Here is a 60948-nt window from a genome sequence, read left to right on the forward strand (position 1 = left end):
GGTTCTTTCCATAGTTTGATTATTGTGGACATTGCTGCTATAAACATTTGGGTGCATGTGCCCCTTTGGATCACTACATTTGTATCTTTAGGGTAAATACCCAGTAGTGTAATTGCTGGGTCATAGGGTAGCTCTATTTTCAACTTTTTGAGGAACTTCCATGCTGTTTTCCAGAATGGCTTCACCAGCTTGCGTTCCCACCAACAGTGTAGGAGGGTTCCCCTTACTCTGCATCCTTGCCAACATCTGTCATTTCCTGACTTGTTAGCCATTCTGACTGGTATGAGGTGGTATCTCATTGTGGTTTTGATTTAAACAGTACGTTTAAAAATGGTTAAGATAGAAGCCCCTGGGTGGCTCATTTGGTTAAGTGTCTGCCTTCAGCTCACATCATGATCCCAGGGTTCTGGGATCAAGTCTCACATCTGGGTCCTTGCTCAGCAGGGAGTCTGCTTCTTTCTGCCTGCTGCTCCCCCTGCTTGTGCTCTTTCTCTCTCTGACAATTAAATAAATAAAAACTTAAAAAATAAATAAAATGAATAAAATAAATAAAAATTTTATTAAAATATTTAAAACTAAATAAATAAAATCTTAAAAATACATAAAAATAGTTAAGATGGTAAATTTCATGTTATCTGATTTTTTTAAAAAAGATTTTATTTATTTATTTGACAGACAGAGAGAAAGAGCAGAAGCAGGCAGAGTGGCAGGCAGAGGGAGAGAGAGAAGCAGGCTCCCTGCTGACCAAGGAGCCCAATGTGGGACTCCATCCCAGGACCCTGGGATCATGACCTAAGCTGAAGGCAGCCACTTAACCGACTGAGTCACCCAGGAGTCCCATGTTATCTGAATTTTAATACAATAATAAAAAAAAAAGAAAGTCAATTGCTTGCCTATATACCAGCAACGAACAAGTGAAATGTGAAATTAAAAACATAGTACCATTATATTACCACTCCCCAAAATGAAATACTTAGGCACAAATCTAACAAAATATGTATAATATCTTTATGAGGAAAATTATAAAACTCTGATTAAAGAAATCAATGAAAACCAAATAAATGGAGAGATAGTCCATGTTCATGAATAAGAGGACACAGTATTTTCAAGATGTCAGTTCTTCCCAACTTAATCTATAGATTCAATACAATCCCACTCCAAATATCAGCAAATTATTTTGTGGATATTGACAAACTGATGCTAAAGTTTATATGGAGAAACAGAAGACTAGAATACCCAGCACAATATTAGAGTAGAAGCACGAAGTCAGCAACTAACACTACTTAAGACTTCCTATAAAAGGACAGTAATCAAAATGTAGTGATAATTCTGAAAGGACAGACAAAAAGATCAATGGAACATACTAGAAACCCCAGAAATAGACCTACATGAATATGTTAAACAGATCTTTGACAAAGGAGAAAAGGCAACACAATGGAGAAAATTTTCAACAAATGGTGCTGAAGCCACTGGACATCCACATGCAAAAAAAGAGAAAAAGAATCTAGACATAGACTTTACACACTTCACAAACATTAACTCAAAATGGGTCATAAATCTAGGTGTAAAATGCAAAACTATAGATTCCTAAAAAAATAACATAGATGGGGAGCCTGCTTCCCCCTCTCTCTTTGCCTGCCTCTCTGCCTACTTGTGATCTCTCTCTCTGCCAAATAAATAAGTAAATAATCTTAAAAAAAAGGCGGGGGGTAACTGGGTGGCTCAGTGGGTTAAGCTTCTGCCTTCAGCTCAGGTCATGATCTCAGGGTCCTGGGATCAAATCCCGCATCGGGCTCTCTGCTCGGCGGGGAGCCTGTTTCCCCCACCTCTCTCTGTCTGCCTCTCTGCCTACTTGTGATCTCTCTCTGCCAAATAAATAAATAAATAATCTTAAAAAAATAACATAGAAAATCCAGGTGATCTTGGGTATGGCAATAACTTTTTATTTATTTTATTTTATTTTTTTTAAAGATTTATTTAAATCTTTAAATAAGCCACCCAGGCGCCCTGGCAATAACTTTTTAGATACAACACTAAAGACACCATCCATGAAAGAAATAATTATAAGCTGGATTTCATTAAAATAAAAAAATTTCTGCTCTTTGAAAGACAACATATCAAGAGAATAGGAAGACAAGTCATACACTGGGAGAAAAATTTGCAAAAGACATATCTGATAAAAAGGATGTTATTCAAAATGCACAAAGAACCCTTAAATTCAACAATAAGAAATGAACACCTGATTAAAAATTGGGAAAAGGACATGAACAGACACTTCACCAAAGAAGATAAATATATGGCAAGTAAGCATATGAAAAATACTCCACATCATATGTCATAAGGGAATTGAAAATTAAAACATCGATCAGATACCACTACAAACCTATTAGAATGGCCAAAATCCAGAACACCGTCAACACTAAATGCCAATGTGGAGCAACGGGAATTTTCATTCATTGCTGATTGGAATGCAAAATGGTATGGCCACTTTGGAAGACACTTTGACATATTTTTACAAAGTTAAATATTGTATTCTTAGCATACAATCCAGCAATTGCACTCCTTGGTATTTACTCAAATGACTTGAAAACTTATGTGCACACAAAAACCTGCACATGGATGTTTACAGCAGCTTTATTCATAACTGCCAGAACCTGGAAGTAACCAAGGTGTCCTTCAGTAGGTGAGTGGATAAATAAACTGTGGTACATCCATACATGGACTATTTTTGAGGGATAAAAATAAATGAGCTACCAAGTCATGAGAAGACATGAAGAAAATGTAAGTGCATATCACTAATCTGAAAAGGCTACAAACTGTATGATTTCAACTATGTGACATTGTGAAAAAGCAAAACTGTGCAAACAATAAAAAGATCAGGGTTTACTAGGGGTTAGGAGGGAAGGAGGGATGAATAGAGTGATCACAGAGGATTTTTAGGACCTGAATCTATTCTGCATGAGACTATTAATGTAAATTTATGTCATTATTCATTTGTCAAAACTCATAGAATTTACAACACCAAGAGTGAACACCAGTGTAAACTGTGAATTTTGAGTGATAGTGATGTGTCAAATAGGCTCACTGTAACAAGTGTACCACTCTGGTGTGGGATGTTGATAGTAGGGTAGGCTGTTCACATGTGAGAACAGGGGTTATATGGGAACTCTGTACTTCACGTTCAATTTTTTAGTGAACCTAAAACTGCTGTAAAAAGTAAAGTTTATTTAAAAAAATAAAACACTTTTCAGAATAGTAATTCCAGCATCACTGTGATATATAGAAGGGTGGATGTGAAGCTTGGAAGACATAGGATAATCAGCACATCCTCCTTGTAGACAATACAAGAAAACTAGAACAATTTAATTTTAATCATTGACCTCCCAATGTATAGGCTATTGTTTTGATGTGTTTTCATTCTATCTTAATAGTTATTAAACTCCTAGAAGATTTTAGTATTGTTTTTTACTGCCAATGATCATGTAAGATTTTTACCTATTCTCCACTTCATTTTTTCTTACATCTCAGACCTTCCATCAAGAATCTTTCTCCTTTTGCCTGAAAATACATCTTTTAGAATTTTCCTTAATGAGACCCCAATGATTGTAAACCCTCCTGGGTTTTTGTTTCTGTTTGATTTGAAAATATTGTATTTTGCCATCATTATTGAGATGAATTTTCACTGGCCATACCATTCCTAGTGGAAATTATTTTCTTTCATCACACTGAAGATATCATCTATTGTCTTCTGGCTTTTACTGCCATTGAGAAGTCAGCTCAATCTTAAGCAGCTCCTTTGAAGGCAATCTGTTTCTCTGGTTGCTTTTCATCTAATTTTATTTTTATTGTGGTAAAATTTACATGCACAGGACTTAATATGTTGTAGATCAAAGAGTTGTGGGTTTTTTTTTTTTTTTGTCAAAGAGTTTTGATAAATGCATACACCAGGTAACCCACACTCTGGATGATTTTAAGATCTTCTGTTTTTCTTTAGTGTTACTCAGTTTTACTGTGATATGTCTGTGAATAGATTTCTTTTCATCTATTCTGCTTGAAATTCATTAGGCCTTTTGAATCTGTAGATTTGTATCTGTCATTAGTTCTGGAAAATGCTCAAGTGTTACTTTTGCTTCATTCTCTTTTACTCCTTCTTGAGCTCCAGTTAGTTATATTTCCCACTTTACTCTCTGTATGTCTTATTGTCTCTTTCATATTCCTCTCTTTGTTGCTTTGTATTTCATCCTGAATAACTTCTTCCAGTCTATTTTCTTGTTCATTAATTCTATTTTCAGGTGAATCCAAATGCTTTTTGAGTTTTTTCTTGTTTTTTGTTTTTGTTTTTTTTAAAGATTTTATTTATTTGACAGACAGAGATCACAGTAGGCAGACAGGCAGGCAGAGAGAGAGGGAAGCAGGCTTCCCGCTGAGCAGAGAGCCCAACACGGGGCTCAATCCCAGGATCCTGGGATCATGACCCGAGCCAAAGGCAGGGGCCCAACACACTGAGCCACCCAGGTGCCCCTTGAGTTTTTTTTTTTTTTAATTTTTTCTTTTTTGTTTACAATTCCTTCCTTCCTTCCTTCCAAGATTTTATTTATTTATTTGACATGGGGGTAGGGAGAGAGCAAGCACAAGCCAGAGGAGTGGCAGGCAGAGGGAGAAGTGGGCTCCCTGCTGAACAAGGAATCCGATGTGGGGCTCAGTCCCAGGACCCTGGGATCACGACCTGACCGAAGGCAGCTGCTTAACCAATTGAGCCACCCAGGTGCCTGCTTTTTGAGTTTTTTAAAAGAAAATTTAAATGAAAAATTTAAAATACAATCAAAAGCAAAGTATAATGAGTCTCCATGTACTTATCATCCTGCTTCAACTATTATAAAATATGGTCATTTTGTTTCATGTCTCCCCCAACCATTTCTCCCAGACTCCCACAGAATTATTTTAATGCAAATGCTAGACATTATACCATTTCATTGGTAAGTACATGAGTATGTATCTCTAAGAGATAAGGACAATTTTTTTTTTAACAAAATCATAACATCTGCAATGGTGAGTGCTGTGAAGTGTGTAAACCTGGTGATTCACAGACCTGTACCCCTGGGGCTAATAATACATTATATGTTAATAAAAAATAAAAAGTTAAAAAAATCATAATATCGGGACGCCTGGGTGGCTCAGTTGGTTAAGCGGCTGCCTTCGGCTCAGGTCATGATCCCAGCGTCCTGGGATCGAGTCCCACATCGGGCTCCTTGCTCCGCAAGGAGCCTGCTTCTCTCTCTGCCACTCTGTCTGCCTGTGCTCGCTCGCTCTCTCTCTCTCTCTCTGACAAATAAATAAATAAAATCTTAAAAAAAAAATCATAATATCATTATTGCATCCAACAAATTAACAATGATACCTTGCTATTATATAATATCCAATAAGTGTCCAAATTTTCCTAATGAGTTCATAAAAGTCTTTCTATAGATAATTTGATTCAGGACCCAAAGTCTATATTACATTTGGTTGATATATTTCTTTCTTTTTTTTTTTTTTTTTTAGATTTATTTATTTACTAGACAGAGAGAGAGAGAGCCAGAGATGTATGATCAGGGAGAAAGGCAGAGGGAGAAAATCTCAAGCAGACTCCCCGCTGAGTGTGGAATCCAACATGGGGCTCAGTCTTCACCACCCTGAGATCATGACCTGAGACAAAACCAAGAGTCAGACACTTAAACAACTGAGAGAGCCAGGCCCCCTGGTTGCTATATTTCTTAAGCCTCTTTTATTCCATAACAGTTCTCCCCTCTCCCCATTTTTCCTTGCATATATTTGTTGAAGAAACTGAGGCATTGATTCAATTTTATTCCTGGTTATATTCCTAATGGTGTTGTTTAATATAATCTCCTACTTCTTATACTTCCTATAAGCTGATAGTTATATTTAGAGTTTTGGGGCTTTTTTGCAAGAATCATTCCTAGATAACACTCTGTGGTTCCTATTTTATCCCATTAAGAAAGCACATAATGTTTTGTTGTTTTTCTTTTCATGACGTTAAGTTTTTATCAGTGTATGCACATGGTATGGGCTTGATTCACCTATAAGCTTCTTACATAATGTTTCTGAGAGTCATTAATGACTATTGCCTAAATTAATTCATTAGAACTGCAAAGTAATGACAGTTTATTAATCCTTCTGCATTTATTAACTGGAATTCTTCTATGAAGAATAATTGCTTCTTAAAACTAGTTACTTTAGGGGCGCTTGGGTGTCTCAGTGGGTTAAAGCCTCTGCCTTTGGCTCAGGTCATGATCCTAGGGTCCTGGGATTGAGCCCCGAATTGGGCTCTTTGCTTGGCTGGGAGCCTGTTTCCCTTCCTCTCTCTCTGCCTGTCTCTCTGCCTACTTGTGATCTCTGTCTGTCAAGTAAATAAATAAAATTTTTTTAAAAAGTTTTAAAAAAACAAAACTAGTTACTTTATCTATTCAATTTTTAATTTAAAACTTTACTTTTTCATTTCTAGAAACTCTATTTTAAATGTTAGATCATTCTGTTTCCTGATGTACTTTCAGTGTTCTCTTTTATTTCTTTCAGTAAGCATAATTATTTTATAATATGTGTCAGACAATTACAATATCTGAAGTCCTTAGGGCATTTTTTCATTGCCTTCTACCTTACAGTTTGGATGAATTGGTAAGCCTAATGCTGTTCTGATTTTTTAAAAATATTTTATTTATTTTTTTGAGAGAAAGAGCACGAGATGGGGGGAAGGACAGAGGGACAAGTAGACTCCCTGCTGAGGGCAGAGTCCAATGTGGGGCTTGATTCCCAAACCCTGAGATCATGACCTGAGCTGAAGTCAGATGCTTAACTGACTGAGCCACCCAGGTGCACCGTTCTGATTTTTTTTTTTTAAGATTTTATTTATCTACTCAACAGAGAGAGAAATCACAAGTAGGCAGAGAGGCAGGCAGAGATAGGGGGAGCAGGCTCCCTGCTGAGCAGAGAGCTCAATTCAGGGCTTGATCCCGGGACCCTGAGATCATGAACTGAGCTGAAGGCAGATGTTTAACCCACTGAGACACTTAGGCAAACCACCCTGTTCTGATTTTTGATCCTTGTATGCAACTTGTTCTTTCTCTTTGGAAGCTTTTAGAATTATTTCTCTGTGTCCAGTGTTCTGAAATTCTATAATGATGTGTCTTGGTGTGGGTCTGATTTGTTTTGCTGGATAGTGTACCCTTACAATTTAGAGTCTCAGTTGTTCATTTCAGGGGCATACTTTTGAATAATTGAATTAATTGTTTCTTCCCTTCTGATTCTTTGTCTTTCTACAACTCCCATTATTCAGATATTCAACCTTCTGGACTGATCCTCTAATTTTTACTGATTTCCTTAAGTACAGGAAATTTGATTTTCAATTTTACTCCCCATTCTTTCTATTGAATTTTTATTTCTGCTATCATGGTTTTGATTTCCAAGAGCTCTTTTTGTTTATCTTCATAGTAATTACATTTTTAAATAATTTTTTATTTTTTATTGACATATAATGTATTATTAGCCCCAGGGGCACAGGTCTATGAATTGCCAGGTCATAGTAATTACTTTTTAAAATAGCTTCTTGTTGTTATTTTATGGATATAATATATTATCTCTCTGAGGATATTAATGATGGATTTTTTTGGTTTGTCTTATTTTCAAGTTCTTCTCCCTTGCAATTTATTTTTTAATATTTTATTTATTTATTTGAGAGTGAGAGAGCACAGAGGGAGAGAGAGGGAGAAGCAGACTCCCTGCTGAGCGAAGAGTGCCATATGGGGCCTGATCCCAGGACCCAGAGATCATGACCTGAGCCAAGGCAGACACCTAACCAACTGAGCCACCCAGGCCCCCCTCTCCCTTGCAATTTCTTTTTCTTCTAAATTGCTTTTTTTCGGAGTGCCTGGGTGGCTCAGTGGGTTAAAGCCTCTGCTTTCAGCTCAGGTCATGATTTCAGGGTCCTGGGATGGAGCTCCGCATCAGGCTCTCTGCTCAGCAAGGAGTCTGCTTCCTCCTTTCTCTCTGCCTGTCTCTCTGCCTACTTGTGATCTCTGTCAAAATAAATAAAATCTTAAATTGCTTTATTTTTTTCTTGTCTGTTTGGTTTCTTTCTTATATATTAAAGGATTTCCTTAAATGTCTAATGATCCTTGGCTGCCTGCTTTTATTTTAGAGTGGGGGCAGTAAAAAGCTGGAAAGACCTATGAGAGCTGGGACATGCAGGCGAAGGGCTTAACTGTAGGATTCTTTCGTCTATTTCGTTAAGAGAAGCCTGGTGAAAGTATTTTCGGGATTTGTCTTTTGGACTGGTCACATTCCCCAGAGGAGTTTTTCCAAAAGTATAATCATGCTTTGTTTACCTTTGTTTAGGAATCAATTTCTAGGGTTTGCTAAGCCTGTTACCATTCCTCCATTTGTTTTCTAGCTTCTAAAATATTGCTGTTGTTGTCTCTTTTCCCTTTCTGGGCCTGGAGGATAAAACGGGAATTTGCCCCCCACCCCAACCCCAGTCTTTAACTGGATGCCACCGTTATTTCTTTAGGGTAATTTTTTTTTTTTTTGAAAGACAATTATAGGATCGTGTAGAAAGGTTTTGACACTGATTACCAGATTACCCTAAAGCTGTATGTATATGTGAAAAGAGGAATGTTTTTACATAATTGCTTTGCTACAAGTGTTAAGTAACTTTCATGGGTTTTGCGTGCACTCACCCATTGGCTTCTCTCTCACCCACTGGCTTCAATCCTCCACCTGGCGGGAGCAGTCTACAATGCAAGAAACGTCTAAAAAGAGAGAGAGAGAGAGAGCGAGCGAGCGAGCGAGCGAGCGAGAGAAAGAGACGCGCATGACAGTTAGGCGAAGAGAGAAAAATTACTTCAACGGGCCAGCGCATTAGCCCGCGCCTCTCTGGCTACGGGAGAGTACGGGAGGGGGTCTGATCTCGTCGATAATTGGTTGCCCTCTCTGACCAGTCACAAGCAGCAAGCGGTTTTGCTTGCCATCGTGGTCCGCCTCCCCCTGGGCTTCGTGACAACGTCTACAAATGGAAACAGAGTAGGTGAGAGGGACAGACTATCCAGCCAATGAGACCTTGCTGCGTTCATGGGCGGGGTGAGGCCGCTGCCAGGTTTAGGGCGGAAGGAGCTGCTCTGGGTAAGAAGGTGAACGAAAGATGGCGGCGGAAACGCTGCTGTCCAGTGTGTTGTGGCTGCTGCTTCTGGGGCTCCTGTTACCCGCAAGTCTGACTGGCGGTGTCGGCAGCCTGAATCTAGAGGAGCTGAGTGAGATGCGTTATGGGATCGAGATCCTGCCATTGCCTGTCATGGGAGGGCAGGTGAGGAGGCGTGGAGTGGCCAGGGTCTGGGGCAAGGGAAAGAGGGAAAAGGTTCAGGAAGAAGGGCAGCTGTGGAGTCTGCAGTGGTAGCCTAAGAAGAATCGGGAAGAGTAGGTAGGAGTTTTATGATGACTCTTAAGGCTCGTTGATTGAGACCCATTCCCCTGGGGCTAGGGACTGGGAGGGGTGGGGCTTCCCGCTGTCAGCTTCAGTTCCTGATCGGAGCACCCAGACTCCGCCCCGCGAGAAGTGGGAGTGCTCTCTCCCCTCACCCGCCAAACACAGCTGGAGGACTTGTGGCTCATTCTTACTTGACTGGGCTCTTCCCCAGGATCTGAAGAGGGGTCTCGTTGTTCTCTCTAATCCCAGCCTCTCTTTGCCTCCCTGCCCACCCCCCATCCTCCCTTCTTTCCCAGAGCCAAGCTTCCGACGTGGTGATTGTCTCCTCTAAGTACAAACAGCGCTATGAATGTCGCCTGCCAGCTGGAGCTATTCACTTCCAGCGTGAAAGGGAGGAGGAGGCACCTGCTTACCGAGGGCCTGGGATCCCTGAGTTGTTGAGCCCAATGAAAGATGCTCCTTGCCTGCTGAAGGTGAAAGCGATTGGGGAGGGTGGAATGAGGGCTTGGGAGCTGGCTAGCTATCTGGGAGCCAGAGTGCCCATGAATGAAGAGGATCGAGAGGACCTTGGGGGAGTTAAGAAGGCCATTAGGGGAGCAGACATATTGTACAGACAGGAAAGAAGCAAAGAATCTTGCAACCACTGATGACACTTTGCTGAATGTAGAGGAGGGTTAGGATAGAAGATCGTACGTAGAGTAATAGTTAAGCCAAGACTGAGGTGCCTGAGGAGAGTCAGTGTGGGTAGGAAGGACACTGTCCTAGAGATGCCTTCCTGGTAAAGTCACCCCCTGCCCCTGTCACTCTCTGCCCAGTATCCTATTTTATTTTCATCATAGCATTTTTCATGATCTGAAATCATCTTACCAACTGAATCATCAGTTTATTTAATTTTGCTCTGTAATGTGAGTCCATGAGGTCAGAGAATTTATCTTGTTCACGGCTGTATCCCCAGTGGCTAGAACAGCACAAGGAATGTTGTAGAAGTTCAATTAGTATTTGAATATTCTGTATTTTCCTAGTCTGAGTGCTTCAAGGATATCACGATTTCTTATCTTTATGGAAGGCAAAGAGGATTTTTAAAAAATCTTTAGAAAGGGAGGAGTGGAAAGACCACAGGTGTAAAACATACCCTAGAGGTATTTCCCCAGTCACAGAAGGAAAGCAGCCCTTGCTCCTCTCTGAGAATCTGGAGAATGGAGTGTGGAAGCAGACGGGAGGAGAAGTAGTTGAGAGGTTAAGTGTTTTGGAGCCAGGAGAGATTCAGGTTCCAAGCAGAGACATCTGCACTCTATCCCCTTGATTATTCCTTTTTTATTGTCAGACCAAGGACTGGTGGACGTATGAATTCTGTTATGGACGCCACATCCAGCAGTACCACATGGAAGGTGACTCACGCCTACATTTTCCCTAAGCCCTCAGCACCACGTCATGGAAGGTGACCTACCCTCCCAGTCCCCTTCCCTCTTGGTCCTCTTAGAAGGGAGTAATGGTGCTTCACTGTGATTTCTCTTGTAGATTCAGAGATCAAAGGTGAAGTCCTCTATCTTGGCTACTACCAATCGGCCTTCGACTGGGATGATGAAACAGCCAAGGTGGCAGGGGTCTGGGATTGGGAGAAAATGGGGTCCTGGCTGTAGACTAAGCCCTGATCAGAAGGGGAGGGGCAGAATTAGCTGACATGTTGCTTGGGGCTTGGTGGCCATTAGGACAAAGTGCCATTCTTCCTCTTTGCGGTCTTTCTTCTGCCCCCGCCCTCCTTCTTAATGTCCTCCCCAGGCCTCCAAGCAGCATCGCCTGAAACGCTACCACAGCCAGACCTATGGCAATGGGTCCAAGTGCGACCTCAATGGGAGGCCACGGGAGGCCGAGGTTCGGGTGAGTCTCAGGACAGGGAAGTTGACAATTTAGATTCTAAGGGAGGAGGGCAGGGTTGCATGTTAGACTCCAGAAGGTCTCTTCCAGACCCCAAACTCTTTAAGACTCCTTTTCCAGCTGGTAGCTGGATAGTCTGAGGCACTTAAAGTCAACACTTCCCAAATCCTTCCCTCGGATCCCCTAGCCACGCCTGTTTGTTTTTTTCCATGTTTCTTCTCTTATTACCTGACCGTCATTTCTGACTCTTCCTTTCTTCATGGAAGGACTTGTCAGTGAGGTGGTACTGGTGTAGGCACTGGGCTCTGCTCTGGGCACACAGTGGTCAGCAAACATGCAGCCCCTGCGCTCAGTCTAGACAGGAAGACATGTTAACAAAAGAACCACAGAAATGTCTGTAACTACAAACTGAGGAGCAGTGTGAAGGAAAGGAATCTAGTTTTCTCAGAATAAATGACAAAGCCTGTTCATTCTCTGTTTAGATTTCTCTGACTACTTTCTTCTTTCCTATGCTTGGTGCCTTCATCTCTCACCTGCATCACTGCCAGCAACCTCTTAACAGGTGTTCCTGATCTAGTGGTCCTGAATTGAATTCAGGCAAGCGGGTGGATGTATGGTGGGAAAGGTTCTTCAGGTGCTTCTAATGTGTATTCACAAACATAACCACCTACAGAGAACAGAATTACACACCTGACCACACACGAATTATCTTTCTGTAATACAGATTTTCACATGCAGTTGTGTTCTGGTAGTTGTTGAAGACTCTGATCACCAGGATAGAGTTGGGGGTGGGGAGAGGGGAGCCTTGATTTGTCACGTTTGCCAATATCTGTGGTATAAATATTCGTACCATGGCCAAATTCATACCATGGTCACTCTGATGTCAACCATCTTGCAACATTCCTGAACATTTACCAGTTGGCTGTTGTGAACTGGTGTGAGCTGGCTCCCATAACACCTCTATGTCAAGTGTCACTTCTCTGTCCAGTCCTGGAAAACCTTCAGTGATTCCGCCTTGCACAAAGGCTAACATCCAAATACTTCACCAAGACTGGGGTGGCCGTGGAGGTGGTGGGAAGACTTCAGATTCTGGATGTATTTTGAAGGTGGAGCCAGTAAGATTTGCTGATGGATTAGATATGGGGTGAAGTCAAGTATGACTCCAGGGTTTTTAGCTTGAGCAGCTGGAACAAGGCAACTGTCATTTACTAAAATGGGAAGGAATGGGTTTGGAGGGGAAAGCAGGTAGGTGTTAGACATATAAAGGTCAAAATGATATAAACCTTCAGTGGTGATGTCCAGTTGGTAGTTGGCTCTGTGATTCTGGAGTTCAGGGATGAGGTCTGGGCTGGAGATATAAATACTCATTGTGTTTCTGCCCCACTGGCCTTCTTTCTGTTCTGTGAATCAATGGGTCTTGTTGTTTCCTCTGCCTAAAGCTGTCTTCCTCCAGATCTGCAGGTGCTTGGTTCCATCCCCTCATTCAGGTTATATATCTCTGTGACACCTGGACAGGGAGCCCTAAAGTAGGCACGCAGAACACACCCATCCTTCTGCCCCCTTGCTGGTAAACACCTACAGTGTTTTATATTCTTGAAAGCATGTATCATTTCCTGAAATTATCTTATTTGTTTGAGTTTAATATCTCTCTCAGTCTTCCCGACTAGAATAAGCTCCAGGAAGGCAGGGAATTTTCTTTTTTAAAATTTTTTGTCTGTCTTATTTTCTGCTATATCCTTGGTGCCTGGAATGGTGCCTGGCACCAAGAAGGTGCCCAGAAATTATTTGTTGAACAAGTGATAAGGCAGTTCAAATGTCATTTATCTCATGTGAACTTTCTTGGCTAATCCAGATGGTTTCTTCAGCATTTAAAAAAATTTTTTATTTATTTAATAGAGAGAGTGACAGCTAGAGAGGGAACACAAGCAGGGGGAGTGGGAGAGGGAGAAGCAGGTCTCCCACTGAGCTGGGAGCCTGATGCGGGGCTCGATCCCAGGACTCTGGGATCATGACCTGAGCCCGAGGCAGACATTTAACCGACTGAGCCACCCAGGCGCCCCTAGTCAGCATTTCATAAACATATATCTACATCCACATATATTCACGGCTTAATCTATTTGGGCTGCTAGAAGAAAATACCACAGACTGAGTAACTTATAAGCAGAAATTTTTTTCTTACAGTTCTGGAACCTGGAAGTCAGAGATCGGTGTGCCAGTGTGGTGGAGTGAGGGCCCTCTTTCAGGTCGTAGACTTGTTGTTTATTCTCACATGGTGAAAGGGGCTAGAGAGCTCTTTTTTAAGAGCATTAATCCCATTCGTGAAGGTTCCACCCTTATAACCGAAGCACTTCCCAAAGGTTCCACTTCCTAATACCATTTTATTGGGCATAGATGTTTAGGGGGACATAAACATTCAGACCATACAACCCACAAGTATTTACACACCTGTATAATGTATTATAGCACTTACTTTATATTATTGTTTTTAAGTAGGCTCCAGACCCAGCGTGGAGCCCAGTGTGGGGCTTGAACTCACAACCCTGAGATCAAGACTTGAGTTGAGATCAGGAGTGAGATGCTTAAATGAGCCACCCATGGTCCCCTATTTCTTTATTATTATTTGTAGCTTCAGTAGGCTAAGAACCAAGGGCAAAGACTGCATTTTCCTCTCATCTATTGAACAGATGTCCTGTGCCAAGCACTGTAATAGAAACTGGGGATAAAATGGTGACTGAGAGACCTAGTCCTGCTCTCAGAAGACCGACATTAAATAAACAGCCACAACAAGCAGGATAAAGACTGACTGGTGAAGTAGATATCATAGGAGGCCACACAGTAAAGGAAATGGCCAAGTCTAGGTAAAGGGGAAGCTTTCTGGGAATGTGACCTTTGAACTGAGAGTTGAAGGCTGAAGAGTTAGTTAGTCTAGCAGTGGTAGAGGAGTGGGAGAGGGAAGAGGGCATTGAAGGTGGAAGGTATGGTAGGTGCCAAAGGCCTGGAGGCAAGAGGCAATTGATTCCTATTCACGGTGACTGGAGAGAATTGCAGGCAGGGAGTGTGGGAGGTGAGGCTCAGCAAATGTTAGGGGACAGTTTACACGTCAGAAAGCTCTGACTTTCTGTAGCTATGTTGAGGAGTTTGGACAATCTGAGAACCAAGGGGGAAGCCAGGGAAATATTTGAATCAGAATGATGACATATCCAATTTTGGTTTGGAAAGCTCACTCTGGCTGGAGTGTAGCAAATGGTTGGGAGGCCAGTTAGGAGGTGGTTGCAGCAATCCAGGTGAGAAAAGAAGGTGGCCAAGGGATAAAGAAATGTGAACTCCAGGGGAGATTAAGAGGACAGAGTCAATAGAGTAAGATTCGTAGGTTTCTGGCTTGAGCAACTGGGTAGGTGGTGGGTGGTTCCTGTTACTGAGTTAGGTATAGTAGAAAGAGGATAGGTCTGGTGAAGGAAAAGGATGATTCTGGTGTTGAGTATGATGATTTTGGTGGCTGAAGACTCAAGAGATTTCTGAGGAGGCTGTTTTATCTGTGGGTCTGGATCGCAGGAGACAGATCCAGATTGAACCCAGGGGGCTGCGAGCCATCAACATATTGGCTATAATTGGAGTCAGGGTCTGGGTAAAATCCTCCCAAAGATACAGTAAATAGTGAGAAAAGTGGAACAGAATGTTGAGGAAGCCATTGTTGAAAGCATGGGCAGAAGGGGGGATCTGCCGAGAAGAAGGGGCCAGAAAGGAGATACAGCGTCGCAACCCAAGGAGGGACTGGTCCATGGCAACAGTTGCATCTGAACCTTCAGGGAAGAGAATTAAAAACTGCTTGTAGGTGATCATGGGAATTTTAATAAAAGCAAAGCATGCATGCACAAGGAAATGAAAATTCAGACCATTGGCATGGGAACCAGATGAGAAGTTCTAAGTCCTCTACTCCAAGTCTCTCCTGAGCAGAGGTCATTGGTGATCTTTGCTACAGCAGTTTCAGGTGAAGATGTGGAAGAAGTCTGGGTGTGAAGGGGAGGGGAAAGGTGAGCCCTAGTTAGAGGGATTATGAGGTTGGGGAGAGTGGTACTTTGTTGTTGTTGTTTGTGTTTTAAGATGGGAGCATGTGTAAATGCTGTTGGGTGGACCTGGCAGAAAGGAGAGACTGAGTCACAGGAGAAAGATGGGAAAGAGAATATGGGCAGGGCCGGGAGAGGAAACAGAGGAGCAGTTACCCTGAGCGTGTGTAGGGTCGTCACAGAAATGAAAGGGTGCTGTATTTGTTGGGGAGTCGAGGTTTTAGTTGCAGACAGTTGAGGGCATTCCTATTTGGCCGTTTCTCATTTTTTAGTTCTTATATCCTGATAGACCACCCAAGTTCATTGCCTTCGTGATTGAGTAAACCTCCCCCCTCCAGGCCAACCACTGTGAAGTTCAGTCTTCCCAATGCCTCCTGGGTAGGAGCAGTGTGTATGGTGTTTGGTAAAAGTGCTGTCCCCGTGGAGTTTGGGAATGACTAGCCATCTTGAATTAAACAAATTTGGATCCCCATCTCAATTCTTATGTTAAGATTTCACAGAGATCTAAGATTTTTCCTTTTCTAATTTCTAATTATGAAACATTTCAAACTTAGAAAATAATGTCCTAGAGACCCATATATCCACTGCCAAGGGAAACAGATGTTAACATTTTGCCATCAGAAAGGAACAAAATGCTAATGATATAGTTAAAGCCCTCCCTTTCATTTCTTTCCTCTCCCTCCTCGCCAGAAACAACCACAACCATCCCCATGCATGCTTTGTACTTTTATTAGTTGTACACATATCATAGACAATACATATTGTTTTGTATTTTAAAATTATACGTTAGTGGTATCTACTTGCTTTTTCACTAATCAATGTTTGCTGTTATGTGGCATGACATGGAGATCTAGTTCAATGATTTTGATGGCTGTGTTGTGTTTCATTGTTTACTTACTATCCCTCTACTAAGGAATGGTTGGGTTTCAACTCAAATGCTCTTACACACAGTGCTGCAATGTAGGTCTCATTGTGAGTGTGCAAGAGTTTGTCCGAGGTAAAAACCTAGAAGTAGAATAACGGAGTTACCAGGAATGCATGTTTTATTGGTGAGTTTGGTGCATTGCCCATTTTTTCAATGTCTTTTTAATGTGTAGGTATTCATTTATTTTTATTATTTTTTTAGGTTATGGTAAAATGGATATGGAAGTTACCATTTTAACAATTTTTAGGTGTACAATTCAGTGGCATTAACAATGTTGTATACTTATTACCACTATTTACAGAACTTTTTCATCATTCCAAACTCTATACCCATTAAGAAATAATTCTGCATTTCTCCCCCTCCCCCACTCTCTGTTCTGCTTTCTGTCTCTATGAATTTGCTTGTTCTGGGTACCTCATATAAGTAGAATCACACATTATTAGCCCTTTTGTGTGTGTCTGGCTTATTTCACTTAGCATAATGTTTTCAGAGTTCATCCATGTTGTGGTATGTATCAGAATCTTACTTCTTTTTATAGCATATTCCTTTTGTGGAACGTTTGGTAATATTCCATTGTATTATATATGGTATTTAGCCTATCTGTTCATCTATCGGTGGGTGGATACTTTGGTGCTTCCACTTTTTGGCTATTGTGAATAATGTTGCAATGAACATTGGTGTACAAGCATGTGTTTTGAGTTCCTGCTCAAAATTCTTTTGGGGTATATACCTAGGACAGAAATATACCTCATGGTAATTCTTTGTGTAGCTTTTTAAGGAATTGCCAAATTGTTTTCCACAGCAGCTGCACTATACATTCCCACTAACAACGCACAAAAACTCCCAGTTTTTCAACACCCTCTCTGATACTTATTATTACTGGGTTTTGTAATAACCATCCTAATGGGTATGAAGTGGTATCTCATTGTGGTTTTGATTCTCATTTTTTTTTAAGATTTATTTATTTATTTATTTGTCAGAGAGAGAGAGAGAGAGGAGCGAGAGTGAGCACAAGCAGACAGAGTGGCAGGCAGAGGGAGAAGCAGGCTCCCTGCCGAGCAAGGAGCCCGATGTGGGACTCGATCCCAGGACGCTGGGATCATGACCCGAGCCGAAGGCAGCTGCCCAACCAACTGAGCCACCCAGGTGTCCCTGATTCTCATTTTCTTAATGACAAATGATGTTAAGCATCTTTCCATGTACTTATTGGCCATTTGTTTATCTTCTTTGGAGAAATGTCCATTTAAATCCTTTCCCATTTTTTAATTGAGCTATTTGTTTTTTTTTTATTGTTGAGTTGTGGGGAGTTCTTTATAGAGTCTGGATAGTAATTATTTGTCAGATATATGATTTGCAAGTATTTTTTCCCATTCTGTGGGTTTCTTTTTTACTCTCTTTTTTTAATAGGCTCCATGCCTAATGTGGGGCTTGAACTCATGACCCTGAGATCAAGAGTCACATGCTCTACCAACTGAGCCAACCAGGCACCCCTTGCTTTTTCACTCTGTTAATAGTATTTTTTCATGCATAATAGTTTTCTTTTCTGATGAGGTCTGATTTGCCCATTTTTTTCTTTTATTGCCTGTGCTTTTGGCCTTATATTTAAGAAATCATTACCTATTCCAAGGTCATGGTTGAGTTGATTTTTAAATTTTTTTAAAAATTTATTTGAGAGAGAGAGAGAATGCACAAGTTGGGGGGAGGGACAGAGGGAGAAGGAGAAGCAGGCTGCCCCCTGAGCAGGGAGCCCCATGCAGGGCTCAATCACAGGACCCCGAGATCATGAGCTGAGCCAAAGGCAGATGCTTAACCAACTGAGCCAGGAAGGCATCCCTTGAGTTGATTTTTGTATACAAAGTAAGATAAGGATCCAACTTCATTAGCTTGCACGTAAATATCCAGTTTTTCTAGCACCAATTTTTAAATCTATCCTTGTACCTTTGAATGACCTTAGTACCCTTGTTGAAAATCAAATGAGCAAGTATGTTAGGGTTTATTTCTGAGCTCTGTTCTACTCCATCGGTCAGTCTGTTTGTCTATCCCAATGACAATAGCAGACTGTTTTGATTGCTGTGGCTTTGCAGTAAGTTTTGAAATTAGGAAGTGTTGAGTCTTCCAACTTTGTTCTTTTTTTGAGATTGTTCTGTATATGAGATCCCTTGAGATTCTGTATGAATTTAAAATAGGTTTTTCTCTATAAAAAAGGCCATCGGGATTTTGATAGAGATTACATTGAATATGTAGATCGCTTTGTATAGTACTGCCATCTTAAGTTTTCTAATCCGTGAACATAGAATGTCTTTCCATTTATTTGTGTCTTCTATAATTTCTTTCTGTAATATTTTATAATTTTCCATATGCAAGTCTTTCACCTCCTTGGATAAATTTATCCTAAGTAGTTTGTTTTTTGATGCTATTGTAAGTGAAAATTTTTTAAAAATTTCCCTTTTAGCTTGTTTATTACAAATATACAGAAATACAACTAATATTTGCAGGGTGATTTTATATCCTGCAACTTTGCTGAATTCATTTATTAGCTGTAACAGTTTTTTTGTGTGTATGTTCTTTTGGATTTTCTATGTGTAATATCATATCGCTGTGAATAGAGACGATTTTATTTTACTTCATTCTTTCCAATTTGAATGCCCTTTATTTCTTTTTCTTGCCTAATTGCTCTGGTTAGAACTTCCAGTACTATGTAAAATAGAAGTGTTATAAACTGAGCATCCTTATCTTGTTCCTATTATTAGTGGAACAGCTTTTGGTCTTTCACCATTGATTATGATGTTAGCTATGGGTTTTCTTTTGCGGCCTTTATCATGTTGAGGATATTCTCTTCTATTCCTAGTTTATGAAGTGATTTTATCAGGAAAGTGTGTTGGCTTTTGTCAAATGCTTTGTTCATACCAATTGAGATGATCATAAGGCTTTTTTCTTCATTCTCTTGATGTGATGTATTGCAGTATGCAGATTGATTTTTGTATATTGAGCCATCTTTGCATTCCTGGAATAAAACCCACATAAATCATGATGCATGATGCTTTCAACATGCTACTTAATTTGGTTTGCTAGTATTTTGTTGAGAAATTTTGCATTTGTATTTACAAGGGATCTTGGTCTATAGTTTTCTTGTAATATCTTTGTCTGGGTTTGGTATCAGGGTAGTGTTAACCTCACAGAATGAGTTAGGAAGGCATTCTTTATATATTCCAGATTTACTTCCTTGGTCATCTACATTCTGTCTATCTCAGCTTGTCTCTTTCTTTTGTTCATAGTATTGCCAATGTACTTTTAATTTAAAATTTAAAAAATTCCAATATGATTAAAAATATCAATCTTTTTCTTTTAAGTTTGTATATTTTATATCTTTTGTTAATAGGAAAGGTCCTGTTTATATTTTCCAAGTTATAGAAGTTTTCTTCTCATATGTTGGACTTTAATTCAATAAATTAATTTAATTTAATATATCATGTCAGCTTGGAACCTATATATACCTATTTTTCATCTGGATAACTGACTGTCTCAGCATCATTTATTGAGCAGCCCATACTTTGTAGTGCCACATCAGGCATTTATCAGGTTGCCATATATGTGTATATTCATTTCCTTGGCTTCTCCTTTGTTTCAATAGTCTGTCTATTCTTATGCCAATACCACATTTTTTTTTAAGGACTATAGCTTTTTAGTAAGTCTTGGTATCTGATAATGGTCATTTTTTTCCTTCAGATTTCAAAACTGAGATTATTGGACAAGTTCTGTGAAAAAACTCTTGGGGATTTTAATTGGAATTACACTGAATTTTATATTAATTTGGAGAGAATTGATATTTTATGCTATTGACTGTTCATTCACTATGAACATAATGTATACTTCTATTTACTTATTGCCTTGTACTTTAGTAAGACTTTAATTTTCTCTATGAAAGCTTTTGTATATCTCATGTGAGGTTAGTTCTAGATATCTTATAGCTTTTATTTGTGTCTTGTGTGTAGGCAAATGTTTCAAGCATACAGGTACCTTATAGTTTTTGATGCTATTGTAAATGGCATCTTTTATTTTTTAATTTATTTTTCTTTATTTCTTATTTATTAAATGGATAAGATTTACTTATCCATTTGGGGGGGGCAGTGAGAGAGAGAGAGAGAGAGAGAATCTCCAGCAGACCTCTCACTGAGCGTTGAACCCGATGTAGGGCTGAATCCTAGGACCCTGAGATCACGACCTGAGCTGAAATCAAGAGTCAGATGCTCAACTGACTGGGTCACCCAGGTGTCCTGTAAATGGCATCTTTTAAAAATTACATTTTCTGATTGAATGTTGCTGGGGTATGGTCACATTATTAATTTTATATATATATATATATAAATTTTAAGATTTTATTTATTTATTTGACAGACAGAGATCACAAGTAGGCAGAGAGGCAGGCAGAGAGAGAGGAGGAAGCAGGAAGGCAGAGGCTTTAACCCACTGAGCCACCCAGGCACCCCTAATTTTATATATTGATCTTATATTCACAGCTTTACTGAACTCTCATTCCTAATAGTTTGCAGGTTCTCATGGATTTTCTCTGTGAATAATTATGTTATCTGCAAATAGCAAGACTTTGGTTTCTTCCTTTCTAATCCTTATATATTTTATTTTTCTTATACCTGCAGTACAATAGAAGTGGCTATGGTGGGCATCCTTGGCTTGTTCTGACTTTAAAGGGAATATTCCTGAAGTTACACTATTAAAATGATGTTTTCCTGTAGGCTTTTTGTAGACACCCTTTATCAGGTGAATAAAGATCCATTTTATTCCTAGTTTGGGAAATATTTTCATCATGGGTAGGTGTGGAATTTTAACACGTTTTTTTTTGTATCAAGATGGTTATATGGTTTTTCATCTTTATTTTTTAATATGGTGAATTCAACTAATTTGTTTTCTAAGATTTTTTTTTTACCCTTAGATTTCTGGAATAATTCATGGTCATAAAGTATTTTTTTAAGATTTTATTTTTAAGTAATCTCTACACCCAACATGGGGTTCCAATGACAACCCTGAGATCAAGAATCCCGTGTTCTACCAACTGAGCCAGTCAGGTGCCCCAAGAAATATTCTTAATACCTTGATATATTCAGTTTCCTAATATTTTAATTGATTTTTATAGCTGTTTTCATAAGTGAATTGGTCTACAATTTTCTTGTATTGTTTTAGTCTTGTCTTTGTATCAAGTTATATTAGCTTCATAAATGTCTTGTAAAGCTTCTCTTTTTCCTTGTTCACTGGAACAGTTTGCTGAGATAGGAATTAATCATTCTTTTTTTTTTTTTAATCTATTCTTTAAAAGTTTGGGAGAACTCTCTAAAACCACCTCGTCCCAGTATACCACAATACTGTATATTGTGTATTGTGGTGATGGTTTTTACTACTGATTTAATTTATTAAATGATAAGAGGTTTTCATATTAATGCATGAAGCATTAACAAGTTACAGTTCCATAGGACATTATTTAATTACCTAAATTTTCAAATATATTAGCATAAAATTGTAATGTTTTATTTTTTAATTTTTTAAAATTTTTTAAAAGATTTTATTTATTTGACAGAGAGAGATCACAAGTAGGCAGAGAGGCAGGCAGAGAGAGAGGGGGAAGCAGGCTCCCTGCCTAGCAGAGAGCCTGATGCGGGACTCGATCCCACCACCCTGAGATCATGACCTGAGCTGAAGGCAGAGGCTTAACCCACTGAGCCACCCAGGCACCCTATAATGTTTTATTTTTAATAATCACTTTTTATAGGTCTGTCCCCTTTTTAATTCCTAATATTGACTTTGCCTTTTCTCTTTTTGTTGATCTACCTTGCTAGAGATTTGTCTGTTAGTCCAAGAGCTGCATTTTGACTTTGTTTTTCCACTCTGTTTACTATTTCATTAACATCATTATTTTATCTTTATTATTTCTTTCCTTCTTCCTTATGTTTATTCATTTCTTTTCCAAGCTTCTTGAATTTTTTTCCACACTTAAAAAATTCTTTTTCTTTTCACTATTTTTTAATCTGAATTCAATTAATTAACATATAATGTATTACTAGTTTCAGAGGTAGAGGTCAGTGATTCGTCAGTCTTATAGAATACCCAGTGCTCATTGCATCATGTGCCTTCCTTAATGTCCATCACCCAGTTACCACATCCCGCCATCCTCCTCCCCTCCAGCAACCCTCAGTTTGATTCCTATGATCAAGAGTCTCTCATAGTTTTTCTCCCTCTCTGATTTCATCTTGTTTTGTTTTTCCCTCTCTTTCCCTATGATCCTCTGTTTTATTTATTTATTTATTTATTGATCCTCTGTTTTAAATTCTACATATGAGTGAGATCATAATGATAATTGTCTTTTTCTGGTTGAGTTTGGGCACTCAACCAACTGAGCCACCCAGGTGCTCCTCAGGGATTTTATTTGTAAGTAAACTATCCCCATGTGGGGCTCAAATTCATGACCCCATGATGGGGAGTCACATGCTCTAAGCCAGCCAGGTGCCCTGACTCAGAGATTTTTTTCTATGTTCATACAAACATTTATCTTTGAGCTCTTTCCAAATACATATATAAATAGCTTCCTCTTCTTCCCTTCCTCCTTCCTTCCTCCCTCCCTCCCTCTTTGTTTCTTGCTTTTTTTCCTTTTTGTCTTTGTATTGAGGTATAACTGACATATAACATTATATTAGTTTCAGGTATATGATATAATATCTCAGTATTTTATGTATTGCAAAATGATCACCACAGTAAGTCTAGTTAACATCTGTCAACCATACAGTTACAGTTTTTTTTTCTTGTGATGAGAACTTGTAGGATCTACTCTCTTGGCAACTTCCAAATATGTAATATGGTATCATTAAATATAATCACATACTGTACATCCCTGTGACTTATTTATTTTATAACTGGATGTTTGTACCTTTTGGCTCCCTTCACCCATTTTGCCCATCACTCCCTTGTTCTTTTTATTTTTTTTAAAGATTTATTTATTTATTTGAGAGAGAGGAAAAAAGTGCAAGAAGGGGTAAGGGTGGAGGAAGAGGGAGAGAGAGAGAGTCCTCAAGCAGACTCTCTGCAGGGCCTGGAGCCGGACCCGGGGCTCAATCCCAGGACCCTGGGATCGTGATCTGAGCTGAAATTAAGGATGCTTAACTGACTGAGCCACCCAGGCGCCCCACTCTTGTTCTTTTTTATAGTTGCTATTATTCTCTTATACACTGTGCTATCATTTGACTAAATAGTTCCCTGTTGATGGACATTTAGGTTGTTTTAAGTCTTACTAGCACAAAAGTGCTACAGTGAATAACCTTGTACCTACAGAATATATGTAGGTTAAATTCCTGGAAGTAGACGTGTGTGATTCTGATACATACTGCCAAGTTACCCTGCTTAGGTAAATTACTCTGCCTCCAGCAATGTATGAGAATGCCAGTTCCCCTACAGCTCTGCCAACCCAGAGTATTTTTAAACTTGTAGATTTTGGCCAGTCATCAAATAGGCATCAGATAAGCAGTGCTTTCTTGGTATCATTTTAACTTACATTTATCTTAGGAAAAGGTAAATAATCTTACTCCTATTTAAGAGCCATTTCTCTTTCAGCCTTTACTCTTCTTTCAACCATCCAACTTCTTTGCTCATTTTCCTAATGGATTGTTGTTCTCTTTCTTCTAAACTTATAAGAACTCTTTGTATAATAGATTGTCCCTTCATCCATAATAGAAATTGCAGGATGCTTCATTCACTTTCTCCTTTCCTAATCATGCATGGAGAAAGCTGTCCATATCCAGTGTTTCCATTTTCATTGTTACTTGCACTTTGCTCGAGAACTTATTTTAGATTTATGCTTTTTATATTTCTAAACAGCTGTGTTTTATTTTTGTTGTTTTTATATAATTGCTATTGATTTCTCATTTTATGCTGTTGTGTCAGTGATTCGTTGGGGATTATTGACTTTCTCTGGTGAACTTTAAAAAATTGTCCTGGTGTGCTCGAAACCATGTGTTTTCTCTATTCAGTTCAAGACTAATTGTTTTGGTCAAGTTTTCTACTAATTTTGTTTTGTTCCAGTGGCCAGTTATTGAAAGAGGTATATTAAAATTTTCACCGTGATGGTGGATTTGGTGATTTTGTTAAATTTTCCTTCCTCATTTTGAGGCTGTGGTAGATGCATATAAATTCAGAATTGTGATATCTTCATGGTAAATTATTCCTCTTCTATTCTTCTTGTCCTTAATGTTGTGGTCATTTTTTTCCACATCACATTAAAAAAAAAAACTGAAATATACCACAATACATAAAATGGTATAAAACATGCATCTGTCATGTCTGGATGAATAAAGGAAATACCCATCCAATCGCCTTAGGTTATGAAAGAATGCTGAGAGCAACTTAAAAGTTCCCCTGTGCCCCCACACAACACATCCCTCTCTCTCCCTTTACCACAGAGATAACAGCTCTCCTAATTTTGTGAGGAGAAATCCTTTGCTTTTCTCTAGAGTTTTGCCATCTGTGTATGCATCTCATTTAATTTAGCCTCCTTCTTCTGAACTTTATATAAATGGTATCATATTGTATGAAAACATGCAGAGTGCAAGGAAATCTGGGGTTTGAGATCCAGCCCTGTCAAGGGTGGGAGCTGTGGTGCACACGCTTGTAGGCCTGTAGCATATTCCTTTGTGTAGTTCGTCATCTTTTCATCCGGATTACCTTTCACAGACATTTGGGTTGTTCCCAGTTTTCTGCTATTACCAAAACCTGCTGCTATGTACAACATTCTTTTAAGTGTCTCCTAGTATGAAGTGCAGGGATCTCTTGAATGAGAGTTTTGTCTGGGTGAACCATTGCCGTGTCATAGAATATGAAGGTGAGCCCCTATTCTACTTTATTTGGCATTGCAGGATATTTTCCTAAGTTTTGGTTCCCATTCATATTCTTACTGCAGTATGACTTCCCAGCATTCCACGTCCTGGCCAATCTTAATTACTGGACTTTGAAATTTTTACTGGTTTATTGGCTGTGTCATGGTCCCTCATGATGAATTTAATTCGCCTTTCACTGATTCCTAAGAACTGATCATTCTTTCAAGAATGTATTAATATGGAACTGATTTAAACTAGTGTACTTAATTGATATCCTAATATTAAGCCAAAGCTTCATTTGAAATTAAATGCTCCATTGATTTTCTAATGTTAAACCAATTTTGCATTGCTGAGATGAACCCAGTTTGGTCATATGTATTATCCTTGACTATTCTTTTTAGAACTTGCTGGATTCAGTTTGCTGCTTTTTAAAGGACTCTGTATATATATCTCTTGAAAGAGACTGACTTGTCGTTTTTCCTTCTAGTTCCATCCTTATCAAGTTTTGGTAACAAGGTTATGCTCGCCTCAAAAGAGATGAGTTAAAAAATGTTCTCACTTTTTCTATACTCCAAAGAATGTTTAAGATTGCAGTTTTTAAAAAATATTTTATTTATTTGACAGAGAGAAATCACAACCAGGCAGAGAGGCAGGCAGAGAGAGAGGAGGAAGCAGGCTCCCTGCGGAGCAGAGAGCCCAATGCCAGGCTCGGTTCCAGGACCCTGAGATCATGACCTGAGCCGAAGGCAGAGGCTTTAACTCACTGAGCCACCCAGGTGCCCCAAGATTGCAGTTTTTTTAAAAGTAGGCCCACACCAGCGTGGGGCTTGAGCTCATGACCCTGAGATCAAGACATGGGCTGAGATCAAGAGTCAGACTCTTAACTGGCTAAGCCTCACAGGTGCCTCAAGATTGTAGTCTTTTAGTCCTTGAGTATTTGCTAGAATACACCTGGAAAAACATGTTGGTCTACATTGTCATTGTGGGAAGACTTTCAACTTGTTTTTCTTTAGTAATTTTAGGAATATTCAAAGTTTTCTGTTTCTTTGTGTCAGTTTTTAAATGTGTTTTTTTTTAGGAATTTATCCATTTCATCTGATTTTTCAGATTTATTGTCATAAAGTTGTTCATGATACCCTTCTATTATCTTTTTAATCCCTGTGGCATCTGTGATTGGGTTCCGCTTTCCATTCCTCAGGGGTTTTGTTTTGTTTTGTTTGCCTGTTTTGCTACTGGTCAGTCTCACCAGAGGTTGGTCAGTTGTATTACTCTTTTTAGAGAACCAACTATTTTGGCTCTGTTGAGTTTCTGTATTGTGTTTGCTTTCTATTTTATTAATGTCCAGTCTTTATTTTCCTTCCTTCTGCTTTCTTGAGTTTATTTTACTATTCCATTTTTAACTTCTTGAAATGAATGCTAAACTCCTTCATTTTCAGCTTTTCCTTTTTAGTAAACATTTCTTATAAATTTCTCTCTAAGCACTACTTTAGTTATTATAAATTTTTATGGCTATTTTAAATTTCTTTACCTAAATTTCTTTTTTTTTCAACCTCCCTCCCCTCCAGCAACGCTCAGTTTGTTTCCTATGATCAAGAGTCTCTCATGGTTTGTCTCCCTCTCTGATTTCATCTTGTTTTATTTTTCCGTCTCTTCTCCTATGATTCTCTGTTTCATTTCTTAAATTCTACATATGAGTGAGATCATATGATAATTGTCTTTTTCTGTTTGACTTATTTTGCTTAGTGCAATACCTTCTAGTTCCATCCACGTTGTTGCAAATGGCAAGATTTCATTTTTTGATGGCTGAGTAGTAGTCCATAGTATACCTATACCTCATCTTTATCCATTCTTCTGTTGATAGACATCTGGGCTCTTTCCATAGTTTGGCTATTGTGGACATTGCTATTATAAACATTGGGGTGCACATGCCCCTTTGAATCACTACATTGTATCTTTGGGGTAAGTACCCAGCAGTGCAATTGCTGGGTCATAAGATATCTCTATTTTCAACTTTTTGAGGAGCCTCCATACTGTTTTCCAGAGTGGCTGCACCAGCTTGCATTCCCACCAACAGTGTAGGAGGGTTCCCCTTTCTCCACATCCTCACCAACATCTGTCATTTCCTGACTTGTTAATTTTAGCCATTCTGACTGGTATGAGGTGGTATCTCATTGGTTTTGATTTGTATCTTTTTTTTTTTTTAAAGATTTTATTTATTTATTTATTTGACAGAGAGATCACAAGTAGGCAGAGAGGCAGGCAGAGAGAGAGGGGGAAGCAGGCTCCCTGCTGAGCAGAGAGCCCGATGTGGGCTCGATCCCAGGACTCTGGGACCATGACCTGAGCAGAAGGCAGAGGCTTAACCCACTGAGCCACCCAGGCGCCCCTTGATTTGTATCTTTATCTAAATTTTAAATGGATAATACTTTCCCATGATTCAAAACTTAGAAAATATAGAAATTTTTGTACTAGGAAAACTCCCCCTCCCAGACTAACTTCCCACCTGCTCAGTTCCCATGGTGCCCGCCCACTCCCTGCAGGTCACCTTGCTCTTAGTGTTTTATGCATACTTCCAGCCTTTCTTTGTGGTTCACAAGCAGTTATGACTAGAGAATCTCATTTCTTTTTCTCTCTTTTTTTTGTACACAACATACTGTATATTAAACACACGTTCTGCACCTTGTTTTTACATATCTTGACAGTAATTCTTAGAGATCTTTCAATGGCCTCATATCTAGAGCTTTTTAAAAATTTTTACGTCTGCATATTATATGGATGGATGAATGTTCCATCATTTTGTTATCATTGCTGTGCTGAGTAAATAGTTTTCCATCTACTTTTTGTTGTTACTAACAGATTATTACATTATATGTATATTCATGTGTAAATATATCTTGAAAGCATAAGTGCTGGGTACAGATTAAATGTATTTAAGATTGTCCTTGTAAAACCTTTATTTTGGAAAGTTGGAAACATATAAAATCATAGATAATTGTACAATGACCCCATGTGATCATCTAGTTTCAACAAATATGGCCAGTTTCATTTTATCTATCTTCTTGCCCACCTCACTTCACTACCTCCTCTACTCTCAGACTACTTGGAGGTAAATTACAGATATCATTTCATCCATAAATATTTCTGTATTTATCCCTATAAGGTTAAAGCTCTTTTAGGGGCCCCTGAGTGGCTCAGTCAGTTAAGTGTCCGACTCTTGGTTTCCGCTCAGGTCATGATCTCTGCTTAGCATGGAGTCTGCTTGAGATTCTGTCTCTCCTTCTCCCTCTGCCCCAACCCCCTCTCACACGTTCATTCTCTCTCTCTCAAACAAATAAATAAATCTTTTTAAAAAAACACTTTTATAAACATAACTACAATACACTGAAGATTAACAGTAACTCCTCATTATTATCAAATATTCAGTATCTTCAGGTTTCCCTGACTTTCTTATATATCTCAAAATTATGTAGATTATTTGATAGTTATATCATTTGAGTCCTTTAAATTTGCTGAGACTTGTTGAATGGTCCAGTATATGTCAGTTTCTCTAAATGTTTCTTTGTGCTGGAGAGGAAGGTGTACTCTGTTGTTAGGTACAGTGTTTTCTGTGTGTCTTTCAGGTCATGATTATTAATTGTGCTGTTCAATCATTTGTATCTTTACTGATTTGTCTTCTGCTATAATTATTGATTTGTCTGTTATTCCTTATTCTTTAAACTTACTCATTACTATTCTATTATTGCTTTATGTATATTGGGGCAATGTATTAATTTCTTCAACAAATTGTTTGTTTGTTTGCTTGTTTTTAAAGATTTTATTTATTTATTTGACACAGAGAGAGAAACAGCTGGAGAGGGAACACAGGCAGGAGGAGTGGGAGAGGGAGAAGCAGGCTTCCCTACGAGCAGGGAGCCCAATGTGGGGCTCAATCCCAGGACTCTGGAGTCATGACCTGAGCCAAAGGCAGATGCTCAATAACTGAGCCATGCAGGCACCCTCAACAAATGTTTATTAAGGGCTTCTACATGCCAGGCACTGTTGTAGTTGCTAGGGATATTTTGGTGAACAAAAAAGGACAAAAATTCCTGCTCTATTTGGGAGAGACAGACAATAAGGAAGATAAAGAATTACAGACAATTTAAATTATCTTCCTCATAAGTTGAACTTTTAACATTATGAATTGACCTTTTCTGTCTTAATTTTTTTTTTGCTTACAGTCTCTTGTGTGGTAATAGAACTATATAACATCTTTCATTGAGTTGTTTACTCTATTTTTTCATCCTTTTACTTTTAGCCTTTCTATATTCTTTTTTTCTAAGATTTTATTTATTTATATGACAGACAGAGATTGCAAGTAGGCAGAGAGGCAGGCAGAGAGCGAGGGGGGAGAAGCAGGCTCCCCGAGTAGCAGAGAGCCTGATGCGGGGCTCAATCCCAGGATTGGGGATCCCTGGGATCCCTGGGATCATGACCTGAGCCAAAGGCAGAGGCTTTAACCCACTGAGCCACCCAGGCGCTCCTCGCCTTTCTATATTCTTATGTCTTAAATGTGTTCTGTAAACAGCATATAGTTGTGTTTTTAGAAAATTTTAACCATTTATTTTATATATATATATATATATATTTGGATTTACATCTAACATTTTACTTTATGCTTTCTTTTGTTTTATCTGTTCTTTCTTTTTCTCTCTTTTATTTTCTTTCATTTTGTCTTAATCATGCCATCTTTTCTTTCACTTGAGTAAGAAGTTATGTAGTATTTTTCTCAGTAAGAGTTTTTATAAAGATATAAGTCACATGCCATACAATTCAGTGTGTGATTTAGTGGTGTGTGGTATATTCAGAATTGTGCCATCATCACCACAGTTACCTTCAGATCATCTTCCTTACCCTAAAAGAAAGTCCCTACTCTTTGGCAGTTACTCTCCATCAAACTGTCCCCATGACCACGCCCTCCACTCCAGACCTCTAAACAATGTCTCATCTTTCTGTCTCTACAGATTTGCCTTTTCTAGACATTTCATGTGACGAACCATACAGTGTGTGACCTTTGTGTCTGGCTTCTTTCACTTACCATGTGTTCGAGGATCATCTATGGGTAGCATCACCAGTACTTTCTCACATGTTATTGCCAAGAACTGTTCCATGTTCTGTTCATCTAGTCATCACTTGGTGGACATTTAGGTTATTTGCCTTTTTTAGTTAAAAGCAATGCTGCTTTTAACATTTGTGGACAAGATTTTGCGGGGACATAGCTTTTCATTTCTCTTGGTAGATACCAAGGAGTAGAGCTGCTGGATCATATGGTAAACTCTTGGAGAAACTGCCACACTCTTCCCAAAGCAGTAGCAACCATCTTACAGCCCTTCGAGTAGTATATGAGGGTTTCTCTACATCCTCACCAACACTTGCTTTTATTTCTCTTTAAAATTATTTATTTATTTACTTTAAGATTTTATTCATTCATTGGACACAGAGAGCACAAGCAGGGGGAGCGGCAGGCAGAGGGAGAGGGAGAAGCAGGCTCCCTGCCGAGTAAGAAGCCCCATGTGGGGCTCAACCTTAGGACCCTGGGATCATGACCTGAGCCGAAGGCAGCCTCTTAACCGACTGAGCCCCCCAGACACCCCAATATTTGCTTTTCTCTTTTAAACTATAACTATCCTAGTGAGTGTGAAGTGGTAGTTCATTGTGGTTTTGATTTGCATTTCCCGCATGGTAAAAGACGTGGTACATCTTGTCATGTGCTTTATTAGCAAGTTGTGTGTTTTCTTTGGAGAGTTGTCTACAGATCTTTTGTCTGTTTTTAAGTTGCATTATGTGTTTTTTTATTATTGAGTTGGAAGATTTCTTTGTATATTCTGGATACAAGTTTTATCAGATACATGATTTACAAATATTTTCTCCCATTCTTTGAGTTGTCATTTCACATTCTTGATGGTGTCCTTTGTAGCACAAAAGTTTTTAATTTTGATGAATTCCAGTTACCTATTTTTTGTTGTTGTTGTTGCTTGTGCCTTTGATGTCCTATTAAATAAACCATTAGCTCATCTAAGGCCATGAAGACTTATACCTGTATTTTCTCCTGAAAATGTTATAGTTTTATATTTAGGTCTTTGATCCATTTTGAGTTAATTTTTGTATATAGTAGGAGGTAGGGGTCCAACTCCTTTTTTTTTTTTTTGCACATAGATATCCAGTTGACCCACCATCATTTGTTGAAAAGATGATTCCCATTGAATTATCTTGGTTACCTTAAAAAAAAAGATGGTGAAAGTAAAGGTAAATTTCTGGATTCTAAATTCTATCTCATTGGTCAATGTATCTGTCTTTATGTTAGTACTAACACTGTCTGGTTTATTGTAGTCTTTTATTTTTAAAAAAAGATTTTATTTATTTATTTGACAGAGAGAGGGGGGGGAGAGAGAGAGAGAGAGATCACAAGTAGGCAGAGAGGCAGACAGAGAAAGAGGGGGAAGCAGGCTCCCTGCTGAGCAGAGAGCTCGATGCGGGGCTCGATCCCAGGACCCTGAGATCATGACCTGAGCCGAAGGCAGAGGCTTAACCCACTGAGCCACCCAGGTGCCTTTTTTTTTTTTTTTTTTTAACAGCGAGAGATCACAAGTAGGCAGAGAGGCAGGCGGAGAGAGAGAGGGGAGGAAGCAGGCTCTCTGCTGAGCAGAGAGCCCAATGCGAGGCTCGATCCCAGGACCCTGGTATCATGACCTGAGCCGAGGCAGAGGCTTTAACCCACTGAGCCACCCAGGTGCCCCTGGATTATTGTAGTTTTGTAGCAAGTTTTAAAAATCAGTGTAAGTTCTCCAACTTTGTTCTTTTCCTAGATTATTTTGGCTATTTGGAGTCCCTTGAATTTTCATATGACTTTTAGGATCAGTTATTTAATTTCCACAATGAAACCAGCTAGAATTTTGGTGGGGATTGCATTGAATGTAGTGATCAATTTGAGGGAAGATAGGTATCTTAATATTAAGTATTAATATTAAGAGGGGTTTGAACTCCTGACCCTGAGATCAAGACCTGAGTTAGCTAAAGAGTCAAATGCTGGGGTACCTGTGTGTCTCAGTCAGTTGGGTGTCTGCCTTTGGCTCAGGTCATGATCCCAGGGTTCTGAGATTGAGCCCCACGTCGGGCTCCCTGCTCAGTGGGAGCCTGCTACTCCCTCTCCACCCTGCTCTTGCTCTCTTCTTGCTATATCTCTCTTTTAAATGGATTAATAAAATCTTAAAAAAAAAGTCAGATGCTTAACCAACTGAGCCACCCAGATGCCCCTAGGATTTTCTGTATATAAAATCATCTGTAAATGGAGATGGTTTTATTTTTTTCTTTCCAATATTGATGCCTTTTGTTTCATTTTCTTGCCTTATTGGCCTGGTCAAAACCTCCAGCCCAGTGCTGAATGGAAGTGGCACGAGTAGACACCCTTGTCTTATTCCTCCCCCCCTTTTTTTTAGAGAGAGAATGAGAGCTCGAGCATGAGAGAGAGCTGGGAGTGGGAGGAAGGGGGAGAGGAAAGGGGTAGAGAGAGTCTCAAGCAGGATCCACTCCCAGTTTGGAGCCAGTAGGGGCTTGATCTCATGACCCCAAGATTATGACCTGAGCCGAAAAATCAAGAGTTAGACACTTAGCCAACTGAGCCACCCAGGTGCTCCATCCTTGTTTCATTTCTGATCTTAGGGAGAAACCATTCAGTTTTTCACTATTAAGTATAACGTTAGCTATGGATTTTTCATAGATGGCTTTTTTTTTTCATAGATGGTTGATGAAATTCTCTTCTAAGTTTGTTGAAGGTTTTAATCATGAAGAGTGTGTTGCATTTTATCAGATGCTTTTTCTGCATCCATTGAGATGATCATGTGGGTTTTGTCATCTAATCTGTTGATAGGGTGTATTAATTACATTAATGGATTTTTTTTATGTTAGCCCAACTTTGCACTCTTGGGATAAATCCATGTGGTCTGGTGTGTAACCCTTTTTATATGTTGCTAAATTTGATTAGTATCTTGTTGACCACTTGGGGTCTTCATTTATAAGAGATATTGGCTTACAATTTCCTTTTCTTATGATATATTTGTATAGATTTGGTATCAGGGTTATAATTGTGTAGATTTGGTATCACGGTTATAATACTGGCTTTGTAGTATGAGTTGGGGGAATATTCCCTCCTCTTCTTTTTTTCTGGAAGAGTTTGAGTAGGATTGGTGTTTATTTTTTTTAAATGTTTGGTAGAATTCACCAGTAGACCCATCCGGCCCAGGCCTTTCTGTGTGGTTAGTTTCTGGAATACTAATTTAATCTCTATACTTGTTATGGGCCTATTCATGTTGTCTATTTCTTCTTGAATCAGTTTTGGTAGTTGTGTCTTTCTAGAAATGTGTCCATTTCATCTAAGTTATCTGATTCGTTGGCATGTAAGTGTTCATAGTATTTCTTTACAATCCTTTTTTATTTCTGTAAAGTAAATAGTAGTATCCCCTCTTTCATTCCTGATTATACTAATTTGGGTCTTCTCTTTTTTTCTTGGTAAGTCTAGCTGAAGTTTTGTCACTTACTGATCTTTTCAAAACAACTTTTAGTTTCATTGATTTTTCTCTATTGTTTTTCTATTCTCTATTTCACTTACTTTTGTTCAAATCTGTGTTACTTCCTTCCCTCTGCTTGCTTCGGGTTTAGTTTGCTTTTCTTTTTCTAGTGATTTAAGGTAGAAGGTTAAGTTACTGATTTGAGGTCTTTTTTTCGTTCTTGTCTTTTGCAGGGAAAAAATTTTAATCATTTATATATTTACACACAGATATGTACATGAGTACACACAGAAAAAGAATATATATATTTCAAATACATATAAGTACAGTTGACCCTTGACCAACACAGACACAGGTCTGAACTGTGTGGGCATACTTATAAGCCGATTTTTTTTCAGTAAATATATTGGAAATTTTTTTTGGAGATTTATGACAATTTGAAAAAACTCCCAGATGAACCACGTAGCTTAGAAGGATTGAAAAAATAAAGTTAGGTATGTCATGAATGCATGAAATATATGTAGGTAGTAGTCTATTTTACCATTTGCTACCATAAAATATACACAAATCTATTACAGAAGTTAAAATTTATCAAAACTTATGCACAAACTTACAGACCATATATGGTGTAATCCGCAGTATAGAGAAGTGTAAACAAACAAGGATGCGGTATTAAATCATAACAGCATAAAACCACAGGACATACTGGACGACTGTAACGCTTTCGAAGCCATCTCCTGTTGCTGTTGGGATGAGCTCTAGCGCTGTGGGTGTCTGCTCAAAACTCTGGGACGCTCATCATGTCTGCAGGAGCAGTGTGTCTCCAGTAAATTGTAGATCACAGTAAAAAGTGAGCTCTTATGGCTCTTGCTCTTAGTAGTGAAGCTGGGGGCAGGGGTTGGAAGTTCTGGGCAGATTTTTGACTGTGAAGGGGGAGGTCAGTGTCTCTAACCCCCCGCATTGCTCAAGGGTCAACTGTATCGTATCTGTATCTCAAATGCACGCAAGGATATATATGCTGTATTTATATAGAGGAAGAATGGGAAACACAAACTGGCTGGTTATCCACAGGGAAGCTGCCTGAAGTCAATTCCTGTTTTTACCACTTACCAGTGGTCAGCCTGGCTGAGTCCCTTATCCGAGTCAAACCTCAGTTTTTTGAGCCACAAATCTGAGCTACTAATCCATCCCTCGCTAGGTTTTGTGATGATTAACGGAGCTGGTGTCTGTAAAGTGTCGTCTGTGCGGTGTAGGCACAGTACCAGACACAAAGTTCGTGCTCGAGAACAGGCAGCTGCTCCAAGAACAAAAGCTCACGGGTAGCGGTCATTACTGTTTGTCCACCCTCTCTGTCCTGGCAGTTCCTCTGTGACGAGGGTGCTGGTATTTCTGGGGACTACATTGATCGTGTGGATGAGCCCTTGTCCTGCTCTTATGTGCTGACCATTCGGACACCTCGGCTGTGCCCCCACCCTCTGCTCCGGCCCCCACCCAGTGCCGCCCCCCAGGCCATTCTCTGTCACCCTGCTCTGCAGCCTGAGGAGTACATGGCCTACATTCAGAGGCAAGCTGGTGAGTAATGAGAAGGGCGAGATACGGGGAGGGACTAGCAGAAGATAAGGGATTGAGAGCCCAGAGGCATGTGGCCTTGTCCTGCCCACATGCTGTTTCTCAGTAGACTCCAAGCAGTACGGGGATAAAGTCCTCGAAGAGCTGCAAGACCTGGAGCCGCACATGTGGAGTGAGGTCCAGCTGGGAGCAGGGCCCTCAAAGAGAGCAGGTAGGACCTTGTGAGCCCTGTTCCACGACACCTCTCTCTGGTCCTTCCTTCCCCAGTCTTACTGTCCTGGACTGACTGTTGGGGGTGGGGAGGAAGTGGGTCCTGATTCCTTAGCAATAGTGAAGGAGAATGGACCCCATTCTGCTTGGTCCCTTCCATTTCTCCCTTCCTTCCCAATTCCTCCCTGTTCTCTGTATCCCAGGTGCACACCCCACCAAGGAGGAGAATAAGGAATCAGATTTCTGGAAGATGCTTCATGAACCAGAGGAGCAGACCCCTGGGGTGGAGGAGGCTCAGGCTGAGGTGAGAGCCAGCTTCCCGGCCACTGCTCAGATGAGGCTGGCCCTGGCGAGCTGCAGTCATCACGAGATGACCTATACTGGTCTAGGGAGGCCAGGATCTACCCAGAACCACCACCTTAAGAGTGTGGTAGGCATAAACACACTTGTGTACTTGACTCTGCCCTTTTCTCCTCATCGGGAGCAGGAACCCAACCTTGAGACAGCAGATCCAGCTCCCGGCCCTCCCCAAGGTGAGCGAACCGTCGCTGTCTCCTTTCCTGGTTGCATGTATTCTGAGGTTGGCGGGGTTGGGGGTGCGGTGGAGGTAAACATTGGTTGGGGAGTTTGGGCTGCCAGGCCAGCATCAAATTCATTTTTACAGGAGGTAATACTGTTGGCAGACAGCAGTTCTGTTCTAGGGAGATAGCAGGACACAGTGGTTCCACAGCTTGCTGACTTTGTAATCCTGGGTGATTTCACTTAACCTCAATTTCCTCACCCCCAACAGTGGGTAATACCCCTACCTTACAGGGTGGTTGTGAGATTAAATGAGAATGAGTCTGTAGTTCATCGCACAGTGTCTGGAACAGAGTCGACAATAGTTTATATTTGTGGAAAGGGGAGAACAGTATCCAGGGAAGAGGAGCCTGTGGCCTCAGAATCTCTTCTGTAGTCCTAAAAACTGGAGTCATTACCAGCGGGGCTCAGTGGTGCCCTCGCCAGCAGCTCGTTAGTGTTCCCTCTCTCACCTGTGGGTCGCCCTTAGGACAGTGCTCTCCAGGGGGTTACGTTGGCCCCTAGCTCACTGACCAGACAGGTGGCTCCTGGAGGCTGGGACCATGTCCTTCCATGGTCTCCTCCTCTCCCCTCCTTAGGAAATCAAAATAGAATTTAGGACACAACTGGTTCACTCCTGCTCTTTCATTGCAGATTTTCAGAACAATGTGCAGGTCAAAGTCATCCGGAGTCCTGCGGACTTGATTCGATTGATAGAGGAGCTGAAAGGTGGCGCAAAAAAGGTATGGACCCTGCTTAAGGGAGGGAAAGAGCCCGCCTCCCTGTAGGGAGCACTTAGCCAACCGCCCCTGACCGGGGCCTGCAGTGAGCCCAGCGGGGGTGACTCCCTTTCTTTCCCCCTCCCGAGACCCCCGCCACTGCGCTCCGGCCACTGTGTTTCTGCTGAAACCGCAACTGTCCACCTCTTTCTTCTGGTCCCCATCCACCCAGGGGAGGCCAAACGGAGGCCCAGAGCAGCCTGCGGAGGATGCCGCTGAAGGCCCTCAGAGGGAAGCAGAGATGAAGGAAAAGAGTGACACGGACCATCAGAACGAGGTGGAGGAAGAGGAGGAAGAGGAGGAGGAGGAAGATGAAGATGAGGATGAACAGCAGTTACTGGGAGAGTTTGAGAAGGAACTGGAAGGGATACTGCTCCCGTCCGACCGAGAGCGGCTCCGGTCGGAGGTGAAGGCTGGCATGGAGCGGGAACTGGAGAACATCATCCAGGAGGTGCGCGTGGCCCTCACTCCTGTGTGCGCCAACCCACTGCCCTGTGGGCTGAGGCGGGGTGGGCAGAGGGGCCCAAAGGGAGCACAGAGCAGCCTCCGGGAGGTTGTTTACTTAATGAAAGGGGGGACAGTAGGGAATGGGGACCCAAGAGAGGGCTGAAACTTAACTAGTGCTCTCCTGTAGAGTGTGGACCACTGACTTCCACCCCCCAGACCCTTGACTCTCTGCTCCTGCTTTGGGCATTCCAGACAGAGAAGGAGCTGGACCCAGACGGGTTGAAGAAGGAATCCGAGCGTGATCGGGCAATGCTGGCCCTGACATCCACTCTCAACAAACTCATCAAAAGGCTGGAGGAAAAACAGAGTCCAGAGCTGGCACAGAAGAAGCACAGGAAAAGGAGGGTTGTCCCCAAAAAGCCTACCCCCTCCCCCAAAACAGCAGGTAGGAGTTGTCAGACAGGGAGGGGCACTGTCAAGCCCACTGTCTTTTGTCCCTCAGCTCGTGGACTCTGGAGGGCATCATGTTCTTTCCCTTCCGAGAAATCATACTCCCTTCCCTCTTTCTGGAACACTGTTTTCACACCTGCCTTCCCACGGCCTCCATCCCTTTGCCTTGTTACCTCCTATTCATTCATCTGCTTGGGAAGCAGCTTCTGGAGTGTATCTAGTTTTCTGGCTTGCTTCTGTGCACCCAGCGCCTAACACTTCCCTGGCGCATAGTGGGTGGTCAGGAGACAGTAAGGGAACGACTGCAAGCAGGTCTGTGTGCTGAAGACCACACAGGGGGGAAGGAGGCAGCTTACCAATACTGAGCCCTGTGTGCTGGGGGAGGCCCCAGCTGGTGGGGTGTGAACACACAAGCCCAGCTATTCCTAAACTGACTTCCTGGACAGACTTGCAGTTACTGCTGCTTCTCGCACTCCCTGATCTCCCTTCCACAGGGTCATATGAGATCAGACATTCCAAATGGAATATTCTCTTTTCAAACCATCCATCCCACTATCTCTGTAAACATTGGAATGTCTTTCGAGTAGCAGCATGTGGAGTACCAAACCACAGTTTTCCAACCTGCTTCTTAAAAAACAAAACTTCTTTGTTGGCTTGGGTGGCCTGATTTTTGCTTCAGAAAACACAGTCATTTTTCCTGTGGGGGAGAGGCAGAGACTTCCCAGTCCGGGAGGGGAAAGGGAGGCTGGGAAAGGGAGGCTGCCGCTGGTGGAGGAAGCTGTAGAGGCCTGAAGGGGAGGGCATTAATTTATTCTGAGCCCCAGTTCCTCTATGTGTTTGTGATGGAAAACTGCCCAAACCAGTGGATGGCCAGGGGAGAGGTGACCACCACTGCCCCTAACCTGGAGTCACGGCTCTGCTTTGTGTCTCCCTGTGTGTCTCCCCCTCTAAGAGGAGGATCCTGAGCACAGAGTCCGGGTCCGGGTCACCAAGCTCCGTCACGGAGGCCCCAATCAGGATCTGACTGTCCTCGAGATGAAACGGGAAAACCCACAGCTGAAACAAATCGAGGGGCTGGTGAAGGAGCTGCTGGAGAGGGAGGGGCTCACAGCGGAAGGTGGGCCCTGGGGCTGGCTGGCTTCAGAGCTGTTGGCAGGGCCTGCTGCCCGAGGTGGAGGGGCTGGGTCAAGGCGGACTGGAAACCTCGCTGGGGACCTGGGAGGCAGAGGGCCCTGCACAGAAGCGCCCATCCATCCTCTCCCCTCACTCCCCTCACGGCTCCTTTCCAGGGAAAATTGAAATCAAAATCGTGCGACCAGGGGCTGAAGGGACAGAGGAGGACGCACGTTGGCTAACTGACGAGGACACGAGAAACCTCAAGGAGATTTTCTTCAATATCTTGGTGAGAGGCAGCCTACTCCCCAGCCCTGGAGCTCCAAGCCTTCACCCTGCTCTAGCGTGGTGGAGTGGAGAGCATGGCCAGGGGCATCCTGGCCAGTCCCAGCCTCTGCCACCTTCTGAGCTGCTGGAATTTCTGGCAATTGGATGGATGTTCCCTTGTGAAGTGCGGGTGCCAGGTCCCTGCCCTCCCCACACGGCTAGTCCCCGGATGCTCTAGCGCCCTGTGCGCCCTTGCCTCACCACCAGCAGCCCCTCACCACGCGCCCTCCCCGCAGGTGCAGGGAGCAGAGGAGGCGCAGAAAGAGCGGCAACGGCAGAAGGAGCTGGAGAGCAATTACCGCCGAGTGTGGGGCTCTCGAGGCGGGGAGGGCACAGGGGACCTGGAGGAGTTTGACTTCTGAGACCACCTCTGCCATTGGCCAGCCAGGGAGTTCAGAGCCTGCCTAGACTGGCCCTGCCTCCTCCTCCCCTCACCCGCGCGCCCGGTGCCCTGAAGGCCAAACAGCAGAGTAGAGCTGAGCTGTGGACCTAGCCTCCTGCTGCCTCCCTCCTGGGGGGTATAGAGAGGCTCTGGGGTGAGCACGCCACCCCCCCGCCACAACTGCTGCTGCTCAGAGCCACCCAAGACCTCGCAGGCCTGTGGGGTTTACTCTCCCAGGCTTCTCCCCACAGCCCCTTACTTTCTCCCTGGCTCCCTGGTACCCGTCCCCTAACTTGTCGGCTCCTTTCCCCTCCCTCCCTGGAGAGCTGATGAGATCTTTTGAGTGAAGGAGGGTGGGGAGAGCAAGAAGAGTGGGGCAGTTCAGCAGGTCCCCCACACCCTGCCTGAGCTGCTCTTTGGGGCCACCGCCTTCCCTTGGATCGGCTCGGGATGCCCTACTCTTTTCCCTGCCCACACTGTTCCCTACAATCCGGGCTTCCAACTTGAGGTGCCTTCGCCTCTGTTTCTGAGGAAATGGGAGAAAGTTGCCCACCACCTCTGACACGATCCCACTGAAAAGGGTGGGGTACAGAACCACCCACCATGTTCTTGAACAATCAGGTTTCTCAATAAAGAACTGGACCATCAATCCATCAATCTCTGTTTTCTTCTCAGGGGGTGGGTGAGGCGGGGGCTCTAGTAGACCTGAGGCTTCATGTTCTTCTCAGGATGGGGTGCACACTCTCCGATTCTATTCTGTGCTCCACCCCCACCCCTGTCAGGTGGCACCAGTGGGGACTGGGACGCACAGGAAGAGACCAGGACAGAGAAATAAAGCTCACTGACCTGCCAAGGACTGAAGCACTTGTAGTTCCATTGTCCCTCCTTTTCCTCCTCTTTCTATTCCTTCTTTCCCCCTTCACATCCGGAAAGTGGGGTGCACAGCATGGAGTTGCCCCATTTGAAAAGTAACTTTTCAAGTGACGCCCACCACAGCGCGCTGCGGCTTCTGTTGGCCGCCCGCACCGGTGCCTGCCTGCCGCACGGCGTCATTTCACCAGCCCCAGTGCCCGCCTACTCCAGCTATGACTGTGCCCAGGCCAGGTGGGTCTGGGTAGATCTCTCCATCTCCTCCCCGTTGCCAAGTGCAAACACAGGGGCCCTCACCTCCCGCTTTTCTTGTCTTGCTCTCCATCTCCGAGAGGTACAGTTTTCCTGCTGAAGATGGCACCGACTCACAGGTAAGCTGGAGCCCATTGAACTCTTGGGTCTCCAGAAGTCAAAGTGAGATTCAGTTGTTGTTGAAGAAAGTTGTCTGAGACCCGCCCTCTTCTTTCTGAATGTCAGTGGGTGCTTATTTTGCACGTTATACTTACATTGTTTTATGGAGAACTGTAAATGGGAAGACTTGTGAAACCCTGCTTCCTCGGGTCCATTTGGGGGTCTTGCAGGGAAGGAATGCTTCCCCAGTGCAAGATCTGAGACATGCCTCACGGGCAGCTGTTATTGGGGTGCTGGGTTCAAATCCTTACTCCTCTCTTTACTCGGCCGGGCTGTGAAAGAGTTATTTAACTTTTCAAGTGCTGTTTCCTCTCGGGTAAGTTGTGGATAATCACGCTGGCCTCCAATGGTTTTGAGTACTGAGCAGAACCTACTGTGTGTTTCATGCTCTTAGCACAGCACCAGGCCCACAGAAAGTGCTGGGTAAGTTCTCACGAACCAGCTCCTGAGTTCTGAAGACACTAGATGGTCCTTGGAGGCAAAAGTCTTAAAGGCATCTCAAAAGCTGATCTGAAGCTATAGTAGAATTTGATGAGGATAGACACGGAGTTCTGGAAACCTCGCTAAGTGGAATAATCTTGTACTTTCAATGGAAAATTCCTTTTTGCTTTCCTTTAGCTTTTAGTGAAACTCCCATGGAGAAAGTTGGTCTGTCCCAGCTGTGCTAAGGCAAACAAAAGGAGGGGAGCAGGGTGTGTGGCAACGGTTTGTGGCAAGAGTAGGGGTGAGGAGGGGCAGCAGGAATCCAGGTGAGGACACCCGAGGTGAGCTGGGAAGGTGGCATGGATGTGAAAGGGCAGCAGCTCTCCTCAGCAACCCCCACCCCAGGAGTCTCCTTCTAGAGTCCTATTGTGCACAACCCGGAGAGTGTGGCATTTTGTGATCCCACACACTCCACCCTTCACATTTCCCACAAAGCCCAAGAGGGAGCCAATGATTAAAAAAAAAAAAAAAAAAGCCAGTGGATTACTTAGTGTTGGGATTTGCGGTGGGGTTGCTGACACCCTGACCACCCTTCACTGGCTGGAAAGGAAAGGAACTCCCCACTGGCTTGCGGTTCCCTGTGGTAACTCTATGCTCTCCGGGGCCCTTGCTTCCTCCACAAACTCTCTCACACTCGAGCTTCTGAGGAAGATAGTGAACTTTTGCCACCAAGAAGTAGAGTGGAGATGGATTGCGGGAGTCCAGGGTCTCTGAGCTGAAAGAGGGAATAGCCAGGTGTTCCACCTGAGGTTAATTCCTTCTCTTGCCTTTTTTTTTTAAGAGAGGGAGGGGGTGGAGGGGTGGCAGAAGGAGAGAGAAGAGAATCTCAAGCAGGCTCCATGCCCATCAAGGAGCCCGACACAGGCCTCAATCCCACCACCCTGAGATCCTGACTCGAGCTGAAATCAAGAGTGGGACGCTCAATCGACTGAGCCACCCAGGTGTGTCACCCCCATTCTCCTCCCCCTTTCTTTTGATTTGCCCTCCCAGAATACACACCTGCCTCTGTACATGTCACTGCACCCGCATCCCTGCGCTCACCTTTCCCTATGTTGGACTGCTGTGCTGGGTGGTCCCCATCCTAGAATCCTGGGTAATGAGGGCCTCCACATGATTGGGACCTGGGCCCACTGCTGCCACCACACCTTGTTAGCTTGATGGCACACCAGCAGCTGTCTGTGGGGTGGGAGGTTCTGAGTCTCTACTAGAGGCTCTACCAGAAGACTCAGGGCCATTGACTGAATGACATGTGGTGGCTGTGCCCAGCCTGCTTGGGCTGCTGGCCAGTGCCACTCCAGCCAGCCCCTCTATCGGAGCAAACACTTTCTGCTGCCCACGAGAGACAGCAGGATGGGCTTCATGCTGAACCAAGAAGCACTGCAGCTGTTGGGGGCAGCACTGACCTCAGTGGCCTAGAGGACATGGAGGGGGGCAGATGTCTACTCCATCAGCTGGGCATGAAGTGTGTGAATACCAGGGACCTTTGTGGCTGTGAGATTTCCCAGCTCCTACCATAATGAGTTCTACTTCTGGTACCGGGTCCCTAGGGCAGTCCTCCATGGCCAGTGCTGGAGTCCTCACCAGGTCTCTCTGAACAGATGGTTCAGATTACCGATAAACAGATGCCACCAAGGTAACCTGCCCAAGGCCACCTAGCCATGAAGTGGAAGGCCCGGCTTTAAAATCAGATCTGATTCCAAAGATCTTCCTTTCAACCAAAGCTGGCCCAGCTTCTCCCCCTCTCCAAGCAGCCCCCTCCCCTGTCATCTCCTCTAAGTTCCACACCCCAGCTCCTTCCCAGAAAGGGGGTCATCTTGGGAGTCATGGACTTTTTAGCTCCCTGGATCCCTACTTTTGCTCTGACCTTTCACTACAGGGGGAAGTATCTGACCTACCAGCAGGGGCACCCTCTGCCAGCCCTCTCCCACCTCCAGTTTCCCACCTTGACCAAGTCCATTCCCTGACCCGCCTCTTCAAGAAAAAGCCAGCAGCTCCCCCCTAGACAAAAATCACTTCCTCTTTAATTGCTGTTGAAGAAGATTCACACCATCTGCCTCAGAGGAGATGAGGGCATTTCCCTCTGCCCCCGTCCCTCTCCCCTCCCCAATTACCTGGTCCTTTGCAAAATATTTTAGCTGAGGAAAAAAAAAAAAAAAAAAAGACCGGAAACCACTGACACAGACGGTCCAAGGGCTGGATTGATTAAAGGAGGCAGGACTGGGCCAGGTAAATCCAACCCGCCACCCCCTTCTGGGGATGGGGAAGGAGGCCTGGAAACCCTCCCAGCCACCTCACATCCTCTTAGCCCTGGCTGGGAGGGATCATGGGGTTGAGGGACAGGTCTGGAGCTGCTCCAGTGGGAGGGAGGGGCTGGACAGGAAGAATAGTGGGGGAGGGGTCCCATTGCAGAGGTGCCCCCTACCCCAGATCACCACGGGCGCTGCACAGTCACAGGTACGCAGTCACGGTCACAGACACTCACAACCCGAGAGCACCCCCACCCCACCCCACCCTCTGCCCACCCCTGGCTTCCCCTACCCTGAAACGCCCTCCCCGAGTCCCTGCCCACCCCCGCCCCCTTGTTGGGGAACAAAGCAATAAATTACAAGGTCCCTCCCCTGTCCCCTTAGCCCGCTCTGCTCCATCTCTTCTCCTTCCCGAGATAATAGTGAGGAGGGACCCAGGCTCTTGGCTCCCCCGGCCCGTTAGCTTCCATCCATGGGTGGGTGTGGGGGGACGTCCTGATTTCCACTCCTCATGGTCCCTTTCACGGAAAGGGTTGGGGACCCCCCTACCCCTTGGGCTGCAGGGGTCCTGCCCCTCGCTGCCCTTCCCCCTTCACCGGGCAGTGAGATTAGCATGGAAGGGGTGGGGTCCCCGGTATTGGCCCCAAGTCCCAGGGCTAGCTCTCCCACGTACTAACCCCTCCCTCTGGCGTGGCATCGCCCCAGGAGCCAGCCTGGGTATGTGCTCCCGCCTTGGGATTGTCGAGCACAAGCAGGACTGGGTCTTCCCCCTCCACCCCTAGGGGGCGCAAGCGGGTAAATCCAAGCTCCCAGGAGCCGGTTCCGCGACAGGGGCTCTGCTTCCGCAGACACCCCGCGGGTAGACCCAGATCAATCCGAGTGTGGAAAAGGTGGAGAGGGGGCGTGTTGAGCTGGGGTCTCCATGCCTCGTTGGGGAGAGGGAGGTGAGTTTGTGTCTTCTGGGAGGCGTGGGGGCTGTGCCCTCGTGGGGGGAAGAAGTGCTCCCGTGGGGCGGGGTGCGGATTGGAGAGGTGAGTGGGTGCATCTGTCCAGCGGTCCGCCCGATGTGGTCGTGCCCGGCCCGTGTGGGAGTGGGGGTGTCTCTCCCGCTGGGCAACTATACCAGCGCGACGGGGGCGTCGGCGCGACCCATGCTGGCGGCGCTGCTCCGGCGGCGGGGGCTGGGCGTGGCGGTGATGCTGGGGGTGGTGGCTGCGCTGGGGGTGGTGGCGGTGCTGCCGCCCTCACCCGGGCAGCCGTGCTGGAGAAGGATGTCGGCGCATAGCTGGCTTCCAGCCTGGCGGGCGTAGAACAGCGCCGTGTGGCCCTGTGCGTCGCGGGCGGCCACGTCGGCGCCGTACTAGAAGGACAGAGACGGCCGCGTCACCAAGACTCCCTGTAGGGCAGACACCCGCACGTCTCCCCAGAATTTGCAGGCCCGCTTCCAGGGTCCTTTTAGGGACATCAGGCTCCCCCGCGCCTGGCTGTTTCCCAGCGGGAGCCCTCCAAAACCCCTTTCCCCAATCCTCACTCACGCACCCACAGCAGCAGCTGCGTGATGACAACGTGGGCGAGCTCGGCTGCCAGATGAAGGGGGGAGCGAAGCTGCGGGTCCTCCACGCTGGTGTCGAGGGGCCCGTGTCGTGCATGGGCCAGAAGCAGGAGAACGGCGGCCACGTCCTGGGCCTGCACCGCGGCCCACAGCTGGCGGCCCAGCGGTTCCTCGGAAGTGCCCAGCGGCGCCAGGAACAGCAGCTGCTCGTACTTGGCGCGAATCCATGATTCACGCTCCTCCCTACAAGACCAGAGATGAACAGGAAGGGCTCTAGACCCCAACCCAGGTCCTCTGCCCCTCACTCGGGTAACCTCCCGGGATCCGCACACCCTAAGCGCCCCGCTTCCCTCCCACGTACCGCGAAGAGTCCCGCGTGGGTTTGGTGCGGCCCCGCGTGTCGCTCTCCCACACGCGGTTGGCCATGTCGTTGCCAATGGCCGTCAGCACCAGGGTCAGCTCCCGAGGCCAGTCATCCAAGTCCAGCGAGCGAACGCGGGACAGGTGTGTACCCAGGTTCCGGTGAATGCCAGAACACTCGATGCAGATGAGTGCGCCCAGGTTCAAACTGGCCCACGTGGGGTCTGGGGAGGGAGTGCAGAGGTCGGCTTCCCTGTCGTGCAGGCAGCATGGGCACCCCAGCCTTCCCCAATCCCAGCGAACCACACTCCCTCCCAGACCCCTCCGCTGCCCCCTTGCGCTCACTGGGGGCCCCGCAGTCCACGCAGATAGAGTTCCCCTTGGCGTTCCGGATCGTCTGGATGGCCACTGCTTCACTTTGGCTGTCTGTGCGCAGCTGCAGAAAGGGTTGGGGTTTGTATTGATTCTCTTGTACTGAGCCCTTCTCCAGACTCAAGACACTCACCTCTGCTCGCCCCCAGCCCTCACCCCCCACCCATTACCTTGACCTTGCTGCTCTCACAGCATTGCAGACTGGCTAGGATCTGACTTTCGATGGCCTGGACCCAGGCATCCCGCTCCTCAAAACTGGCTGCCTCAAAGTGCCACGTCTGACCAGTGCTGGACACGATCAGGAATTCGAAGTTTTCCTCTGGGTGGGGGGATGGGATGGGGTCATGAGGGATGGAGTTCAAACAGGGGAGGCCTTCCCCAAACCCTTCCCGCCTGATGTCCATCCCAAGCCCCTGGGAGTGGGGCAGAGGGGTTGGGGAAGCAGAAGGTGGGGGACAGCAGGAAGCCCGAGCACATGCAGGGGAAGGCAGGGACACCCCCACCCCTCTGCACCCCAGCTGAGCGCCCCTCCCAGCTCCCCGCTTGTTACCTGCTTTATAAATATTTCTTAAACTACCAAAGGATTTTAGTTTCCACATTTTGCGCTTGGCTGGTTTCCCGAAGCGAAGGAGATAGAGATAGAATGGAGAGCAGAACAGAGAAAGAGACCAAGAAAGGAGAAAAAGAAAGGCAGATGGAGAGATGGAGAGAAATAGTGACAGAGTGCCAGAGACAAAGCAGGACAGACAGATGGGGAGAGAAAGCAGAACTAAAGTCAGTGGCCCCGGAGCAGAGTAGAGCGGAAGCCAAGAGCCATGAGAGTAGGCAGATCTGGAACCTGGGTCTGAGAACCCAGCAGAGAGCAGGGCGTGGGGACCAGTTATCATGACCAGTGAGGAGCCAGGTCTCTGGGAAGGGAAGGGATGGTCAGGATCCGAGTGAACACAGGTAAAGGGGACAGAAGTTTAGTCACGGGCCTGGGACAAGGGGATCCTGGGGTTCCGGAGGAGTCTCAGGGGCCTGGGGAGGTCACTGAGGGCAGGAATGGGGATCACTGTGGTCAAGGGCTGTTGGGGGAGCTTGGTGATCATGAGAAGCTATTGGGAACAGGGACCTGGTGGTCACCGAGTCCCGGAGCTGAGGAGTCAATGGGTGACACTGAAGTCAGGCACTGAGTCACTGAGGGCCACAGGGGGTTCTGGGTGCAGGGCCTGGGATGATAAATGGGGTTGAGGGCAAGAGCAGAAACTAGGGGGTCATTAAGAGAGGAAGCAGGAGCTACAGACCAATGGGAGTCATTGGGTGTGGGAATGGCAGGACTGAGAACTACTGGGGGAAAAAGCATTGCCTGGGGAATGGGAGGAAGGACAGGAGCTGAGGGATCTTCTTCTATTTTTCACTAAGTTATGTGCAGAGTGATAATGATAGTCAAGCACTCAGCTCAGGCACTTGTCCTCCTCCTGCAGGAGCTGGGCCAGGGATCTGGAGTTGGGGGTGAGGGTCTGGTGGGAATGGAACTGCCCACCAGGGCCTCACCTTCAGCCTGCCCAGCCGAGCCTTCAGTCTTGGACGGTGTTGTCAATTTTTTCCTCCTCTGCTTCTTCACCATGGGAGAAGGAGGGGGTTCCCGACTCAGGGGGCTCAGGTCTCCAGATGGCGTACAGTCTTAGGGAGGGGGGACACAGCTGCCTCAGTTGCCCCCTCCACAGATTTCCTGATTTCTCCAAAGCCTGTCTCCTCCCCTGAACTAGCTCTGGTTCCCCTCCTCTCCAGGAGGTCCCCCTCGATCATGCCTGGGGAGGTGGGCAGACGAGTGGTTTAGAGTCAGACCTGCACTCAGATCCTGGCTCTGCCACTAACTGGCCTTGAGACCTTGAGCAAGTCACTTAATCTTCTGAGCCTCAGTTTCTTCATCCCTAGTATGGGGATAATAATCTACACCTGACAAGTTTGCTGTGAGGATTGCTGTTACAGTTTACTTGTGTGTGTGTGTGTGTGTGTGTGTGTGCATAAGTATATTATAAATTGTAATTATTTTTTTTCAGATTTTATTTATTTATTTAACAGAGACAGAGATCACAAGTAGGCAGAGAGGCCGGCAGAGAGAGAGGGGGAAGCAGGCTCCCCGCCAAGCAGAGAGCCTGATGCAGGGCTCGATCCCAGGGTCCTGGGATGATGACCTGAGCCAAAGGCAGAGGCTTTAACCCACTGAGCCACACAGGTGACCCGTAAATTGTAATTATATATAAATACTGTAATGTTAATAAAAATATGTATATAAATCATATATAAATATAAAGTAATTGTATATAATTATAGTTGTATATAAATATGAATTGTATATAAATAAATAATTGTATATAAATATAAAAATGTACCAAACATATGTATATAAATATTTACAGTAAGTAAACTGTAAATTGCAACTGTATATATATATTCTACCTATGTATGTGTATATATATATGTACGTATATATCATATATATATATATCTTCAAACACTCCAAATACTGATGGCTGACTATGTGCTAGACAGTGTTCTCAGTTTGTTTAATCCTCAAAGCAACCTCTATTTCCACTTTACAGATGAAGAAACTGAGGCACAGAGAGGTCAAGTAACTTGCCCAGTGGCAAGCCAGGATTTAAGTTCTATCCATTTAGCTCTAGAACCCACTCGTGTTAACCATTATGATAATCACAGTATGACTGAGCTTAGTGCCTGGCCCCCAGCAGATGCTCAGTGTGTCTGCTCATGCACTGATTCCAGCCTCCAAGCTTGTACCACAAGTTCCTTTCCCACCCACATCCCATTCACATCTGGAAGATAGTGGATGGAAGGTGGGTCCTCACTGACCGGTGCTGAGGGCTCGGGCCAAATTCCGGTCTGGCTTCAGCAGGTGCTTGGATGTCTGGTCTGGTGGTGGCTGCAGGGAACTGGGGCTGGGGCTTGGGCTTGGGGTGGGCGTGGTGGCTTCTGTTGGAAGGGGAACAAGATAAAGCTTCAGTGAGCCTCTCTGTCTTTGGGACACACTTCTAATGGAGTCCCTCTTTATCACCCACCTTCCCGCTTATCCAGTCCCAGCCCCCACTTCCCTATTACCCCTCCTCATCCCCCAGCTCTGGCAACTCTTCTGCCTCTCCGCCATGAGCCCCACTCACCAGGACCTTCACCCATCTGCACAGTGCTCATGTCCTTGACCAACCCGTTGATGCTGGCTGAGGGACCAAAAGCAGAGATGGCTCTTGGGGGCCTCTTGCCAGGGACCTTGACAGTTGTTCGCAGCAAGTCCATTTCCTTGCCATGGGTACTGTGGATGTAATCCTGGAGGGGTACAGAGGTTGAGAGTGTGGGAAATCTGAGGTCCTTGGTGGTGTTGGGAAGCAGCCAATAGTATGGGCTAGAGAGGACCTGGAGAGGACTGTGTTCAGATGAGCTTCTAGGGGATGGGTTCCCCAGATTTGGCCCAGTACTATCTCCTCCAGAAAGCATTCCCTGGGGGCCCCCGGGTGGCTCAGTGGGTTAAAGCCTCTGCCTTCGGCTCAGGTCATGATCCCAGGGTCCTGGGATCGAGCCCCGCATCGGGCTCTCTGCTCAGCGGGGAGCCCGCTTCCCCCTCTCTCTCTGCCTGCTTTTCTGCCTACTTGTGATCTGTCAAATAAATAAATAAAATCTTAAAAAAAAAAAAGAAGAAGAAGAAGAAAGCATTCCCTGAATGGCAGACCAGGTGGAGGTCCTTCCTCTATTCTCTCCCACTAGACTGCAAGTTTGTCAGGGGATGTCTCTATTTTCCCCTCTCCAGTGTGGGTACATAGTGGGTGCCTAACACATGTTTGCTGAACCTAAGAAAATGGGACTAGGGCTCCCCAGAAGTGATGGTAAATTTTGTCAGAGGCACAGACTGGTACAGGTAGAAGGGTGTCCAAGGCCAGCCAGTGTGGCCCAGCCAATCTCGGCCACTCACATTAATGCTGGGGTGGTAGAGTAGGAAGCCATTACTGGACAGGGTCACATATTTCTTCTTCCATTCTTTGTTCAGGGAGTTGCCACTTCGCTTCAGTAGGAAGCTCTGGAGGATGGAAAGAGACATGTGGGAGAAAAGCCCAGTCAAGACCAGGTATGTCCAGCCTGCCCCCAGCCCCTGGACCACCCACCTGTTTGATGGGGATGGCTCGTCCACTTCCTGTTGTCTCTCCCCGACTGTCCAAACTCCGCTTCTCAGAATCACTGCCCCGACGATTCTAGAATGGTTATTGGCATCAGTTAGAGAATGAGGAGAGGGATCTACTGATGGAAGGACAGAGAAGGCAATGAATGAAAAGGGGCCCAACGGCAGGGTCTAGGGACCAGGGAAGATGGGCAGGTAACAGATAGCCAGAGGATGGGGGAGTCATCATGTCCAATACCGCGAAGAGGCTGGTCCTGCGTTTGGCTGCCCGGTGCAGGGAACCTGGAGTGCTCAATCCAGCCACCGCCGCTGCCTCAGCTCGGAGCTCCCGGTGACCAACATTGGGTGAGGATGGGAGGGAAGAAGAGTAGTCGCTAGTGTGGCCCCCATTGCTAGCCTGGGGACGGACGAAGGAGTCAGCAGAACAGCTGAGATCCCCCCACCCCACCAAGCTATAGTTACATTTAGTTAGGAGGAATTCCAGACATTCCTTGATCTCATCGCCATTTGATTGCATTATCGTTCATATTAAAACTCCTCACTGTCATATGCTTTCCATTTTGCAAGTATCAGGCCATACAATTTTCCTGAAACCTTGGGAGGTTTAGGTGACTTGCTCGAGGACATTCCGAACAGCATTTCAAACCTGGTTGACTTGCAGTCCAATGAACTTTCTACAAATGGTGTCACTGCCCTTTCCCTTCCCCCCCCCACCCCCGACCTCCTTGGTACTCGGTACCTGTTCTTGGATCACCAGCCCCTCCTCTGCATCCTACCAGCCCCTCTGTGGACCCTGAAACCCTGACTCACCTGCCCAGCTACAGGAGTGGAAGCAGCCGAGTGGCTTGGAGAGCTGGGCAGGGACTTACAGGCGGCCAGAAGCTGTTGCTGCTTTCGCAAGGTCACCACCTTCTGGGCCACTGAAGGAAGGGGGAGGGGAAGGACACATGAACAGGGCAGATACCCAAGACCACCCTCTGTTGCCCAATTTTGAGAACTCCCCAGGAGATAACATGGTCCCAACTTCACTGTCACCGTGACCTTCGTGCACCTGGAGTCTTGGCAGCTCATCCAGCCCAGAAAGACCACGAGGTTATTAAGCAAACCTTCTCCGACCTCCCTGATGTCTCCTCTCTCCCACGCAGGCAGGCCCCTAGCTCCCTGCTTCCCACACACGCAGGGAGTCACCATACTCACCCTCCTGGAAGACACGGTCTACATTGAGCCCATAGGTTGCACACGTCTCATAGTAGCTGCAGCGTTTCATTTCTGCGCACAGAGCCCTGGCGCGGGCATCGCCCACCACTCGAGGGGAGGAAGCACTAATCCTGTCTGAGGGGACAGGAGAGGGGCAGGATTGGACAAGGACGTCACTTCCCCACTCTTCCTACTTGCTTTTCCCTCCGGCTCCAGTCCCAGGCTGCACACACGAAGGACAGCTGAAGAGACAATATCCCCCTCTTCTCTGAAGCCTGGGCCCCGGCGCACAAGTCCAGCTGCAGGAGGAGTAAGCTGGGAGAGCTCTGTATATGTGTCCTCAGAGAATACCCAAGAGGGGAGCAGAATTTCTTGACCAGGCCTGAAATGGCTGAGACTCACAAGGGCCCGTCACCTTGCCCTGCAAATCCAATGACCCCTGAGCTGAGTGGAAGTTCACCTTGGAAAAGGCTGAATGTCCACGGGGAACAGGTGGACTGTCCACTCTGCATCAAGGAGCTAGGAGGCAAGTGGCGCGAGGAAGCAGACTCCTGCAGGATAGGCATCCAGACAGAAAGTCGAGCCAGCTCCATACAGGTGGGTACTGGAAAAGCTTCTCCTGGACTTGGTGGCATCTGAGAGCCCCTGAATCACTTCCTTGAGAACTCAAAGTTTTCTGCCCTCTGTATTTTCTCCATCGTTTCGTTTGTGTTTTCTTTTTTAGATAAATTCCTTTAAAATGTATCAGCCTGACCCAGCTGTAGCAAGGGGAAGATAGAAGGCTTTCTATCCACACTAGAGCCTGAGATTTTCTGTGTTTGCCATGGTGGTGACAGGAAATAGCAGTGTGAGAACGCAAGGTAGGTGACATCTCCGAGGAACGGAGATTGCTCCTATAGCTGTCCCCGTCTTCCTGGAGGGTCCTCTTTTCTCTGCTTAGACCCTGGGAAGTTTTTTTGGTTTAATGACTCCCTTGTTGGAGACTGAGGCTCCTTCCAGAGGGTTCCTGCAATCCAAGTGACCATTTCCACACCTTACCAAACTCTCACCTGTGTTGGTGAAAGCAGTCATCTCAAGGACTCCCCCGGAAAGCAATGCTTTCCCAGGCCCTCCTTACCTTGTGTCCCCACCAGTGCCAGTGCCAGGCCTCCTCGTCCTTCCCCCCGAAGGGAGCTCAGCTGCCCATGGAGACGGCTCACGGCCTGGAAACTGTTTTCATCCTCCAGGCTGAAGACCAAGATGACAGCATCTGCCCAGCCTGAGAACTTGCGGAGGGTGAGGGAGCAAAAGGGGGGGGGGTCAGACAAGTCTACTCCTCTGGACACTCTGCCCAGGGAGTTCTGGGAAACCAGAGCTTTCTCCCCTGGCCAGCACTGACCCCAGCCAGCCTGCCTATCCCAACATCTCACTCCTCACCTTGGCATCAGGTGCCCCAGCTTCCTCTCGGATCAACACCAGATGAGTCTGTCCATCCACCAACATCTCTTTCTTGTGCTGCTCACCTGTCCAGAGGGGTGGAAATAGTAGTAAGTCAGAGGTCACAGGTCACCAAGTTTTCCTATGCTCCCTGTATTTCAAACTATTGTGGCTTTTTCCTTTCCTCTGTTCTCCACAGCTGCCTAGTCATTGATCCTGGACTCCCAACCCAAAACATTAGCTTATTATGGCTCCTGAGAACTCACTTTCTGTCTTCTCCAGCACTTGGTAGGAACCTGTCAAGAATCGGTGGATGAGCGATGACTTCCCACTCCTGGCGTCGCCCAGCACACCCTGAGAACAGGTTGTGGAGCAGAGATTGTGAGAATTAAAAGAAGGCCAAATGGTTGGGTCTGAACACTCCTGAGAACTCAAAGAGACTGGCAGTGTCAAATCATTCAAGCTAGATCCTGCAGGCACTGGATGATGGTTGGTCAGAAGAGAGCAATTTGGGAAGATCAGGTGAGTGGGGTAAGAAATGATCCCAAGCTCAAAGTGGACCACAGGCTGAAGATTCTTAGCAACCCAGTCCGTGCTTGGGGGCGGGGGAGGGGTGTAACATCACAGCCCTAGACACTGGTTGGAAAGTTTTACTCAATTCTAGGCAATAGAACATGAAAGACTAAAGGGGAGATGCCAGAAATAAAGAGAAGCCTGGACAAGGACCATGAACAAACAGGAAAAAAGAAGGAAAAATGGTAAGGATATATCAAACCCCAGGAATGTGCTGTGAAGGTAGACTCTCAGTAGTATTAGAAAATCATCCCCCATTCCCACAAGAGAGGGAAGAGGTGAAGGGGAGAGGGTTGAGAGTGCGATGGGTGGGAGTTCAGCCTTCATACAGACCAGGGGACTGGGTTACCTACCAGGCGCAGTTCAGGAATGGAGCGGCTCAAAGTCCATTCCTGGCTATTGACCACAGCCTCTGCAATAGGAAAGGAGCCGTAAGAGAGGATGCTCCCAGCCCAGGAGCACCCCTCATCCCTCAGCCACCCCTCCTCCTTTTGCAGCTTCCCTTAACCCCCAGGACTCTGCCTGGGCTGGAGAACTGTGCGGAAAGGCTAGGTTGGAGAGTGGTCCCCAGTCCTCCCATCCTAGCCGCTCTCCCCACAGCTGTTGCTGCCGCTCAGTGGTTGCTTAGCAACGGAACCAGCTAGACAAAAATACTTCAGTTGGCATCTCCCTTAAAGCACATCCCCAAACGTAAGTCTGCCCCAGACCAGGGACCAGGGTTCTGACAGTGGCGGGTTTTTCCCCTCTGGAAGAACGGGAGAGGGTCTCCTTCCTACCAGTCTGACTTGGATTCTGAGGCAGATCCTGGGAGGAGGGGCTGGGACGGGGGGGGGGGGGGGATGGGTCTTCCTCAAGTTCCATTTCACAAGAGAGAAACTGAGGTGAGGGATATCCCTCCCCTTTTTCAAGGTCAACAGCATGGTGGCCCTGACCGCTTCCCACAGCCCAGGCAATGGAGCTTGGACTTGCCTAAGCTTCCCTCTCCCATATCCTCCCCACAAGAACCCTCTGAAACAAGTGTGGGGAAGGGCTCCATTCCTTGGCCGAGAGAAGCCACAGGCCTGGGGGCGGGGGGTAGGATGCTCCTTCCGCCCGCCGGGTCCAGCCCCCGCGCCTGACACTGGCCGGACGTTCCCGGGGCGCCGCAGCTGCGGCGGGAACTCTGGGATCCGGAGCCATCTGCTCCCACCCGCTCCAGAGCCAAACCCCGGGGGCCGCCCCCGCTCCGAACCCGCCTCCCCTCCGGGGAGTGTAAGCTGCACCAAGAGTCCCTAGACTCTTTCTCCCAGAAAAAAAAAAGAAAGACACCTCCCCCCTCCCCCAAAAACTACCTTCTCGGTACCCCCTCCCAAGTCTCCGGGGTTAAGAATTGCCTTTGCAGCAGTTCCGTCCCCCTGAGTCACTCCTGGGCAGCCCCCTGGGGGTTTCAACTTGGCTGTGGGGCCGGGGTGGGCAGAGGGGGAAGTGAAGCCTCCGATCCGCCCCCTCTCACTTCAAATTCAAGTATTCATCACGTTCCAGCCCCCGCGCACTCCCGTCCAGCCCAATCCACCTTCACTGCATGGAAAGAAACAAGAGTCCCTTCCTGCTGCCTCACTAGCCTGGTCTCAGCCCAGGGAAGACCTATCCCCTGCAAGGAACTGCCTGCAAGGTCACTCTCATGCCACCTGCTCCAAGTGCTCAGGAGAAACTGAGGCTTCCTCATCCTCTTCACCTTCACTGTTCATCTAGGCAAGGCAAAGCTGTGTTCCCCTGCTCCCAGAGTCCAGCTGAGGCTAGAAGTGGGGTCTGATGTTTCTCTGGGAGTAATTTCCTATAGTCACTCTGGCCAAGGGCATTATTTTTCCAGAAAGCTGAGGCTTTCTGGGTCCCCCTGAAATTAAGTCATCTCTCCCGTCGCACGTTGTAGCTACCCACCCCCTTTTAGGACTGCTTAGTCTTTGCCCCAGGCCTTGACAGAGGAGTGATTGTGGTCCATCCACCCACCCAAGAGAGAAGCTTCCCTAGTTCAACCCTGCACACCTCTCCTCCACCCCAAGCTGAGCATTCCACGTGCCCTCCCCTCCCTGTTCTCAGGCCCTGGTCCTACTCACTAGGGGAGGCGCGGAGCTCTGCGCCCAGCAGTTCCCTGGACCCGCTGCCAGAAGACAGGCCCGGGGGACCGGGAGGGGGCCCGGAGCCAGGAGGCCCCCCTGTGCTCTTGGTGAAGATCCCGCTGATAAACTTGAGCATCTTGCGATCTCGAGTGGATGCTCGGCCCCCCTCCCGGCCCCGTTTCAGCCCTGGAGCTGGAGGCTCCAGAGTGATGGGAGGTGCAGGCCCAGTGGGCTGCGCGGAGGCGGCGGTGACAGCTGCGGCAGGAGCCGGGGTTGCTGGGAGGGTTAGCGGAGGAGGAGAGCCAGCAGGCGGTCCGGGGTGCAAGTCACTGTTGTCCAAGGTCTTACTCTTGCCTTTCCGAGGGGACAGCTTCCCTCGGGCTCCCGACCCAGCCCCGACCCCACCAGAGGTCGGGGCTGCCGCTCCTCCTCCCCCGGCGACGGCGGCGGCGGCAGCGGCAGAAGCTCCAGTCCCGGCGCTGCTCTTTGACCCCTTGACCCTGGGCTTGCCTTCGCTTTCGGGCCATGACAGGCGGCTACCCGCGCCCTTGCCCCCGCCGGCTTTGGCGCCACTCGTGGTTACGGTCTTGCAAGGCTTGGGGGCCGGCGGAGGAGGCGCCACCTTGAGCCTCCGACTGCCGGTGCCGGGGTGCGGGGAGGACGAGCCCGGGACGCCGCCGCCCGCCCGGCCTTCAGGTTCCGGGCCCCCCCAGCTCGGGCTGCTGAGCAAGGGGCGCCGGGAGGTGGGGGCGCCCCCGGGCTTGGGGTCAGGGCTCAGACCCCCGGAGAGCGGGGGCCCCGGAGGGGCGGCCCAAAGGGAGAGGCGGCGGCCGGGAGCGGGGGAGACGGGGTGGGCCGGACTGGCCGGAGCCGGGGACAGGGCGGGGGGCTCGGCGCCCCCGGCGCCCGCGCTGCTCGTGCTGATCCACAGCGCATCCTGCCGGTGGAAGAGACGCTCGTGCCGCTTCTTGCCCGGCTCCTCCGCGCCTCGGGGGCTGCCAGGATCCCCGGTCTCCGCACCTCTGGTCCCTGGGGCGCCGGCTGCGGCCGCAGACGGAGAAGGCGGCGGCGGAGGCACCGACTCGAGCTTGACCAGGGTCAGCGAGATGAGGTAGGTCGTTGTCCGGCGCTGAAGCGCGCCCGCGCCCCGGCTCATGGGGCCCCGAGACCCCCGAGCTGGGGAGGGGAGGCGACTCCCCCGGACTGCCTCAGGGGGGCCCGGCCATGGGGCCGCCCTGCTCGCTGCCCCCAGCCCCCGGACACCGCTGAGCCCCCAGCCCGGCTCCGCTGTCGCCGCCGCCTCCTCCGCCTCCGCTTGCGCCCCCCTCCCATCACACGGGGCGCCCCCTCCCCATGCTCCCCGCCCTGCGCCCCCACCCCGTTGGAGCCCCGGGACCTTGGTGCTGCTCCAGGGAGGCGCGCCGGACCTTGCGCCCCGGCCTGGGTGGGGGCTCCGAGATGGGCGGAGGAGGGCGGGGAGGACAGTAGTGGGGGCAAATAGGGGAGAGGGAGGAAAAGGGGGCAGAAAAGAGGGACCCGAGGCTGGGGGAGAGGAAGAACCGGTGCGGGGGAGGCAGGGGCGGGGAATGGGGACTCAGGGGACAGGGGCTGTGGATGGGGGTCGGAGAGGGGGTCTGTAGGAAGGTGGGAAGCTAATAGGCTGGTCGTGCGGGGGATTCGCAGGGGCGCGGGGAGGATGCTGGGGATGGAGATACAGGCGCCGGCGGGGGAGGAAGGAGGGAAGCCTTAGAGGGTGGGAACCCACGGGTCTGGGGTCTGGGAAGGAAGGGGCGTGAGATCCGGGCGAAGGGTCCGGGGGGCTCGCCAGGGCTCGGCTCGGTCCGGATGCGCGCTGTGTCCGGGCGCTCCCCTCACATTGAGGAGGAGGCGGCCCCCCGCCCCCCCCCCACCCTATCTCCCCCCACCTTCTCTCCACCAGCTCGGCTGTCTGAGAAGGCGGTGCAAAATCCAGGACTGGATTTCCCTCCCAAATCCTGGGCTGGATTTCCTAGAACTTGGACTCACGTACTCCAACAATCTAGCCCCCTCCCCTAGCACACCACGGTTAGGTAACCCGACTGTTGGGTGTGGCATTTAGGGATAAGGGTAAAAATCCGTACACGGATGGACAGTCCCCAGGGAAAACGGAGTGATTTTAGGGGTCACTGCCAATTATGGGGAAGTTCAAGTGAGGAAATGGGGAGTCCTCAAATCCCTTTCCCAGGACCCCTCGTCTCCCCCAGGTAATTGCACGCATTCTTTTTCCCATCACCCAGCCGCCCTGACCACCCCACTCCACCCCACCCACACAAACGCAGTATATTGATGGGGCCACGACTTGAGCGCAACTGTCCCAAAGTGAACTTGTAAAGTGTTCCCTGGGGATGGAGACAAACATGGAACTTAGCAGGGTAGGAAGGAGGGGGGTGTCTTAGGAGGGGAGAGATCCGAGAACTCCAGGAGCCCAGGCCAAAAAGTGAGTCAAAGGCTCCAGCTTGAGGTGGAAGGAGAAGGAATATGTCTACAGATTGACACCCCCCATACCAAAATGCATCCAGTCTCCATAGCAACCGTAGCTCCAAGAGTGCCTCAGAATCAGCAGGGATAAGCAGAGAGGAGAATCGGTGTGTATGGTGGGTGGAGGGACCTGCCAGGGGATTGGGGGTTAATGGAGGCACGATCCTCGCATCTAGTTAGCCACATGTGGGGAATTTAGTACCCCTGAATATAAGGACTCCTTCAGTTGTGGTGGGAGCCAGCCTCTTTTGGGTTCCCATTCCGTCTCCTGAGATTTTCCAGGTGGAGCTCTTTTAGAAGGTTAAAGAGGAGATAGAGAGAATGGAAAACGTCTGTCTGCTCTGTGTTCACCACCTTCTAGGGACCCTGGAATTCAAGGCTCACTGTCCTCTATCCTGGGGAGAAGGTTGAAGGGGGTAGGCCAATGGGGAATGGAGGCTAAGACTTGTCAGGGACGGACCAGAGTGGTGGGAGGGCTTCCCGCAGGCTTGGAGACCCCTCCCTGGACTCAGGGAGTCTCAGCATTCCCCTAATTTGGCGTCCCACCCTCCTGACGCAGCTGAGACTATAATAAGTGCTGTCGTGGGCGGCTCTTGGAGGCAGGAGCCGGCAGTGTGCTTGGCCTGGTAGGGGGTGAGGGGGGGGGTGGCACCAGGATGCTGGATGCCCTTTGTTTTCCCTGGGACCTGTCCTGTACCCAATCCCTGTTGGGTCCTGTCCTGAGGTCAACAGCCCCCTCTCCACCCCACTCCGGGAGGACACCATTCCCAGGACAGGGGACCCTTCAGTAACCTTTTCTGAATTTTCTGGAAGAGAAGGTGAAAGAGATTTGCTAATTCTGCCTTAATTTTCCTTCCTTCCTTTGGTGGCCCCAGTTTTCCTTTCTGTTCAGTGGGAACAGAATCCTGACTCTTAGAGAAGGAGTGGAACAAATCACTTATGAAGAGTGAAGTCTTCTGGGAGATTTCAGCCTCCACCCCTCCTCACTCCCTCCTCCAGAGCTAAGCAGAACTCGTCCACCAGGATGAAACCTTTTTTCCTCCCCCTCTTTTTTTTCCCTACAGGGGTGGGGCTTGGAGTTCCTCCCTAGGAGGCCCCATAGGGCCACTCCCCCTAGGTCTGCCTTTCCACCCACTGAGGCTGTAGGAAAGGTGTCAGCCATTGTTCTTGGCAAAGGGTGGGGACAGGAGATGAGAGGACACTAGCCTCAGAAGGGCAATGGGAAGGGGATCAGACTGTCCCCTTAGGATCCCAAACCAAATGTTCCTTCCCCAAGTTATGGTCTGGGGACCTCTACCTTCAGAGAGGTCTGGCAGGAGGTGTCCCTGATGGAAAGAATGGTCTCTTGAACCCCCACCCCACCCCAGGTAGGCAGCTAAGACTGGAGCGGCTGGGAGACCAGGCTATCATGAAGGATGTATGTCTCCCAGACACCTTTCAGGAACAACATAGCTGGCTTTTGTTAGCTCTTTGCCACCTCAGAGGTCAATGAGAGGAGAGTAGGCTGGAGATGACTTTCAGTTCCACCAGTTCCTTAGTGCTGGGGCCCTGTGGATAGAGAGAAACTGTTCCTGCTGGGGCCCCACCACAGGACTGAAGGCTGGGGTGGGCAGGAGGATGTGGCGGATGGTGTTGCCATGGCAGCACTTCCTCCCTGTGTTGTCATCACTTGCTCTAATGGCACTAAGGAGGTAGAGCGGAAGGTGTATGTGTTGGGGGTGGGGAGAAGGACAGGAACAGGAGCATGGGGAAGAGAGGGGACCGAAAAGAGTCTTGGGGACTTCTTCACACTTTGGCTATGCAAAGCATACAGTCTGAGTGATAGCGTGTGCCTGAGAGCCTGGGATTCTCTGCGTGGTGTATTTCAGTGTGTGTGTGTTTCTCTCTACAGCTGGAGAACAAGAGGTCACCGATCCTTTGTGGGTCCTGGGAATGAACACATTATCCAGTCCCAGAACCTCCTGCCCCACACTGCTTCCTGCCCTGGACTCCCCAGGCAGGGTCCAAGTCTACCATGGGTCTGTCACAGCCTCTCTTCCCCGTGCTCACCCACTTCTCCATTGCCAAGAAGGTCAGCTCAGCACTGACTTGTTTTTTTAATCCCCTGGGAGAAGGATCAGAGTTGAGGAAAGAGGAAGAACAACACCTCCCATATCTCTTTTCCATCCTGTCCAAATGTATTCTTCCCCCGAGTCCCAGCTCCATCTAGAGGACTAGGAAATGGCTGGTTGGGAAGTGATGTATGACACAGCAGGCCCTTCTATGCCCCTGCTGGTCCCAGATACACCCAGGGTGGGAGCTAACCCTTCTCTTACCTTGCACACTGTCCAGTGAGGCCTGGATGCTGTCCCGAAGTTCAGGATCGCCCACCCTCTCTGCCAGCTTCCTGAGGCGGCTTAGAGACTGCTTGGCCACCTCGTGTCGTCTGACTTCTGCTCTTACTGCAGCGACAGCCAGCTGCCGCTGGGCATGCATGGTGCCCAGACCTGTCTTGCTGGGCTAACAGCAACCTCTGGCCTTGAGGCCCATGGCCCCGTAGTCCCCAAACACCAGAAGGCCCCTTCTACTGTGCCCCAGAACTCTCCGCTCCTGCCCGCCCTTCCGTCTGTCGGCCTCACTTCCTGACTGGTGAGTTTCAAACCCACAGCCTGGGACAGCACTACCTGCTGCACCTCCCACCCCCTCTAGCGTTGGCCCATGAGCTCTGCCAGCCAGCCCCTAGGATTCCTCAGCCAGGTGGTTGGAGAGACCTTAACAGACATCCTAGAGCCTCCTGTGGGAGGTGGCTAATTAAGATGGGTGTTGGTGCTAGGAAAATGTGCCAAGCCAGGTCCCAATCTCTTGTGTACAATCCCAAACTGTTGGTGACCTACGGATTTCTGTTCAGTCTCAAACTCCGACAGGAATGTATACACACTTGGTCTCTCACCCTAACAGTCCTGCATTCCAGCTCGCAATTGTACTCACCACCCACTCTGTACCCACCACATCCAAAGAGCTCGTGCGTGTACTTACATCTTGCTCCATAACCCTTCCTCAGTCAGCTGCCCCACTGTAACCACCTCCTGCTTCAAAAGGCCAGGTAGTTATGGGGAGAACAGGTTAT

At 46.6% G+C, this 60948-nt stretch overlaps 2 protein-coding genes across 7 annotated transcripts; one reads left to right on the top strand and one right to left on the bottom strand.

The window, feature by feature from the left end:
• The first annotated feature begins 9149 nt into the window (after positions 1 to 9149).
• OS9 (OS9 endoplasmic reticulum lectin) lies at positions 9150 to 40232 on the top strand. Of its 4 annotated transcripts, none has more exons than XM_080810461.1 (15): positions 9150 to 9352; positions 9769 to 9945; positions 10797 to 10860; positions 10991 to 11067; positions 11252 to 11350; positions 35108 to 35318; positions 35425 to 35526; positions 35729 to 35829; positions 36013 to 36058; positions 36738 to 36826; positions 37035 to 37313; positions 37562 to 37754; positions 38712 to 38876; positions 39049 to 39161; positions 39436 to 40232. In XM_080810461.1, the coding sequence occupies exons 1-15, from the start codon at positions 9191 to 9193 to the stop codon at positions 39559 to 39561; spliced, it is 2004 nt and encodes a 667-aa protein (XP_080666587.1). In that variant the 5' UTR covers positions 9150 to 9190; the 3' UTR covers positions 39562 to 40232. The 4 variants fall into 4 exon arrangements, with proteins under 4 accessions (XP_080666587.1, XP_080666589.1, XP_080666586.1 ...); XM_080810460.1 differs by having other exon boundaries at positions 9162 to 9352; positions 35422 to 35526; XM_080810463.1 differs by lacking the exon at positions 38712 to 38876.
• A 3113-nt stretch (positions 40233 to 43345) lies between these two features.
• Positions 43346 to 60452, bottom strand: AGAP2 (ArfGAP with GTPase domain, ankyrin repeat and PH domain 2; the record flags this gene model as incomplete). 3 transcript variants are annotated; one of them, XM_080812272.1, is made up of 19 exons in its annotated part: positions 43346 to 44951; positions 45131 to 45386; positions 45505 to 45727; positions 45849 to 45939; positions 46046 to 46194; positions 46426 to 46485; positions 47412 to 47540; positions 48732 to 48851; positions 49037 to 49199; positions 49840 to 49944; positions 50030 to 50116; positions 50282 to 50440; positions 50854 to 50963; positions 51241 to 51375; positions 52358 to 52505; positions 52657 to 52742; positions 52923 to 53010; positions 53583 to 53641; positions 55323 to 56496. In XM_080812272.1, 19 exons carry the CDS (start codon positions 56479 to 56481, stop codon positions 44709 to 44711), a joined length of 3570 nt encoding a protein of 1189 aa, XP_080668398.1. In that variant the 3' UTR covers positions 43346 to 44708. The 3 variants fall into 3 exon arrangements, with proteins under 3 accessions (XP_080668398.1, XP_080668400.1, XP_080668399.1); XM_080812274.1 differs by lacking the exons at positions 46426 to 46485; positions 55323 to 56496 and adding an exon at positions 60158 to 60452; XM_080812273.1 differs by lacking the exon at positions 46426 to 46485 and having other exon boundaries at positions 55323 to 56481.
• Positions 60453 to 60948: the final 496 nt, after the last annotated feature.

Source organism: Martes martes (assembly GCF_963455335.1).
Source record: "Martes martes genome assembly, chromosome: 8".
In the NCBI taxonomy this organism is placed as follows: Eukaryota; Metazoa; Chordata; class Mammalia; order Carnivora; family Mustelidae; genus Martes; species Martes martes.

Bases quoted from the DNA above. Each gene is read 5' to 3' on its own strand.
- OS9 (XM_080810460.1), top strand. From the start codon at position 9,191: ATGGCGGCGGAAACGCTGCTGTCCAGTGTGTTGTGGCTGCTGCTTCTG. The intron at 11,351-35,107 runs GTGAGTCTCAGG...CTGTCCTGGCAG, and splicing joins CACGGGAGGCCGAGGTTCGG to TTCCTCTGTGACGAGGGTGC. The intron at 36,827-37,034 runs GTATGGACCCTG...CCATCCACCCAG, and splicing joins TGAAAGGTGGCGCAAAAAAG to GGGAGGCCAAACGGAGGCCC.